The sequence below is a fragment of the Uloborus diversus genome, chromosome 2 (genome assembly GCF_026930045.1).
Source record: "Uloborus diversus isolate 005 chromosome 2, Udiv.v.3.1, whole genome shotgun sequence".
Taxonomy (NCBI): domain Eukaryota; kingdom Metazoa; phylum Arthropoda; class Arachnida; order Araneae; family Uloboridae; genus Uloborus; species Uloborus diversus.
The window spans coordinates 172,947,823-173,019,911 of NC_072732.1; the positions used below are offsets into that span (position 1 = coordinate 172,947,823).

Genomic DNA, 72,089 nt, shown 5'->3' on the forward strand with positions numbered 1-72,089 from the left:
AACGAAAACTTGTTCAAATCAAAAAGATATTTTCGATACAGGTTTTTCTTCAAAGGTTTTTCTCTACAAAGTTTGTTTGGAGCCACTTCGCCTCTAAGTTCAAGGTTTAATTTTGCCTTGAATTTCCCCGTAGGCGCTAATGTTAAGTTTTTTTGAACTGTTCAAAATTGAACGACATGAGTTATGGGAGTGAGATGTCCTCGCCGAGATCTTTCTAACAAAAAAAAAAATTGTTCGAATCGGACTATTCATTCAGAAGTTATTAGGGAGGGACAGACCGACAGACCGACAGACAAACCGACCAAAAGACATTTTTCCCCATCTCAATACCCTACTTTCCAATTTTTAATTTTTCAGTATTTTTCTAACTCTTTTATTTATTTTTTCACTACTTTTTGTTTTTCGGGATATTTTAAGGATGCATTAAGCCTTCTTTCATGCTTTTTTCTTCTTTCTCTGACTTTTACTGGGAAAGTAGGCTAAAAAACTATATGCGAGAAAACTTAGACTACAACGACAAAATGCATCTATCCACAAATATATTTCTTTGATATAAAGATATTCAAGCAGAGACGAAAAACTTAGAATCTGTAAATGAGTTTTCTTTGTCATAAGAGTGTTGCAGCAAAAGAAAAAAAAGAATACGTGCTAATAACCCAACAACATCAGTTTTGGTCAAATGAGGACAATAAAAAACTCGTGATTGCTCAAAAAAAAAAAAAAAAACTTTTGAATTTTGACGCCTAGAATTCAAATGATGCTTTTTACAATCCCGAAATGCGATAGAAACCTACTCGTTCGGTTTATTGTCTCTGAAAATAGAATGGAATGAAAATGGCCAAGAAATTTGCTCTCGTCATAATATGCCTGTTAATTTTCTGGAATAAGTAATACGAGGCATATCCATTAATAACAGACTTTTTAAAAAAATACTATGCACTTTTCATAATGCACTCAAAAGGATAAAATAACTTCTCTTGGTCAGAACGGACAGTTTCAGTATTCTTGTAGTTTTCAATTATTCCAAGAAAATGACACCACAAACGAAGAAAAGTGCGGCTCAAGTCATGTAGAGAATTTCTTATTATCTAGCTATCAATCATAAATTTGAGTGTTGAAACATGCGTATTTACGGGAAAGTTTGGTTTTGAAATGACTTGAGCCGCACTTTTCTTCGTTTGTGGTGTCATTTTCTTCGAATAATTGAAAACTACAGGTGATCGTTGAAAGTTATTTTATCCTTTTGAATGTATTATGAAAAGTGCTTAGTATTTTTTTTAAAATTCTGTTATTTTATTCTTTTTTGTGTAAATGTATTTCAGAAGTGGAATAACGTTACCATCACGAAACATCACCCTAAGTTTTCATATAAATGTTCCATACTAAAAGAAAACGAATCCTACATACGTGTCTAACACTTTAAGCAATTGTCTCTAAAAATTTATCCTTGTTCCTCTCTAAGATACATTTGTGTGCTAAATTATTAGAAATATCTATGTATGAAAAGGTTTCCCAAACTGGTTTATGTTTCACAGCATACAAGTTACTCGCGATAAAGATCTTAATATGTCTCTTTTTTTAGCCCCGTCATCAATATCGATTGTGGGCATAGATGAGGATAAAAAATCCTACGAAAGCAATGATATTGAATACATTTCATGCTTGCTTCAGAGAAGCCTTGATTCAAAATTTTCATTATGATTGCTGTTAACATTACTGTTGCAAGGCAACAAAATTTGTAACAATGGGTTTTATACTTATACATTTAATGGGGAAATTACATGAAATTTGCTGTTTTGCATCCTCACCGAAATAATAATTTTATTTTAGAATTTTGATTTTTCAGCGTTAAGTTGTACCTTAGGTTTAAGCCATAGACTAATAATAAGAGTAGACCGAGCTATGGCAACCCTTTTGCTGCTCATAAACCAAACCATGTGACTGGTGGATATCCTAGCAACAGCGGGCGTTAATCGCAGTAGACGATCAACGCCAGCGCGAAATAAAATAAATAGAATTGATGGAACACGGAAGAATGATCTTTTATGGAGTCCGATTTGTAAATTTGTTATTCTAAGTTGTAAATATTTTGTTAATATAGTGAGTTTTTCGTTTAGATAGTATTGTGCATTTTCTTTAGTCAATTTCAATAACTCTCTAAGCAATAAAAGATACAAGCGACCAAGAAGAATTAGCAAACGGTAAGATTTTTACCTACAGTTTCAATTTAAGATACCGATTAGTACATTTTTGCGTTATCGCAAAACGTTTACGCCATTTCGTTCACGCCAACGCTGACAGCTCCAAATGAAATAAAAGTTACCGAAAACTGATCAAAAACTTTTACTAATGTCAAAATAATGCATAACTAAAAGAAAAACGGTTCAATCTCTGCACCTGGAAGTTTTTTTTAAATGAAAACACATTGTCTTAAAATACATGTCGAGTGCCAAACTATAGATAATGCTGCCATCTAGCAACCATGCTGCCAAAGTCTTCGCCAAGCCCTTCCACTAGTCACATGATACATCTATGAACCAATTTTCTTCATCAGCAAGAATGAGAAAGCTCGGTCTACTCTTATTATTAGTCTATGGTTTAAGCAAATCATTTAATAAAATCCCGAAGTCTCTAAGTGATCTAGATGTTGAGATAAAAGCAAAGTTAGGCCTTAGATTACTCCGTGAAAATCAGGCCAAGTATAATAAAAGTGCTCAATAAAAAAGAAGTGATGATTAGGAAGCAGTAATAAATATGAAGATTTCATGGCTAATATCCCACAGTACATTTATCATAAATGGTATTTACATTATATTATTGAACATAATACATTCGATTATTTTTCGTTATAAATGTTTTTCTTAACAATCCGAAATGATGGGAATCAGTAGTCTGAAAATTTTGTATTTGGTTTTTGTTTTGCTGTTTAGGTTCACCTATATAAGTGTTTTTTTCCTGAAAAAACGTAATTTTACACAATTTCGCATTCTTAACAACCGATAAAAACAACCGTCTTAAAAACAACGTAAAATAGCAAAAAATAATTTTTAAAAAATACTGAAATTTGCTACAAAACTGAATTCAAATGATCCAAAATGTGATCTTTTTAAAAGCTCAAAGGAGAAATCTGACATTATTTCTCTTTTACCAACCTACCAACTTTGACTTTATGTGATAAAGCAGCTCAAAGAGAAATTTCAAAATGGATTTTAGAAACACGATTCCTTAGTTTTGTCCTCACATTCTTCATTTTGTTGAATATCTCCTCTCATAAGTAAGTCAAAAAGGGCTGTTGTGAACATTGCTTGAGATCTGATTGCTGGAAAAGTATCTTTTTTTACGTACAATTATTAAAAATACAATGGTTTTTAAATTTCTCCCATAAATCACTATTACGTATTTGATATCGTAGTGGTGAACGAAATGCCAGCAAATAATGGAAAAAATATTTAAACCTAATCGTTAGACTGGCTACAGAAATCTATACAGTGGGTGGCGGGTTGAAGATAACTGCTTGAATCTATAGTCATTGAAAAAGTTTTTACTAATAAATAAAAACCTTTAGTTAATGTGTTAAACACATTTGGATGGTTACTTAATTTTGGGTGTATATTTATACGAACTTTCCAACCTCTCAAACTTGAAGCATTAAAATGCATTTTTCGTGCAGAAAGAGCGGTTTAAAAAATCAATTAAAATTTATTGTTCCACGCTTCCAACAATGAATTTCAACAATGAAAAAGATTCAAAATTAAAGTTTTTGAGTTTCACGCTTATAACTTCTTTTCTAGTGGATTTAGGTTATTGGACCTTGGGCACCCTGACAATTTCTTCGTTTGGAGCATTTTTTAAAGACCTTTCCAACCATATCAAATTTGAAAAAAATTGGACCATCCACTCGCGTAAAGAGAGCCATTTAGGGCGAAAATGTGTTTTTTACTAATATCTCCGTTAATTAGCACCTGATTTCAAACTTTTTTATTGATGATACTAAAACTCGACAATAGCTGTTGAACAAAAAAAAGAATGAAGAAAATCGGTTCACAAACAGAGGAGAAAATGGTACCGAAAGAAAAAGAATTGCCTATTAATATTAAATTTATTTTGCAGACAACATTCTCAACGCAATTTGGTTCGCTGTTTACTTACAATTTAAAAAATGTTTAAATTTCTAAACGTCCATCTTCGCTTTGCTGTCATCAAAATTCCAAATAATCTCCAGAATGCCGTTTGTTTAAAAATAGAAATAAGTAAAATTCCTCACTTGAAAGCCATTACAAAAATAGATGAGAAGTAATCAGCGTATACCCACGAACTTAATAAATGAAGAAGGGATATTTCGGTACTTCAGTTAGACAAAAACTTTCTTGGTGAGAAATGTTGTCATTTGATTAGTTTTCTGACTGTTCGAGAGGAAACTCGATAAATCATATCTTCTGTTAAGTTCTGCTATACGGAGGAGTGTGGGGCGAATATTAAACATGACGCGGAGAACAAATTAACTACTAATTTTGAGCAAAAACTTGTTGGCATAAAACTAATTAAAAGTTTTTCCACGTATCAATGACATTTGTGTCGTCTCTGTTCTTTCTTGCTGGAAAGTCGCCCGTCAAGATATGGCGGGCGAAAATTGCTTCTACATTTGAAAGAAGCAATTGCCTGTTTGGAGGTGTTTTGATAGTTGAAATTTGAACCCTAACTCTAGTGGATTAACCCTAAACTCCAGTAGATAGAGTTCATTGTTGACCACGTTTTCGTTTCTTCATTCTCCTGAAATGACAATTTTACCAGTAAAACACTTTAGATACCGGATCCAGTTCAGCCTCGTTTAAATAAAACATTTCCCCGCATGTCAAACATTACCAAAGAATACTATCAAATTATCATGACGTGGAGCAAGTTTCATTGTCGATGACGTCTGGACCGTTACTTGATCATTCGCTATTATAAATATGAGTATTATTATAGCTGACTAATATCACATGCACTTTTTAATATGCCATTTTCAAATAGAATAATACTTCTATTACCGTGAAAACATTTTAATGTTTTATTCATTTATTTTTTATCCGTTTTTTTGTCCGTCACAAGTTACTAAGTTCACCTACACAAAATCTTAACTACAATATTGCTACAATGTTTTTTTTTTTGTAATTAGTAAAAAGCTTGCAGTGTTTTTGAAAACCCCTGATGACGAGAGTCGCTCCAGTATGGGGCAAGGATCTTTGTTGACTTTCAAAAAATATAAAGTAAACATAATTTTAAAAAATGTAACGTAAACATAAAATAACGTAACATAATTTCACGTGTGCTTTTTAATTATATTTCACTCTGATAACACTCGTGATTCACCGTGGCCAGGTACCATGGGCCTCAGTAACATCAGTTTAACCCGCCTAAAATTCTTATTATTTAAATCCAAACTTATGACTGTACGTTTTACTGGAACCTTGTCTGTTACTGTGCCGTTACACTATGCCATCAGATATTTCAAACAGTAAAACTGAAGCATGTTTGAATTTCTTGCATCCGATGAAAAATAACAATAAAATTCCATTCTGATTAATAGCTTCACATATTTCAAAATAAAATTGCCGTTTTGTGAGGCACAAAATAAAACAATCTATCGTCATCATTTCCTTCTGATGAAACGGAACCAAAGTTAATGGAGTAGCAACGAGTTTAACTTTTACATAAATAAACACGTTTGTCTTTTAATCAAATACACAACTTTTAAATAATTGAAAAATCGGTTATCAGAATGCAGGAAGTTTGTATCGATCATGTTTTCCATAACTGTAATAACTTTTGATCAAATTATATTGGTGCAATCAAGAGCCGAATTTTCGCGCAGCAGACACACTTCCGCCAAACATTTCATCCTTTTTTTAATTTGAATAATTTCTGACTTACGTCATTTTTAACACCATTACTTTTATAGAAAATTTAACTATAAGTATAAGGATTGGATAGGTTGATTTGGCGTTTAATGGTTAGGTAGACGTGGTAAATGTTTCTAAAAATGAAAAGTGAAGTTCGAGATGAATGCGATACAATATATTCATATCTTTATATATAAAAATGGACTTTGGTAAATTTGTTCCCTAAGATCTCATAAACTACCCGGCAGATTTGGCTGAAACTTTCACCGTTTGTTCTTTTTGGTACTGGGGTGGTTTGTAGACCAGTTCGATAAAAATCCGATTGATAGTTCCTTTTTTATTCTAATTTATCCAAATTTTCGCATAAATGCCCCAATATGACGGTTAAAAAATACGTGCACATATTAAAATTATGTGTCCATCGAAAGCGCTTATTTTTCTGCTGAAGATGGCATCTGTTAGAAAGTTCTAAGTTGTATGAAAAACGAGTTATGGGCTTTTTTTGTTCCATGTTCGAAGGCTTTCCTCAACCCAATTCATTATTTTGTGTATCATCTCAACTCCCAGTTCATAGTTAGAATTGTTGAATGTTTTTGTGTTTCGTCTGACTGTTTGAGGGTTTTCTCAAGTTAAATCTTAAAGTAACGTTTTTTCCCCAAGATTGGCTAATAATAACTATAGATTTGGTTGCTTATTTTCCGTTTAAACGGAACTTTAGTGTAATTAATGGGGTTTTTTTTTTATTATTTAGGCTGATTGGATTTTTTAACCATTATATAATCTAACAGCAGAAACCTCGCCAAAATTTATGCAGAAAGATTTCAGTAGCGGATGCATTTGGCAGTTTTTTCAACTGTCACGATTTTTGAAGTCAAAGACTGCGTAATAATGTTTGTCAGCTTTCACCATGTAAACAAAATATCGTCAATCAAAGAATCTTTAAAAACTTTTTTTTACTGTAAAATAATCCAGCAACTAAATTAGGCAAATCCATAAACAGCACAAAAACTTCCATTAATGTGACTTTGTGCACAAATTCAAACCATCGCCAAATTTAATACTTATTTTGGAAACATTACGGATGAAATTGTTTAGCGCCATTTTATGGTGACCAAAAGTATCTTAGCATATGGCGGCAATTTCTCTTTAACAAAAATTAGTAACATACCGTTTTACAATCGCACCAATATTTTAAATCGCACCAAGAACCCACAATAATTGAAATGTTCCAAAATAACTAAAGCAAGTTTAAGGGGATCACGGGCGCGCGGCTACATTTTTTTTAAACAGAATCTTTTTAAACATGTGAAGTTTAATTTCAAATTTCGGAAATTCTTCAAATTTGTATACGCTTAAATTTTGTGTTTTCGTTTCTAAATGAATACTATTTTGCTCTTTTCACTTCCTGCTACTTTAATTTTATGAGTAAGGAAGAAGCTAGATTTTAAATCACGTCAAAAAGGTGTATTTTAAGTTCTTTCACTTAAAACAGAAAACAAATGCAAGTAAAGATTATTTCTGATCATTATTGCTAACCCAGGCAACGCCGGGTATTTTTGCTAGTTGTTTATAGATTCCGTTTATTTTATTAAAGTCGGTTTGGAGACTGTCAAGAATTAGACTGTATTTTTTTGAGCAATACATAATTTAAATTTCGTTTCTTATTAAAAACATCCCATGTTATATCTGACCCAATCGGAGCATTTTTAGATAAAAAAATATTTAGCAAGCATTGAGAAATAAAATCAAAAGTATTATTTTAAAAAACGAAAGAAGATATTTCTTAGAAAAAAGAGCCAAGGCGTTTTCAATCAGATGGATGAAGATTCATGATCTTATTTCAAATCCCCAGGCATCATACCTCAAATTTCTTCTGTAGTAAAATAAAAGTTAAAAACTCATAGAAAGAGCGCAGAATGCTGTTCGCCGTGTTTGAAAGAAAAAAAAAATTTGAAGTAATTGAAAGGAAATTAACATTTTTCTTTCTCACTTTCTTATCTGGCTTTGAGAATGAGCTATTGGAAATTAAAAAGTCTCATACATTTTTCAGAGAAATCACCATCCGACTTCACTAAGTAAATCCTCATAAAAGTTAGGAAATGATAAGAAATATTTTGCTGGATGAATTGAAATTTTTTCTTGAAAGAGAAAAAAATATTGATAGTAGAAATTTATGGCAATACGCTATTTAGCGAATTGAGAGAATAAATTTAACATATTGGTCATGCCATCGGCAGACGGCAAATAATTTGCTCCATAACATTTTTTTTTTCAAAAAATTACCAGTAAAACTTCTGGTGGCGTATCATTGATTTTTGCGAGGTAAAGCCTTATACAACTGGGGGGGGGGGACAAAAATCCTCTAGAACAGGGCTTTTCAAACTGGCTGCCGTTGGAGCAGGCGAGGGGTGTGGCGAAATATTCATGGTATCGATATTTAAGTATATAATAATAGAGACTATAGGGTGCCGACTAGAATTAGAAAATTCTAATTCGTCAAAGGGGTGATTCCACGGTCACGCGTCGGACAGTTTGGACTATATTTTGCTTATAATTTTGCTACACACAAAATAATAGGACCTGGCAGTAAAAAAAAATTGTTATCCGAGGGAAAGTACTTGACTCGTGTGATTCGCTAAGCAAAATTTTTTTTCTAATGGATTTTTTAATTAGATTTTTTTAATGAAGATTACCTGTCACGTGTAGGAAAAACTTTTGGAAATCAGCTTCAGTATTCTTGATTCTATAAATATATCCTTCTATTCTGTTGTTGAAAATCTATTGCATATACACTTTGCTTTTTCGCTAACTACTTTCTAGTGATAATTTCAAAAAGATACAAATAATGGGCACAAAGGAAACACACATTTTGCTTCACACGTGACAGCTCTACATTTTACGCCAAATTAATATTTCAAAATGTAACAAACAAAGGTTTTTTGTATCTAAGAAACCACACATACACGTGTCATTTCTTAGGCAAAAAAATTGGCTTATTACACCGTTTTGAAACAAAATATAGATCTATCATGTGCGGGAGCAGCGAATTGGAAATGTTTGGCCCTGCCCTAGAATAAATTATTAGTTGTAATAAGCATGACAATGGGGTCGTTTCCAAAATTTTAAAAGTATTTTTTTCTGAGAGAGCATGCTTATAAACATAGAATCTGACCATTTTTTAAATATTTTTTTTAACTTTAATATTTAAAAACAAATTCTAAAATCGGTGCTCTTTCATCGTTTAACGCTTCTGCCGATGACATCACAAATGATGAAATGCCATTCAGTGTTGCCGTTCACGGTCCAAAATATTTAATTCGCATCTTCACTCACGTGCATTGGCAACGATATGGTTGATAGCAAGCGTAGAGCACAATTGTAATTCGCTGCTTGATTATCATAACGTGGAAACGCGATACAAAGATGCGCCATAGTGCATCATCTGTGACGTCATAAAGACCATTCCTTGTTTGAAGAATCGGACATTTTAAAAAATTAATTAAAAAACAACTGTTTTGAAAATGAAAGTATTTTCTGGGGTTCATGTTATTATTATTATTTTTTTTTTTTTTTTTTTTTTTTGCTTATTCTATCAATTTCAGTGACAAAAAGTACTACTTTAGACTGAAGGAAACAACTCCATTATATATATAACGAAACAATAAATCCCTTTCCCCGAAGAAAACAAAACATACCTTTCCTTAAAAATAGATCAAATTAAAAATCAACTCTCCTGAAGAAAAAGGAAATTAACTGAAATAAGCAACACAAAATTTAACTTTAATTCATTCCAAAAAGTCAAGTTTCGCATAATCAAGAGAGGCAGCCAAGTGGTTATTGCTTGTTTCAAAAAGTTATAATTTTGCATACATTTCAGTCAATTTTTTGAGATTTTCAATTTACATTAAAGTATAATACAAACTGTACTTAAATGAACTGTAAAATTTTAAAGTTTATTAAAAAATTAAATACATGAACATAAAGAAAAGAGCAAAGTTGTAATCTTAATGAAAAGATACTGTTAAAAAAATGTAATATCAAAGAAAAACCTATTTATTTTAAAGAAAACAAAATGAAAATGAATGAATATATTCTAAATGAAGTCTTTAAAATATCTGTGGCATAAGTAATTCTTAAATTGAATATATTTTAATGAACGATCATTTTCATAATTACCGTAATTCAATTTTTAAATTAAGATTTAAAAAAAATTGTACGATAAACAGTCAATCCGAAAGAAATTGAAAAAAAAAAGAAAGAAAAGAGATAAACAAATATGATTTTAAAAATAGTTAGTTCAAAATCACCGTTGCTAAGCGTTTCAATAATGAAATAATCACGCACAACTATCCAATCCAAAAGATATTCCCAGTAAAAAGAATTAATAAGTCGAGAAAAGCACTAATTTGAGATTTATTGTCTAAAAATATAAATAATAAATACTATCATAAAATACTATATTTTTATGCAAAAAAGACGATACTATTTAATTCAAAGAATGAATCTCAATGGTCACGCAGTAAAGGAACACGTGACTTGCTGTTTAGCAATCGGAAAGACAACTGATTTTTACCAACGTCAGGTAAAATGACGACAATGAGCAATCTTCTCAATCAGAACAAAGGGAAAATCATCTTAGCTAAAGAATTGAGAATTTAATTAAAACACTCACAATGGGTTTGTTTCCTAAAAGTACTACTTTTAGTCACTGAAATTGATAGAATGAGCACAAAAAAAAAAAAAAATAGCATGGATCCAGAAAAAACTTTCATTTTCCCAACTGTTTTTTAAAATGTCCGATTTTTCAAACAAGACACGGTCTTATGACGTTACAAATAATGAACTTTGGCGCATCTCCAGTGTCGCGCAGTATGCTTACGCTTGCTGTCTACGCGTTTCCAGGTTACGATAGAAGCGAATCAAATACTGCGCTCTAGGCTTGCTATTAACCATATTGTTGCCAGTACAAGTGAGTATAGAGATGCGAATTAAAATTGCGCTAATGACAACAGTGAATGGCAGTTCATCATTTGTGATGTCAGGCGCAGAAGCTTAAAAAATAAAATTGAGTCTGCACACCAATTTAAATAATTTTTTTTAAATAGTAAACTTTGTTAAATTATTTAAAAAATAGTCATATCCTATATGCTATGTCAAGTCCTTTGTTTTGTCATTTTTATGAAAAGCTATGTTTATGCCTTTCAGAAAAAAATACTTTTAAAATTTCCGAAACGACCCCATTAGGACAAAATAAAAACCCGAGCTTCTCTGAAGGAAAAAGAATTCATATATGTGTTACAGTTTGGTCTTGTACCGGAAATCCGTATTCATATTCGTATTCCGCGGATATCCGAGGAAAAATAAAGATCTGTATCCGTTTCCGTTTTACGTTTGGCCGATCTTAAACAGATCTTTGGCAATTTTAACTTTTATTACATATTTGAAATTCAACACATGGGTAGCTATAAAATACTTTTAAATTCCATTTGAATTTGTTCTTATTTCTTACAAAAAATGTAAGGTATCCTTTCAGCAATTAAATAGTCAATTTTTATTCATTGGAAATTTTATAGCTCCTCTATTTTGGCTTTTCCAGGCATGTTTAAAAAAAAGTGAGACTAAAACTTCTGCTTACCGCCCATAAAGATGTTCCTGGCTGTGTAATTTTGTCGGTAATGGCGAGTCGAGAGGAATAGGTTAACGCTGTATTTATACAATTTACATAGGATTTTTTTTACATTTTTTGCATAGGAATTTACAATTTAGGAATAAGAATGTAATTTTTTTATGTTTTGACATTTTTTCGTAAGAAATAAAATGCGAAAATATATTTCAAGTTTGTCCAGTATATATAGCAGTTCTAAACTCTTGTTGCTACATCTACTGAACAAGCTAGAAATAATTTTTCGATATTTACGGGGAACTGTTCCATCCTTCCCACAGTTCCAATCCTTCCAACCCTCCCCTACTCAACTTAAAACTTCTTTTGCGACTTTATCATATTATTGATGGTGTTTTTGCTGTAGACGATTTTTTTAAAAATAGGTTGTTCTTGTTTAGAAGAGCAAAAAAACTGTTCAAATAAATTACAAATATTACACTGCTATCTGAAATTCTAAAAATAAAATAAGTCAGCAACAAAAAAGGCTGCCTCTGATGCAACAACACCATAAAAAAAAGTTATAACCTGCTGTGAAATTCTGTAGAAGCTCCACGGAAAAATGCATCCAAAAATTCAATCGATCTTTTCAAAGTGAAAGCGTTAGAATAAACTAAATAACTTGAAAGGTTGAAGGAAGTGTGTGTAGCGGAATAAAAATGGTTGAAAAAGAATTCTGTATGAATTATATTAGAATGAACGCATAAACGAAAATAACCTTTAAAATTTGCAAAAATGTCAGAAGAGTTTTTAAATGGATGGCTCAGCCGATTCAAATTCATTTCACAGTTCATGGAATTACGAAAGTTTTTTTTTTTTTTTTTTTCGTTTAAAGAAGAGAGAAACTCAAAAATAAAGATGAGAATAAATTGAAATTAGATGAGCGAATTTTATTCAAGTCAGTTATCCGAGTAATGCTATCTAAAGCATTTTTCCCCCTTTCTTTTGGATTGGTTTAACGAAAGGAAATATTACTCGAAATTTGATTTTATTTTCTTGTTTCCCCAAAATACCGTAATTTGTCTGGTTTTTAAAAGTCATTAACGTTCGTTACCTCAAATCCCTAAAAACTCTGTTACTACAAATTAGAAAAATTAAATACGTCTAATTTTAAAAGGTCATTAATTCACTTTCAAACATGAATTGTAAAATGTTGTTTTCAATTTATTTATGAGTCATTATACGATTTCTATATTTCTTTGACATTTTATTGACGTCGCTGAAATAAAAGTTTTTGCTCTTTGTCTTATTCTTAAAGATTTTACTTGCATTAAATTAATTTTATTTTCAACATAAAATATTTCAATTCAAAATTATGTAATTAAAATAAAAATATTTCAAACGAAAAAGTTTTAGTGTACCAAGCTTTTAAAATGAACTAAAAAGTGTAAAATAATTTCCTCTAAGTTTCATGTAGGTTTAAAGCCATATACAGTTTCAGAATTTCTTACAAATGGGGTCGTTTCCAGAATTTTAAAAGTATTTTTTTCTGAAAGAGCATGCTTAAAAACATAGGATCTGACCATTTTTTAAATAATTTGTTTTTTATTTAGTTTGTTTAGTTTAATATTTTTAAAAAAATTCTTAAATCGGCCGCTTTCATTGTTTACGCTTATGTCTGATGACATCACAAATAATGAAATGCCATTCTGTGTTGCCATTCACAGGGCAAAATATTTAATTCGCATCTTTACTCATGTGTATTGGCAACGATATGGTTGATAGCAAGCGTAGAGCGCAATTTTAATTCGCTTCTTGATTATCATAACGTGGAATCGCGGTAGAAAGATGCGGCAGAGTGCATCATTTGTGACGTCATCAAGACCATGCCTTGTTCGAAAAATCGGACAGTTTAAAAAATTAATTAAAAAATAACTGTTGGGAAAATAAAAGTATTTTCTGGGTACATGTTTTTTGTTTTTGCTAATTCTATCAATTTCAGAGACAAAAAGTACTACTTTTGACTGAAGAAAACAACCTCATTATCAAGAAAATTTGTGATTGTGAGTTTTTAATACCTATCAAAATGCTTGTAAGCTTTAAAAGAAAAATATGGGGCGCGCGCAACAGAAAATTGATGCATTTATAAGTTAGCTAACAGTCTTACCGCTTTGCAAATTGTATAGAAGTGTAAGTTTTCTTACTGATAGCTACCGTAAAATGGTCCGATTATGAACTATGGGCCACTTTTCGATGCTTTCAATGAAAATTCTGTGTACATGTTTAATTTTAAAGCTTGAGGACTTGAGCAATGGTAGCTACACATCTCGTCTTTCAAGTGAAATGTTAAAAAAAATTACATTTGGAAGAAGAGGAAGGGGAATTTTTCCCCTATAGCCCTTTTGTTGTACCCATACGTGGTACAACTATGGGCCACCTCATTTTGACCTAGAAAACACATTGAAAACTTGATCTGGTCTATTGTTGTCTGAGGCTACAAGTTGCCCTCTGCTTAAAAATATGTAAACATTTTTTTTAGTCCATCATTTACATTTTTTTTTTTCAATTTTGTAGGGTTTAATCATCACTTGTCGTCTCGAGTGAAAAAAAAAAAGTTCAACATGGTAAATGTAGGTAACGTTCTTCATCGTCTGCCTAGATTTTTACATAGAAACATTTGAAAACTAGAAAAGTTTCTCCAACTAAAGGCTAGGTACCTGTAATAAGTTCTCAAAAAAAATTTTTTTTGAAGAGGAAAAAAACACTCCTTTCCTCAAAGAATACGTTTTGAGGAAAGGTTTAAACGAAAGTTTTAAACGAAATCAACAAAAATTTTGAAAACTGAAATGTGAAATCACATTTCACATTTCAAATCTCATCAAAAAAAAAAAAAAAATTTTTTTAATTACCTCAGTTTTTTTTAAATACCTCAGTTTTCGTCCGGATTTTAGTCAACGCCATCTGCAAAAACTCCTATGATTACGGGCGACCCCCAAGCCTTCTTCTGTCTTTTCTTGCCATTATTTACTATAAATAACACAAAATATGACGAAAGCATCCCTACAGAGAATAAAATGAAGCTCCAAGCCACTAAAAACCGTGAAAAATAGGTGACCCATTGTTGTACCCCAACATTCCCACTTTCGATAAATGTTGAGAGTTTGTAAAAACTATGAAACATTGTAAGTCAACAAGCGACTTAATTTATAACTGACAAAATAGTAAAGCAAATCTGAACTTACTAGATCTTGGAAAACAGTATAAATGGTCTGCCCACAGGACACTTTTGGCTCTTCCACGAGTGACTCGAATCGCGCACTAAGAAAGAAAGTTTTCTAAGGCATACAACAACAATGGCAGTCTCTGATAAAGCTCTTTAACTACCTAAATGGATGCACTACCTGGTGAATTTTTTTGGAGCTCGTAAATTCGAAAAAGATGCCAGTAGAGAGCAAAATCATCACCATGGCAATATTGGCCTGTTGTTGCCCCCTTGGCAGGGCCGATCCTAGGGTGTCGGCCGCCCATGTGCAAAGACCTAATGTGCCGCCCCTCAAGAGTAATTTGCACATTTTGACTAATCTTTGACGTCCATATAAATATTTCTTCAAATTTCTATATCAAGTTCTCATTTAAAAAAGAAAAAAAAAAAAAAAAAAAACAAGAGTGGTGAACTTATAAAAAGGAAGAAAAGTTTCATAGTAAGAAATTCCTTAGGTACAATTTATACTTTGAAGAAAGTAATAGATACCAAAATTTACTAGTAGTAAAAACGCATTTTATAGTCTGTCTTCGGTGACATCAGAGAAAGGACGGAGGAGGGGGAATCAGGGGAGGGGGGATAGCTACCAGAAAATTATCGAAATTGGCGTACGAAAAATAGTTTTAGTAATCTTTGGATGTGTTTGGTTGCAAGGAGAAAGGAGAGTCGGGTATATTCAAGGTGCATGGAGAAATTTTCGAAACTGACGTCAAATATCGCTATTTTAGGAACTTTTTCGAGACTTCAGGGGAAATGTAATGTTGGAGTTCTCTCCTAAAATTCTTTCAAAATTGAAATCAAGTCGAAGCTATTTGTTGTGACCGTAGCTTAGGAAAGATCGGCGCTCTTCCCGAAAATTTTTCGAAACTGAAGTTTTAAACAAACAGTTTTGGGTTATCTTTGTTGACATTGCTAGAGGGAGGGAGATTCAATTATCTCCCCTTGAAAGTTTTCAAAATTGAAGTTTAAAACGAAAATTTAGGCTGTCTTTGGTGAGGGTAGGGGTCCTGGCGGCTTTCCTCCGGTAATTTCTCGGCACTATTATTTCAAAAACCCATTTTTGGCTACATTTGAAAACGATAGGGGAAACGTGAAAATATTCCGAACCGAAATATTTTTCGGAACTAAAATTCATTTTAGGCTATTTTGGGAAGGAAGGATTTTGGGGCTCCCATGCGGATATTTCTAAAAGCGCAATTTCATGCCATCTTTGGTGACGTTAACAAAACTGGGAGACTTCGGCGGATCTTTCGGATATTTTGAGGGATATTTTTCGATACCTCACTTCGACGATTGATGGGTATATGCCCTAGCGCCGTAAAAAGTTATGTAAGACAGGCAGTTCTCCTCCAGAGTTTTTTAGAAATTGAAGTCCCAAAATCGTATTTTAGGCTTTGTTTGATAACGATATGGGACAAAGAGCGGACGGGGGTTCAGTGTGTCCTCACGAACATTTTTTTGAAACTGAAGTCAATTTCAAACTGAAGGTGTGGGATTAGGGGCCTCTCTAAAGACGCTAATTGAGACTATCTTCTGTAGTAATGTCTGGGAATGGATTTCGGGGTCCTCCATCGCAAAAATTTCGAAAAATAAATATGAAAAATGTCATTAAACAATTTTTGATGACATTAAGAAGGGCTGTCCTCTGAAAACACGTTTTGGAATTTAAAGCCAACATTTTCAGGCTATGTTTGATTAAGTTCAGTTGGAAGGGGTGAATCAGAGATTTAATTGGGTCCTTAAGATCGGTGGTTCAAACAGCAAAATTTTCCGAAATTAAAGTCCTAAAAACGCCATTTCAAGCCTTCTTTAGTCTCGTCAAGGAGGTCATGGCATTCTTTTGAAACTTGGTTTTGGAGCCACGTTTAAATTTACCAACCGGGGCAAGAGCCCTGATATGAAATCGGGCAGTTCATTCGTGATTTTAATTCGAAAAAAATGCTGTAAATGGGGAAAATTACAAAATTTTATTTTGTCATTCATATATGTTTAACTCTCAGAGGAGTCGCAATTTTCCGCTGTGTCTCCACGCATCCGCGCCGCGATTGTTGAAAATAGAATTTGTTGCTTGAAATGCTTGCGAGAGTATCTAATCAGCATAACTTTTTTTAAATATAATATGTAAAATATGTCTTTACTGTTTAGGTCTATAAAAGCTTCGGGGGTAAACATTAGTGGCCACTCTGGGCCCTGAGTGCTCCTTTTGGAAGGCACCCTTTTATGCTTCAGGAGGGGGTCATTTTCTTCATCTCCCCTCCCCTGTATCCATGCCTGATTACCGGTTCTGTCATAAATTTTGCAACCAAAGGAAGCATGTGTGTAAAAAGTAGATATTAATGGACAATGAACCAACACAATGTTCCCTAGCAATCTATTTTTCTTAAACTATGCTATGCTGTCGGAAAATCGGCACTTACTTACTTTAATAATTGAACATTTAAAATTCAGCACATTTATTTGACTTATTATAAGTCATCTTTTGAGAAATTCTTGAGGAACTTTGCTTGATTAAAAGAACTATATGATGCGGTCTGCGGCCGCCCCTTGCTTTGGCCGCCCTTGTGCGGTGCACACTCTGCACACCTGCTAGGATCGGCCCTGCCCCTTGGCAAAAAGTTGTACCATTTTACGGTATCCTTTACTGTTATAGTTGTATAGTAATGCGCCCCATGTTTTCCCCTTTGAAAGTTACAATATTTTGATAGCTATTAAAAACTCACGATCAAATTTTCCAGACAATCTGTAAGAAATTCTGAAACTGTAGTATTAAGTATTGTTAAATGGTCACAAACTTTCACACATTACACAATATGGATAATTTGCAAACTGATTTTCTGAAACCGTAGCTTTACAAACGCAATTCTAGACGATCTTGGTGATTTTAGGGGGAGGGGAGCTTTAAGGCTCTCCCCTAAGAAATTTTTCGAAATTAAAACCTCCAAAACAGGATTGCAGACTTTCTAGTACAGTTATGAAAAGGAATGGTGTTTAGCGTCTTCCTAGAAATGTTTTGAAACAGAAGTACGAAAGCGTCAATTTCAAACGATCTTTGATGTAATGGAAAATGAGTGTGGAGGTTATCCTCCGGAAATGTTCAAAATTAGTTCTAAACACACAATTCTGAACGATTTGTTGATGTTACAGGGAGGGGAGTTTCAAGGGCTCTCTCTGGAAATTTCCTAAATTGAAGTTTTTAAAATGCGAGTGTCGACCATTTGTGGTAACATTAGGGTGTTCAGGGACTTTCCAGAAACTTTTGATATTCATGTACTAATACAATATTTAAACGATCTTCAATGGCTTTGTAGTTGGAAGTTGAGCGAAGGGAATTTTTTAACATATTTTTCAGGAGAAAATCCTTCTTTCCAGGAAAACAAGTTTTGCGATTTTTTTCTCTTTATGCAACAATTTTTTTTCGGCAAAACGTCTAGGAAGAGGGGGGGGGGCTGTTTTTCCTTTTCCCATCCACCTTAGGTATGCCACTGCATGGCACAAAGATGAATAATGGTGCAATAAAGCGCATTTGATGGTTGAGTTGCTCCTAAGTAGTATGTAGCGGAATGTGGGGCAGAGTGAAATGAATAAGATGACTGAGTTTTTTCAAAATGAACAAACAGGAAATCTGTTTTGAAAATTACAGTACATAAATAAAGAACATTATATTTGAAAATAAAACTTGCATTAAAACATTATTTTTATTTTTGGCAGTGAAACTGAGACTTCAAACAAAAGTGGAAAATTTTCCCTTTTTTTTTCATGGGGCAAAGTGAAAAATGAAATATTTTTCGAATGAAATATTTTCTATTCCATTGTGAGAATTTTTTGTGAACAAAATAATGAGCAAATAAAGGGATACTTTAATAAATGAAAAGATAATGAAACAATAAACTAATAAATCAGTTAATTTATTAATTAATACACGAAGAAAATAAATGAGTGAATAAAATAGAGTATGTGTGTATGAATGAATAAGAAAATAAGTGAAAGAGTGAATTATTAAATGAAGGAATGCAAATTAAATAATTATTAAATGAATACGTAAGTGATTTGGTAAATGATTGAATGAGTAAACGAAATGAACTATTTCACTTTGCTCCGTATGCACTTGACTAATAGAGAAAAATATTAAAAAATACAAATAAGCTAAATATTAACTAAATAAATACTGCACCGAATATTAGAAGGTCTCAATTAATATTCAAAATGTTAATAACAAGAACGCTATCATTTGTTAGCATCAAAATAATTTTTGGCTTACAACAAAATATTACAAATTGAGTATCAATTTTTGAAAATTGCGCCTATTATCACATGCTTTGATTTTCAGAGGTATTTTTTTTCTTGACTGGAATAGACTACATACATCACTTCAAAGTTAAAATATTACTAGGTAAGTGGCACTAAAAACGGAGTAAATATTTCACCATTTCACTTTGCCCCGCATTCCCCTACTCCTTTTCCTACTTGAGAAATCGGGTTAAACCATTTAAGCAGTTAATTTATGTTTTCTAGTCTTTGGAAATGGGTTTGCATCAAAGGCTTGTATAACAATAAGACGACTTAATCGAAGCGTTTACTACCGTGATATAAAAATAAAGGTGCACCTTAAAAAACCCAAACCCTGTGGCATGACAGCCCGTGAGGGCCAAGGCCTACTGTGCCCAACTCAGTTTTCCTGAACAATTGCTCGGGGGTGCAAGGCAGTTTGGTAGTCAGGCTAACGCGGAACCGCAAGTGTTTGGTTCCCAAGTACGCTTAGTACTCATTTTATCGACCCACTGAAGGGATGAACGGCTGAATGAGTGCACACTATAATAACTAAATTATTTTTATTTATCGTTTATTTTTATTTATCGTTCCAGAAAAATGAGTAACAAATATCTGTACCTCAGAGCCAGACTAATGTAAGTCACATAATCGCAGGGAAAAGAGAAAACGTTTGCCTGGTGCATACAAAGGATGGGATTTGCTCTTTTTTAACACTGGTAAATAAATACATAGGATTTTTTTTCTTTCTTTCTTTCTTTTTTTTTTTTTTTAGAATTACGTTCACACGACTCGATGCGGAATAGGATTCTCCATACAATGCAATAATAAACTGAAAGTCGCAATTTTTTACTTAATTTAGTCTGGTTTTGATTTACAGATATAATGAACGATAAATATACAGTAGAACCTCGATTAACCAAAGTGCATGCGGCCACCTTCGGTAAATCAAGAATTTCTGACAAAAGAAGAACTGAAAAATGCATGTTATGAAACAGCAGAAACTTGATTCGGACTTTAAGCATTGTTCATATATACAAATTGACTACAGCCTATGTGTGTGTGCAGTGCATGTGTGTTTTTCGTTACGTCACAATCATTTTCAACAAACTAGCTGTAACCGCACGGCTGTGCTCGTGCTATATGGTTTTTTTTTTTTTTTTTTTTTAAAAAAAGCTCATTGAGAGTATAATTTTCCGTCTAACTCCGAAGTAAACGAAACAATTATGTTTCGTTACCTAAAATTGTCCACGAAAAATTTTACGTAAGCTTTTTGCGTATTGCATGAAATAATAAAAATTCTGATCTAATGACGATAACTATGCAACTGTCTGTCAAAACTCTCTCTTCTAAAGAAAAGTAGCGTCTAATTTTAATACCCTTCAATATAACCATGGCTAAGCGTTTAAAGTTAAATAATAACAAAATAATTTGCAACCATCCTTTCTGAAAGAAATTGCCACTAAAAACTCAATGAATAAAAATATCACTTAGTTGAGATTTGTAATCTAAAACTTTTAATAATAAATAAAACAAAACAAATGAATAAAAATAAGCACTATATTTATATTTATACATCCTAAAAAAATAAATAAAAATTAAAAAAAAAAACGATAATATTTAATTCTAGGCTGGAAATTCATTGGCCACGCAGCACAGGATGGTGAGTCACGATTTACCAATAGCAAAAGGTAATAATTTTTGACAAACGTCAGGCATTGGGCAGCAATCTCGCTTGTTCAATCAGAATCAAGTAAAAATTCCTCTACCCAAAGAATGAAGAATTTAATTGAAATACAAGATGAAAAAAAAAATAATTTATTTAAAATGCTTTTTTTTTTTTTTGCAACAAATGAAAATCCCCACCCCAAAGACAAATACATTTTCATTAAAATACACACCCCAGTTGAATATCGATTAGCTGAAAACCGCAAATTTTTTCCTACCAAGCAAAATTAGGAAATTTAGTGGGGTCAGAAGTTTTCCCCTGGAAATTTCAGCTTTAAAAACGCAATTCTAGGCAATCTTAATGATGTTGGAGAGAGGGGAGGTTTGATTGCCCTCCCTTCAGGAATGTTCTGAAATTTTATGTCTTTAAACGGGATAGTACATAGATCGCGTCAAGAGATATATCCCAGAAATTTTTCGAAATAGAAGTTTCAAAAGAGCCATTTTAAAAGATCTTCAACGAAGTTAAGAGGTTCAAGGTTCTCCTCTGGAATTTTTCTGGAAGTGCAGCTATACAAACACAATACTAGACGAATTTGGAGATGTTAGGGTGAGGATCGAGAGCTCTCCTTTCAGAATTTTTTCGAAATTACAATCTTCAAAGCACAATTGTAGACTCTTTAGTACCCCTTAATGGAAAAGGGTGGTGTTTAGGGACTTCCCAGCAAATTTTTGAAACAAAAGTTCCAAAAATTTAATTGTAAACAATCTTAGATGATGTAATAGGGAAGGGGATGCGGAGGTTATTGTCTACAAATGTTCAAAATTTAAATTCTAAAAACGCAATTCTAGACGATCTGTTGATGTTAGGGAGAGGGAAATTTCAATGGTCGTCTATATGGAAATTTTCTAAATTGAAGTCCTTAAAACGCGATTGTCGGCTATTTTTAATAACGTTAAGTTGTGAGACGTTAATTCAGTCAGTACCGACATTTTTTTCATTCATTTCCTTCAACAATATTTTAGCCGATCTGCAACAGAATTGTGGGTGGAGAGAATGGGTTGTGCAAATGAAATTTTTCAATATATTGTTCAAAGGAAGATCATACTCTTTTTTATTCCAGGAAAAAAGTTTTGCGGTTTTTTCACCTTTGGCCTAATTTTTACGGCCAAACGTTTCGGGGGAAGGAGAAGGCGGAATTGTCCCTCCTCCTCCCCCTTAACAGCACCACTAATGTACACAAACACAAAAATAAAATACTTTGTTACCATTTGGTAATATCTCAATTTCTACAGCTGGCATCATAGTTGGTAGTAATCAGGATTTCGGCTAGGGTATGGAAGTTGTTTATTTGTATAACACGTCTTTGGATCTTGTCATACAGGCTCCGATCCCACTTAAAGAGGTAAGTTCCCTTTGGTTCATAAGAGAACTTTGTGCTTTGAAAGTGTTCAACCTAACATAAATGTCCAAGAAGACAATACATCATTTGGGTTACAACCAAACTGCGGTCAACTAGCGGTAACACTGGCTCAACAAACAAAAAGAGATTTATACCAGGGGTTCCCAAACTGGGTGCCGCTGAATGAGGCCAGGGGTGCGTGAGAAAATTCTACTTCTTCAGTGCTGTGAATTGGAAAAGTTTGGGAATCTCTGCTCTAAACTGTATTAAATATATTAGATATATTATCATTTACTCATTTCAAGGGCCCAATTGGTGGCAGCACTGGCTTGACTTAATCATTACTGGTAGCACTGGTTGACGCAATCAATTTGTAACTATGATGACCAAAATCAAAATATCAGAGATGGCTGCGTTTAGCCTGGATACTCTTTTTAAGTAATTTTTTGCTCCAACTCTGCTTTTTTGTAAAAGTTAGCCAAAAACAGTATTTTAAAAATATCCCCTCTAAATAAATATTTTTAAAAAATGAGCAAGACTTATTCTCGTTGCCTTGGTAATCTGAAAAAACAAAGAAACACTAAAACTGGTCAAGTAGGGATCAATAGCAATTTGTCATTGCTCAATAAAATAATAATAAAGATTTGATTTGTAAAAACTTGTTTCTACTTTCAGTTATTGCAGCCAGCAAAACCCCTTCTTTTGCCAGTTCCATAAGTGGGGAACGACAAGCCTCTCAAACGACCAGTAACTGCGCAAGTCCATCTGTTGTCGACGGCTTGAGCAGTGTGGCCATGGCGAGGTCTGTTTCCTGTACTGCAGAATTAGCGGAAAAAGACACAGTTCCAGATGATACATCTAGGACTTCCAATAAACAATCTAGAAAGCAGACTGTGTAACTTCTTCAACCAGCACAAAAGAAAGTAGCTTTTCGAAATAAACAGCACAATATTTCACTGTATCTGTAATAGAATGGATATAACTGCAACTCTTGCTGACTAGTAATTAAAAGTCAAAATATAATGGTTTTGGCTTGTTTTTTATTTATGTTTACAATGAGCAAGTGGGAAAAAAAAACACATTTTGGCCTTTTTTTTTATTTCATGAATCTAATTTTTTCTGCAGTTGTTACACCAAAAAGTTGAACAGACCCATTATACCATTGGTTGTACATTTCTTTGTAAGCATTGAAATGTCGCAATAATTTGATCTGAAATGCGTCGCTTCAAAGCAACAGTAAGATATCTTTGTGCTAATTCTGAGATTAAATATCGTACTGTTGCTATAAGGCTACGATATATGCTTGAAATTACTTCATTTAACTACTAATGTTTTCATTTTCAAGAAAGAGAAGAACTTCAAAGCAAATAATTGATAATTAAAACAAAAAAAGTTTTTGTTTTTAAAACTTTAACATTACAAATAACATTAGAGGACCCTAAAGTTGACCATGCTCCATAAATCTGATCTAGCCTCTAAATTTCAGTTTTTAAAAATTTGCAGAAAAATATTAGGGCTCGACTGGTGTCATTTTTTGACTGATGCCGATTGTTTTTCTATAAATAGCCGATAACAAAAAATAAATAAATAAAACAGAAATAAATTGCTAAGATTGTCAGGGATTTGAAGGATCCTTCCGCCTCCCTTTCTTGCTCTTCCCATCATTTTCCTGATGCTAAAAAATGGAAGTTTTTGTGGTACTAGGAGGTTTTCAAGAAACTCTCTTATAATCAAGCGAACTTTTTCTTATGCGAGGTGTGATCAAAAAATACGTTGAATTTTTTTTATTAAAGAAAGTAATAGGGTTACAAAGAATTTGACTTAATCTCCTTCAAAGTAAAGTGCTTGGCAAGCAATGCACTTATCCAAACGTTGACTTCATGTCTAGAAGCATTTCTGGAAGGCGTTTTTCGGAAGGGCTTTCAGTTGCACTGTCGTGGTCCTCTCAACGTCAACGATAGTTTCAAAAAGTTTTCCTTTAAGCAGTTTTATCTTTTGGAAAGAGCCAGAAGTCGCATGGTGCTAAATCCGGCGAGTATGGCAAATGTGAACAGACAGGAACATTTTTTTCCGGCCAAAAACTCGTGAAACACGATCTTCCTTCGGTTCATCACTCAAAAGTCTGGGAACAAATTTTGCCCTCATTCGTGTCATTTGCAACTCCTCAGTTAAAATGCTTTGAACGGTACTGTATGAAATGTTAAGGTCTTCTGATAGCCAATAGACTAGTCATTCGTCTGTTTGAACGAATCACTGTTTCCCCTTTTTGCACATTTTCTTCTGATTTAGAGGTTACTGGACATCTCGCACGCTGCTCCTCTTCAACAGTCTCATTTCCATTTTTAAATCGGTTATACCTATTGTACTTCTTCTGTATTGTATTGTCTTCAGAGTTACCACAGTATCGCCGTACAGAAATTTTTAACGTTTCGTGAGCTTTTTTGAAATTTAAAAAAAACTTAATGGTAATGCGTTGTTCGAAATCTGTGTTGCCTGACTGACACGATAAGCTCAACCTCACTCTAGCAGCTGACTGACAAGTTCGAATGTGTTATAGTTTGTCCCTCCTGGTCTCAGATGATCACGCTACTGAACGAATCACAGCATACGGATGTAGCTTCAGCAGTTGCTGCTATAAAAATCATTCACCGTACTTTTCGATCACACCTCGTATCGAAATACAGGAAAACTTCATTGTTTTCTTCCTCCTCGAGTTAACCTCTACAGCAGAAAAAACATTGGTTCCATGCTTTTCCTCTGCCATTCCCTCAAAGAAACACAAGGAATTGTACTGATATGATATCAAGAAAAACTCGTTTGGTATCCAAGTAATTTTATTTTGGTAGTGATACGAAAGACTTGCATTTCTAAGAGAGTTTCTTTTTGCCTGCAAATACAGATTAAAAATATACTATCCTTTTGGGGAAAATAAGTTTGTTTTTCCAAAATATTGAGGGTAAATTTTCCGCCTGTATGCCAAATATTACCTTTGCACGGGCCAGAAAAAGGTTTTTCCTCTCTACTGTAAAATTATTATAATGTGAGTTACGTTCCTCTGGCTCTGAGGTACAGAAATTAGATTTATCAAAAAGAAAAAAAAACACACACACAGCAGAACTATTAATTACTAGTACAAAAAAAGCATAAGTGCAAATTGATGTGGGGTAAAAAAAATTCCCATAAAAATGCTCATAGCTTGAAAACTAACTTTTCAAGGCAAACTTTTCTTGCTTAGGAGATCAGAACTGGTTCTGCATTTTTACTATTTGTTCGAATTATGTAACTGGGAAATAATTTTTCCCTATTTTCATTATTGTTTAATTTAGCTGTTCGTTTGACAAAACTTAAAATTAAATCGATACTTAGGTAAAATGTTGACATTACTCAAGGACAAAAAACTCAGGAAATGCTTCATTTCTAAAATTTTCATTGCATACTCAACTATAATTGGGGCACACCTTACTTGCAGCGTCACTATGCTGTGATTAGGATCTGCGTATCCCTCACAATGTTGCCAGGTTAGGTTTGCTCCAACTATAGTAGTCGGACCTCCATATATCGAAGTAGCAAATTGCTGGAAAAAATTTTCGACACATAGAAATTTCAATATATAGAAACGATCTTAGTTTATCATAAGAATCTCCTAAAACATTACAATTAAAACTCATTTTTGCCAACTGTAATGCCGTTTCATGTTTTTGAGTGAGTTTTTTTGTAAGTTTCAGTACTTTTATTACGGCTTTCCAATTTCTTGTAGTAGCAGGAACTCTGCTTGTGGAAATACTAAATTTACCAGAAAAGACATTTTCCCGCCTTCAGACACCTTCATTCTTCGGCAATTCAACTTAATCCGCTGCATTAGGGGATTTTTGTTTTGACAATGTAATAGAGAGAAAAGTAAAACATCAATGTATTAAACTCGAATGATTTTCACTGAAGCTAAAAAGAATAGGAATGATAATTAACAGACAATAAGGATAACTTGAAACTGAGTTTAATGTAATACTGGTTGCAACTAAGATTTGAAAAAACCTTGAGGGAATTTAAGAACTCCAGAACGGAACACCACCCTATCTACACACCCCTCAACCTCAGATTCCTTGTGAGTTTCGTAGCAACCTATAGTGAACATAATTTTATCCCCTAACCTTCATTTTTCATGAGACAAACAGTTTAAGTGGAAAAAAAAATCTACGAATGTCTCAAAATTTTTTTTTGATCTATATAGAAACAATTTCTCCACGTAATGGTCATGGAAATTTACTGCGACTTCGATATATAGAAAATTTTGATGTATGGAGGTCCGATTGTATGTTGTGGGTGTTATGAAACATTCTCCTATATTTATCTGATGAATTCTTGGATCTGACATACAATTGCTCGTCTAATCGCTACTACAAAATTATGTTATTCACAAATATGGAAAGACTTTCATTACTAACAAATTTGCGATCTTAATTCATAGGCGTTAAGTTTTTGGCCCCAATGCCTGATCCAGGATTTTTTTTCCTTTCCATACGTAAACAAAGAGTAAAGAAATTTATTTGTATAGGGTTACCAAAATAAAATACTTGCACAAAAACTGCGCCAATATCCCAGTAATCAAAGTATCCCCAGAAAAGCACACTTTAAGAGCACACATGTGTACCAAATTTTTTAGAGCGAGCTACAATATTTAAAGAGATAACACAAATGATGAAGCAATAATATTAACAAAATTATTTCTCAACATATCAACGAGAAATATAAGCAAGTCTGTGGTAGGAAAGTAAACATTAAATTCCAAATATGTCAAAAATAAGAACATTTTTAATATACAATTAACTGTACAGTTACACATATGTTCATACAGATTAAGATAAATAAATAGAGTAGCATTTTTATAACCAGCCATCTTAAATACTCCAGTTTATCACATTGAAGATTCAAAAACGCAATTAGTCAAGTTCTGTCTGAAATGAAAGAAAAATAATTACTGCCTCTAATTAACAATTCATCTTTTATTTATTTATTTTTTTTAACAACACATTTTAAATTGGTAACATTACTCTACCAATATGAACATAAACAATGCTTAACACATATTTCTTCAGTCAACATTCTAAAAGTTTTAAAAGTTACTGGCTACTAACAAAGGCAAATTAAAATGCAATCAATAAGCAAAGAAGTCGCCAAAATGTTATCGTTATTTGCTAAGTTTATTTTAATTAAAAAAATATAAACCATACTTTTCACAAGAAAATGTCAAACTGAAGCATACAACTTGAACCATTAAGTAAAAGAGGCAAATTTCTTAGCCGATGAAAATTTTTAAATGAAAGTTTAAACATCAATATAAGGTAGGATTGCTTGGTTACAGCTTTTGACACTTTAACAAGATATCTTCACTAGTACACTTTTACTAGCAAAAACATCTGTATTATGCTAATATAGCTACTTACTAGCACACTTGAGATATTTTATTACCTTTTTAAAGTTCTTCGTTTTTCAGATTGTGCTTTAAATAAGAATTCAATTTTTATGCTTCAGAATCTAAAAGAGCAGTTTCTGTTGATAATAAAATGTAAAATATGACTTATCTGTAAGCAGTTTTTAAATGAAAATCTATTGCATTTTTCAAAAAAACCATACCGATTAAAATAAAATAGAATTCTACTACTTAAGACATTAGGTAAATATCTAGATACAAAACTTTGAAAGAAAATACTTCTTGGAGATACTTCAATTCATAGCACATCAACTTCTGTATTAGAAACATTATCCACAATATCATCTGCTAAAGGTGAACTGCCCTCAGACATTTTTTCTGGGTCATTGCAAACAGCAGATGGATCAGAACCCTTTTCAGAACATTCATCTTCAGAACTTGAGGAATTTTTTATTTCATTTTTGATCGGTGATTTCAAAAGTTCTGAAAGAGGAAAAAAATTGATCATATAAAGAGTACAAAATTTACTATTGCTCAATTTTAGAAATTTAAAAGCAACACACACAAAAAAAAGTAAGACACCAGACAAACTATTTCTTAGAGTTTATAGGCAACTTCAGTACAATGTACCACCTTCTGAGAGATTTTTGCAAGCAGAAGCATACACACACACATGTACAAGATTATTTAAGAGGCAATAAAAAGATGAGGGCACTTTTAAATGAAGAAAATGAGATGACATGGCATGGTTCCAGCAGAAAATGTTGACTTCCAACTAAATACACATTTTTTTATTTTTTCAAAATTTTACAGTAAGTTTAAGCATTTTTTAGTATTTCTAACCAAGAAATGATGCACATCATAAATATTTTAGTATTCACAATTTTACTGAACTTAAAATTTTTGAAGCATCTTACAAGCATATTCTACACATTGCACTGAAAGTCGTAAATTCCATGTATACTTAAATTGAAAAGAAAAAGATCAATTGTCACATTCGGGACAGCTGATAACTTGTTTGCTGTTTTTTTATCACTCCTGTGCACAACTTGTGCACATTATGCGCTGCACAAGCAGAACATGATCATATCCTCTATCCAATACACTGGTGTCATATTGGAAAACCACAAAAGTGCTTATGAGGCAAACCAAGGCCTTATTGGGCAACAATCTACTTTTCTAGGACATCAAATCCCTAGAGAATACGACATTACAGAATGACAATTTTCTTTTTGAATTTGCCAACAACATAAATTAGGCTTCAAGAACAACAAACAACTTTTTTTTACTAGTAAACTACAATGAACCATGTAGAAACAAAATTTTTTGCTAACTATGATCAGGTATTTTTTAACAATACTCTTCCGTAATGACTTTTGCTACACTATTGCCTGATGATTAAAACTGCAAATTGATAATGCTTTATTATCAGTTAGGCTTTCTGATGACGATGAAGTCACAATTTAGTGAATTTTCGGTATGCAACATCAAAAAATAGAGTATATAATAGGTATCCCTATTGGATTACATGGCCATATTTGGTGCAATCATCTTACAAACTCATTGATACCATGAACTCTTCGCGCCACTCCTAGCCTCTTCCTACGGCATCCTAGGGTGCCGCAAAACCCAGTTTGAGAACTCTTGCCCAAGTATAGTAAGGGCAAGTCTGTTTCCCTGTACTTACACTATGCTGGGAGAGAAACAACTTTTACAGAATTAATTTCCTTATCTCAAACTTAACATACAATGAGTTAAGCTATAAAACCCTTATGTCCCCAAAAGCTTTTATTGTCTATTATAGAAAGGGCAAGTTGTTTTCCCTGTTCCTGCCCTACGCTGGAAGAGAAACAACATTTACAGAATTCAATTACTTTTAGTAAAAACTAACATTCATGTGCTTTAGCAATAAAATCTTTATATCTCTCTGCTATTGCTTAGTGCAGCAAGGGCAAGTTGTTTTCTCTGCATGGACACTATACTGGTAAAGAAGCATCTGTTACAGAATTCATTTCTTTAATTGAACCTTTCTAAAAAATGGGTTAAGCTCAAAAACCTTTCTGTCTCTAAAAGCTTGTATTGCCTAGTGCAGCAAGGGCAAGTTGTTTTCATTGTATTTACACTATGATGGGAGAGAAACAACTTTTACAGAATTTATTCCCTTATTTGAAAGTTAACATATAATGGGTTAAGCTGCAAAAACCTTTATGTCTCCAAAAGCTTTTATTGTCTAGTGTAGCAAGGGCAAGTTGTTTTCCCTGTTACTGCACTATGCTGGAAGAGAAACAACATTTACAGAATTTAATTACTTTTAGTAAAAATTAACATTCGTGTGGTTAAGCAATAAAACCTTTATATTTCTGTGTTATTGCCTAGTGTAGCAAGGGCAAGTTGTTTTCCATGTATGGACACTATACTGGTAAAGAAACAACTTTTACAGAATTCATTTCCTTAATTAAATTCCAACTTTTTGAAGAAAATTATAAATTTTAGGCAAATTGCTGGACACCTAAAAATTTTTTAATTGAAATAAATGTTTTTGTAGTACATGTGGGGGGCTATAGGGGCAAGGTTTTATCAACATGAAATTTTGAACTTCCAAAAAAAAGTTTTTTTCGATGATTTACACTTTCAGATGCAAGTTGGCACAATTTTCTGTTCTTCTAATTATATGAAACATATTTTTTCAATTGTTTTGTCATAAAAGGAAAAGAATAAGAGGGTGTGTGATGTGTGACTTGAAATATTGACCTTTTTTTGGCGGGACACCCTACATCCTATTGGATGTCACCAATATTCACGTTAGAAAGGGGCAAGCAAAGGGTCAACAAGATGGTGGTTTTTAGCTACTAAGTCTTGATTCTGTCAACCTTACCTATTTCACTTCAGTTTCCTGTATCGACATTTAATTTATAAAAAAATGAGCGAATACACAAAATTTAAGATATGTTTAACACTGCGAAATATTTATGTGCAAATTATTGCTTTGAATAAAAGATAGATACCAAAAGTTACAAGTCCTTAAAAGTTTTAGGTCATCTTTGAATCAGAAGAAAGACAGAGTGGGGGTATTGAGAGGTATCCCCAAGAATTTTCAAAATTGAAGTCTTAAAAACGCAGTTTTAGTTAATCTTTGGCTGTATTACAGATGGCCAGGGGGAGGGGAGGGGAGGGAAGGGGAATGTTTCAGAATCCAACTCCGGAGAGACTTTCAAAAATCTTATAAAAATGCATTTTTTAGGAATCATATTAAAATTAAAAGAAAAGTGGTTGTGATTTAATCCCTCTAATTATTTTTCAAATATGAAGTCAATTTAAGGGTATCTTTGGTGATGTCAAAAGCAATTCCCCTTACAAATTAGTTTTTAAATTACAATTTTAGTATTTGTAATGTTAAAAAAAAGGAATTTTCAAATGGTCTCTTCGGAAACTTTTTTTTAACGAAGTTCTAAAAACACATTTCAGGATATCTTTGATGAGGTTAGAAGAATGGTCAGAATTCAGGAACTGTTCCAGAAATTTTTTGATATTGAAGTTTCAAACAAGCAATTTTAAGCTATGTGTTGAAATGATTGGGAAAGGGATGTGACTCTCTTTAGAAGTCGTTTGAAATTACAATCCCTAAAACACCATTTTAAGCTTTTTTTTTTTTGTCAAATGAGGGGAAATGGTCTCTTCCAGAAACTTTTTGAAATTGAAGTGCCGAAGATTCAATTTTAAACTATATTCGGTGATTTTAAGGATGAAAGTGAAGGTCGGAGTTTCTCCTTTAGGGAAGGGTAGTTGTCCCTCTCTCCCACCTCAGCCTACGCTCATGCTCAGCAGTGATTTTTGAGAGCTTAGATTTTTCTGGATTTAGTTTTTTTTTTAAATGTTCAACAGAATATTTATTATCAAATAATTTTTTTTTTAATTTATACTTTTAAGTTTCCTACGGGCCAGGAAATAAGTGCTCGCAGGTTGGATTTGACCCGCAGGCCGTAGGTTCTTTGAAAGATTTTATTGCATAGTGTAGCAAGAGTAAGTTGTTTTCCCTGTAATTACACTATCCTAGTAGAGAAACTTTTTTTCAGAATTCTTCCACTTCTATTATAATTTACATACAGGGGATCGAAGCAATAAAACCTTTATATCTCTATTATATTATTATTGCCTAGCGTAGCAAGAGCAAGTTGTTTTCGCTGTATGGAAACTGCATTGGTAAAAAAAAAACAGTTTTACAGATTTTTCTTAATTTATTTGAAAATTTACATTTACATTGTTTAAGCAACAAAGCCTCTATATCTCTGTTAGGTTTGATTGTCTAGTGCAGGGTTTCTGAAACTAGAATCTCCACTTTCAAAGTAAAGAGCTGCCCTTTGAGCACAACTTTCCGATACCTCATAATAAACTCCTAAAAGATCATGCGCAGGTGACCAAACCATTTGCTGCTTCGGCAAAATCATGTAAACTGGCGTTTTGTGAATGTGAACAATTGATAGACATTACTCCAGACTGCATCTTGAAATCTACCAAACAGGATACTTAGCCCTATTTTTGGTTCCATCTGGAAAGCAAAAAAAGCCAACCACTCATTTTAAAGCATAGCCTTTTGTTCCATTTGCTACAACACACCAAAGCTGTCTAGATGCTGAACATGATATTCAACTCCAGTCATCAATAAGTGAACCCTATACTACATTGAAATTGCTGCCAAGACAAACTAACTCATCATATTATTTCAATGCTCAATTTGGAATTTTATTTATTCTGTTACATATTGATTTCTGTCTTTTGAATTTGACCTGCGTACCCCAAACTTTTTCATTGAAGTTAGCACTGAAAACCACTGAACTAGTGCTTCTTTTAAATATTTATGTTCCCCTTTAATTCCTGATGCTGAATTTAATTAAGTTCAATTAACTGCAAAACACAAATATCTGAATACTTTACAGACAGGGGTCCTCACTGAAGCTATAAAGTTTGAGAAATCCAAGTCTGGAGTCGCAAGGACAAGTTGTTTCCCGGTGTTGACATCATGCCGGTAAAGAAACAACTTTACAGAATTTATTTCCTTAATTGAAAATTTACATGCGAGAGGATTAAGCAATAAAATCTTTATATCTCTATTTGGTTTCATAACCTAGTACTGCAAGGGAAAGTTGTTTTCTCTGTATTTACCCTATGCTGGTAAAGAAACAACTTTTAGAGAATTCCTTTACCATCATTGAAAAATTACATACATAAGCAGCTAAGCAATAAAAACCTTTACATCCTTATAAGGTTTTATTGCCTGGTGTAGCAAGGGCAAGTTGTTTTCCCTGTATTGAAACTATTCTTGTAAAGGAAGAACTTTTACAGAATTCATTTACTTTTATTGAAAACTAGCGGTACCCGCACGGCTTTGCCCGTAGTAGAAAATTAAAAGGTCATTTGGTTCGCTTGTATATTTAAAAATAAATAATGGATGATGAATTTCTCGCCAATATGCTATATTCATTTGCTCGCCCATGTAACGATTCCACATTATGATAATTTCATAAGTTACTCGACTTAGTTATGATAATTTGCTCGTTAAAATGTTCTTAAAACTGGAATAGAAAAAGAACAAAATTGAGTTTTTGAAAAATCGCTTCGAGGTGCTCACACTACCAACTAATTCTGTGCTAAATTTCATGAAAATCGGTCAAACGGTCTAGGCGCTATGCGCGTAACAGACATCCACACATCCAGAGACACAGACTTTCAGCTTTATTATTTGTAAAGATTAAACATACAAGCAGCCATAGGCGACTTCCAAATTCCAAATAATTGGACTTTCCTCAGGCTATTTCATAATAATAAAATTTTAAATTGGAAGGAAAAGTCTACAGCGGCCATCTGTCCCGATTTTTGAGGCCATATACCACATTTTTCGGAGGTCATAGAATCGGAAATATTAAAAGCCTATAATGTAGCCCAATTTTAGAAAATTAAAAAAAAAAAAAAGCTTCAGGGCCCACGCCGCCTTACTCCTCATGCTTCCCCCCCCCCCCCCGGTGTACCAGCCACCTATGTAAGCAACTAAGCAATAAAACCTTTATATCTTTAAAAGGTTCTATTGTCTGATGTAGTAAAGGCAAGATAAAAATTTTCAAGCCTTAAAAATATTTAGTGTACAAATGAACGTACAATCATTGATCTCTAATTGTAGTTCGGCAATCCTTATTTATACCTTGAAATTTGCTTTGTAACCAAAAAAAAAGCGTAAAATTACTTCAAAATAGAAAAGTTTTTTTTTTTTTTTTTTTCATTAAATCACTGAGAATTTTACTGAACAACATTAAAGTTGAATTTTCTTTTATTTTTAAACTAGTGGTACTCGCACGGCTTTGCCCGTAATAGAAAAATTAAAAGGTCTTTTGGTTTGCCTGTATATTTGCAAATAAGGTATGGTGAATCTTCTCGCCAATTGGCTTGTACCCATGTTACGGTTCCACGCTATGATAATTTCGTGTCTCGCCTATTGAATTGTGCCCATGTTACGGTTCCACGGTATGATAATTTCGTAATTTACTTGTCCATCTTATGCTATTTTTGTTCTTAAAAATGAAATAGAAAAAGAACAAAATCGAATTTTCGAAAAATCGCTTTGAGGTGCACACCCCCATGCTACAAACTAACTTTGTGCCAAATTTCATGAAAATCGGCCGAATGGTCTAGGCGCTATGTGCGTCACAGAGATCCAGACATCCTACAGACATCCTCCGGACAGAGAGACTTTCAGCTTTATTATTAGTAAAGATGCATGCAAATAATCTCATTAAGGAACTCACTTTTTGAAAGCTTATTCTTCAGCTTTTGCTTTTTCTTTAACCTGAAAAAAATTTATATTATTAAAATATGAATAAGCTTAAAAGCTGATATTTTCAGAACACAAGTAATATTAATTTTATATAGGAACTATACATGTATATGAAACTTGGTTAAAAGATAAAGTTTGTTTACTGCATTAAAAAATGTTTTATTTTTTAAAAAGCAAAAAATTCCCCTGAATTTATCACATTTTATACAAATAACTTCTTTAAATATAAATAAGATGGTGCTGGCTCTTTTATACACATTACAATGTTAATAAGTTGAAAAAAAAAAAACATAATAGCAGCACTTGATGAAATTGTTATAATTGCATCACATACAAATACCATAGATGAAATAAATAATGTAACCAGATGTATAGTCTACAGCTCCAATGAAGAATCGTGACTATACTTTATTTTACAAAGAAACTGAAAAGCATGCATCTGTGTAAAACTTTCAATGGCATTTCTTGCTCATTAAAAGATTGTGTCTTTCCTGTTCCCATAAATATCTATCTATACATTCCTAACTTTTAACAATCAAACTATCTCATATGAAGCAACAAAGTATAACCAGATAATTATTTGAGAAAATAAAATGCTTTGTTCAGGAAAGATCGTATTGCAGGGTTGTGACCATAAAATCAACTTGAGTCAGGTAAAACAGTAATTCATCTCAGGAAAATGCCTATATTATCTCAGTTTGCCTCAGGAAAGCTCTAGTTGTTTTTCAGTTTAGCTCAGAAAATTTCTCGATTTGTCTCAGTCACAATTTCACCTTATACTGAAATAAATGTGTGCTGACACTGTGCAACATTTTTGTTTATTAAGTTCAGTTAATATATAAATATCTTCTTTCTTTAAAAAGTGGAGAAAATCATTTTCATCTTAAAAATTAATCAAAACTTTGAACACAAAAAAATATTACTGAGAAGTGATTTCTAGCAAAACACATGAATAGTGCCTTAAAATTGATTTCAAATGCTTTAGCAAATTCATTTTCAATTTTTTTTCAACACAAGAAGTTTTAAAAACGCCAGTTTAATCCAGTTAAAAGAAAATAAAAATAAATGCTTTGCTTTAAAGTAGCAAAGGTTGATATAACTTTAAACCCTCAAAATAACCAAAATGCTATTAGGATACAAAAGGATTAAAACACTAGACATAGCATGCAATTTTCAAAAAAGCACATTTTCAATGTTCGCTCGATTCTGAAACATATTTAAAAAAAAAAATTAAAAATTGGAGATCTTCTTTAAAAATTTGTAAAAATATTTTCACAATAAACCAAACTTTTATAGACCAAAAAATGTTAGTAAGAAAAGTGCTTTCTTCTGACATACATTTGTAACAAATTGAAAATTTATTTCCAATGTGGAACTAGCTTATTTCTGCATTTATTCTAGAACGGAAGCCCTAAGGAGCCGTAGGGAATGGAAAATTAAGAAGTTTGGAGGTTTTAACTTAGTGTACATTATATTCATAAGACATTACAATACATATCATACTACCTTTTAGCTCGTCTTTTTGCAGTTTTTTCGTCTATTTTTCTTTTGTTCTCTTCGAGGCGTTGGCGATATTCCTCATCTAGTTTTTCCTACAAATAAAAATAATCATTCAGAGAATTACAAAAACACTGATTTAAAATTATAATATTTCTCCTCATACCTATGCAATTTACTACAGTAACACCTAGTTACATCACGCATTTGGATATATCCGCTTTTCTATGTATTGTCTCCGGGAAAATTAAAAGCATTATATATATATATATATATATATATATATATATAAAATTAAGCAAACAGAATTACAAATATTAAACAAATTATTAATAATTAATGATGATAGAAAAGAAAAATGCAAACAGCTATTAAGTAGGAAAAGATAAAGTATGAATCCAGAGCTCATCAGCCGTGGAGGATTCATTAATTATGGTCAAAAGACCAAAATTTTAACTATGAACTAAAAGAAAATATTTAATGCGCATCTATGGGCTTTTGGTGTGGTCTTTTCAATATTTTTCACTTTTATTATTATATATATATATATATATATATATATATATATATATATATATATATATATATATATATATATATATATATATTAAAAACGTGATAATAGGAAAAAATTAGAGTACCATAAACCAGAAGGGCTCGGTACTTGGCTTGGACTCCAGTTTATGATGTTTTTGTGAATTAAGTTTTTCGGTCGACCTGGAATGTCTTTGGAACTGTTTTTATGGATGACACACTTATTTATTTGCTTTTTATATTTATGGGCTTGATTTTGTTTTTATTTTTATCGACCAGCATGAAAATGACCCCGATGGACGCGGATTTTACTTTTACACCCGGACACATAGGTAAGACTTTTGATTTTTGCTGGCGGTACGGTGAAGGGACATTATTGATAGCCTTTTTTTCTAATGGCCGAGACGAAACCCCAGTGCTTAGTTTTAGGTCTTTATTCTAAAAATCTGCATTCATTTCACACATGTGGTGCTTTTGCCCAATGTATTCATGAATGTTGACTTTTTCGGAATGGGACATCCTATTCTTAGTTTTAGTATTAAAATTTTTGGTCTTTCGATCATAGGATGAAGTTTCCACTGCTGAAGAGTACTGGAAAATGTTCTACTTCTCAAGAAATGTCTGCTTTTAATAAGCAAAAAAAAAAAAAAATGCATGTTTTGAATTCATTGGAAATCACAGCATTTCATGCTGCAACTTTAGGTTCCTAATTCACCAAAAAATTAAGACAAATGTTTGAAATGATAATTTTTTTTTATCACCTAAAAAAAATTGTGAGCTATTTCTTTTCTAATTGAGAAAGTCATTCTATTACGACAACAAGCTAAATTTGTGATAGGTTCACATACTATTTATTTGTACATAAATAAATCATAGCTTTTATGACATTGGTTATAGCGTGTTTTTTGGATATATCGAATTTTTTTTTTTTTTTTTTGCTGTCTCTCAACAAGCACAATATAACAAGGGATTACTGTGTTATTAATACTTAGAACTGTAAGGAATTACTGAAATGAAAAATACTATCTACAACAGATGAGGCATGAAAAAACAAAATTTTATGAGTTTCAATGCAATTGGGAATTAAAACTAAATTATTTGCTCGACAAAGTATTTTTATACTACACTAGCTGAGTCGCTTGGCTTTGCACGCCCTACGTCAAAAATAACAGTTATGTCAAGAGACGTGTTCAACAATCAGGCTTGAACAAAAAAAATCAGTAAAATTTTGTAGCACATTACAGAAAAATAACCAAAAAGAAAACATTTTAAATCCTCCAATTACAGGAAAAGCCTTTAAAACAAAAGCCAGAATGTTATTTGTTCATATTCGAGAAAAAATGGCAGCACAGATCTCCCTTCTCAATGATTTTCTTCACTCTACAAATTTTAATCAAAGCATTGTTATGGAAAGTTGAGATGAAGCACTGAATAATAATTTGAACCGAGGAAAGACTTCAAAAAATAGGGATTTTATGTCAAAATCTAAGTGTCATAATCAAGTTTTAATTGATATCTCCGGTAATTATTATCGGAGGATTACGTTAAATAGCCAAACATAAAGACGTGAAGATTACGGATCCATCGATAACTGGTTCGATGGCCAGTTCACTGTCGTTCAAGAGAAGTAACTTGGACATAGATATATATGCTAAGTTTTTAATTATATAAGATTATATCACACCCAGGCAAGGAAAGTGACACAACTCAAAACGAAAAAAACACAAAAGACTTCGAGAAAATTAAGGTTTTATGCAATGGTAGACTTTAGTGGTTTTGTCTCAAATATTACAATGTGCAAAAAAATATAATGATGAGACGGTTCTTTGTTAGTTTTTCTTGTCTAAATTAATAATGCAGGCTTAAAGTTTGAAAAGTTTTCTAATAAATTATGAAAATTTTACGATGTTTCAGTATTGGTAATATCGCTTTTATGCCATCATGCACCAGATATGAAAGCTAACTTTATACGAGTTTTGTGACAAGAAAGACAGTTAAATTTAGATTTTAAATCAGTCTCTAGTGAGTTTTTCTCAAATTTTTAACCGACTTCAAAAAGGAGGCGGTTCATACTGAATGTGTTTTTTTTTTGGTCCACTCACAGCATCTCACTAGTAAACTGATTTTGATGATTCTTTTTTAATGGATAGGGGATGGTTCAACTTTGGCTCCATTACTTTGACAATGTTTGTTCTTCAAAAAAAAGTAATGGGCAAAAAACAGTAAACTTCATGTAGTTTCCCTATTAAATGATTAAGTATAAAACCCATTGTTATAAAAGTTTGTCACCATACAACAATAACAAGGGTATCCATATGCAATTGTAAGGGGGTGGGGGCTCAGATATTTTCCCCATGGTTTAGCAGGATATTTTCCCCATGGAAACTGATTTCAATGCAGATTAGAGTTATTAAAATTTGACAGTTTTAATAACTTATATTCATTAACGGCTGAAGAAGAAATGTTTTTATATTTTTGCAAAGAAAAAAGCAAGGAAGTTCTTATTCCCAGGGGGGGGGCTTGACCCCCCCCCCATATGTGTGCCCTTGAACAGTAATATAAATGAAAATTGTAAAGAGATTTTTGAATGAAGGCTTTTTTAAAGCAAGCATCAAGTTTCGTCGCCGTAATTGCTCTACAGTGGAGGTAAACTAAGCAAGCCCCTACATATGCGAGTCGACACATCAGCTTAAGTTCAGCCATTTTGGATCGGAGCGCGTGTTTGAGTGGTTGTCTTTTCTGGCAAGTTATCACGTTTGGTGATTTCTCACTGCAAATAATTATTTGCGGCATGTAACTTGTTTATGAAATAAAGTATTATTTTTGGATAATTTGGCAAAACCCGAAACTTTTGCTGTGGTAACCGTTGCTCCGCAACAATGAAAAATCTGATCAAAAATGGAACAACTTAGGCTGATGCGTTGACCTGCATATATATAGAGGTTCTAGGGTAAATCGTTATCGCCACAACAGAGTACTGTCGTAACGGGTAAACCCATTATGAGCGAACCTGACCTGGGAGCGAGGCAATGCTGTGGTTAGGATCTGCATAGCCTTCACAATGCTACCAGGTTAGGTTTGCCTCAAATAAAGCAGTATTTTTATCGTTATCATCTATGCAAATAATAGATGATCGGGGCTAAGTAAGGACACACATAACAATATTGCATCACAAGCAATTTGTATGCTGTGAACTGTAAATTAGTTTGGGAAAATGTTAATATTGTTACAAATTCTATAAATAGTAATTATTCTTATGATTAATTTGTTGTAATCTAGCAAATTTGGCGTTTATTTCATTATTTTTCATCTAAAATTATTTTAGTAACGTAAACTGTAAATAGTTTCTTAAAATGCACATACAACCGCCTAACATTCGACTGAAGTATATGGTCCCCGTGTAACATATGTGAATGGAATAAAAAGAAAATACGAGAAGTATTTCGAATTTTGTTGAAACTTTTCTAGTATTTATAAATAGCCTCCGCACGTGATCAAGTTTTAGTTATGCTTTTAGCTATCTGAGATTTGTCTGAGCGTTGCTCTGTTTATTATGAAGCATTACGCTGTGTTTTTTGCAAATTTGGATGAAAATACGTGTGCCATCGTTGAGTACACAGTGTTAATTGATATTTGCCTAATTGCTATGGTGAATTTAGCAGTTGTTAACAATATTTCTTGTACATAGTTATAAATAAATCTCCAGTGTTTTTCTCAAGAACTGTCTTCATTCAAAGAAAGTGTGAAGATGTATCACGAACTCTAAACAATGTTTAAATGATCATAATTAAATTAGCACACAAATGAATGTATGAATTTAGTATGGAGCATTTTTATGAAAAAAGTAAGGTGAAGTTTCATGATGGTAAATTCTTACTATTTCTGAAATAAATTTACACTAATAAGAATGAAAAAAATAATTTTGAAAAAAAAAAAAAAAAAAAACAACTTCAAAATTACTCTAAAAGGTGAAAAATAATTTTATTCTTTAAACACCATCAATAATACTTTTAAACGTAATTTTTGAAGTTGGCGCAAAAACAAAAAGTAAATTTCAGTGTAACCATGGTGCATTCATATTTTTTTCAGAAATCATCCAAATTTAGGAACCAAACATTTATATTGTTGCTCAAATATGTTGTCATCAATGCTTAATGTGTGTGGTATTGAAGAAACTGGGACTGATTGAATTTATAGTTGTAGTTGAGTTATGGCTGTGAATGATTTTATCTATCATTTTTACCCAAACTTCAAAAATTATGTTTAAAAGTATTATCGATGGTGATTAAAGAATAAAATTATTTTCACTTTTCAGAGCAATTTTGAAGTTGGTTCTTTTTTTTTTTTTTCAAAATTATTTTATGAGTTATTAATTCTTAAGAGTTAGGTACTCAACCGTAAAAAGGAATCTTAACCCATGTAATGAGAATTTTTTTTTTTTTTTTAAAGAAAGAGGTTAAAAAACATTTATTTGATGGTCTTGATAGAACGGCACATGTTTTTATTCCATAGTTGGCACAGTGCTATTTTTATGGGTAAAAAAGTCCTGTAATTCAGTGCATTATCAGGTAAGCAAACAATTTTTAATTGAATCAAATTTATTTTGACATTTGACATAGTTTGCAAAATTTTAAAATTTTCAAAGCAAAGTAACTTTTTTTGAAAACTTAACGAATGAATTAAATCAAAATTACTGAGACTCCAAGACTACAATGTTGCTAAGTGTCTGAAATTTTTGATAAAATGTTTTAAAACTTTTCCTTTATTTAAAACATGGAAAAATTAAAATAATTCATTATATTGCGAGGGTACATTCATCTTAACATGAATAGATGCTCCATATGGAGTCTTTTTGAATTTAATTTATGTTTATTTCAAACTTTTAGCTGACTTGTACTAGACATTTGAATTTTATTCAGTAATGGAAAAAAAAAGAAATCAGTTACAATAAATTTCGTAATTTCAGCAAATTAAAAAAAAAAACAGCATAGATAAAAGGAATTACCTTTTTAGCTTTCTCATCGATAACTTTCTGTCGAGTATATTCTTTTCTTCTCAAATGCCTATACACGTGAAATTCTCCGCTTCCAGCACCAGCACTTGATCCTAAAGGTGAAATAGGTCACATATGTAAAACTTGTCAGTATTAAACAAAGAATCAGCTCTTAAACAGTGATAACTAAATTTTCATCATCTTTTTAAACCGTGATAATATATTGAAAGGAATAAAAGTTAGAATAAAAGTTAGAGAGTGTGATTGGGCAATCACACTCTCTAACTTTTATTCATGTTACTGTTGGAATAATTTCACTTTTTCATTTACTTAGTCTTCTTTTAAAAATGCTAGTTTCCTCTTTCCTTTTAGTTTTAACTATTGAGCATGTGTTTTATTATGCAAAATATTTTTTTTTTTTAAAGGCAAAATAAAGTTCATTTTAAAAGCTTTTTTAGCATAATTTAGCATGCCACTGAACTTTATAACTGGTTGCCTATGTCTATATAGAGTAAAACAGATTTAGATTTTTTCTTTTTTGACTCTGAATTTTGTTTTTGCTTAAAATTTTTTGACTAGTTTTCAAGATACTTTTGGGGAAATTTGAAGCACTTAATTTTAGCTGGCAGTTTGAATTTCGTATTAATTCTTCATTTTAGCATTGTTTTTTTCCACTTGATTAGTTTTCTATGTTCTTTAATCTTATCAACCGTATTTGTCTCTCATTGAATGACATTTGTTTGTCCTTTTTTTAAAAATATAAATCAAACATCTTTTATCGTATCTCTTTTACTTGTCTCTAAATGACCAGAACTCACAATACTTCAGATTTCTCAATCCAATTTCTTAATTCCTCTACCATTTCCTAGCATTTACCTGCATGTTCAATTTTGAGAAAATAAATAGATTCACTAACTTTGAAGTTAAACAAAATATTTTACATTTAAATAGTTAATGGTTATTCAAACTTAAACTTTTTACAATAAATTGAAACATGATTAACATAAAATTTCTTTTTCACCTTTTGTACATTTGATTTGTTGGATCACATTGAAATATCATAAATAAGAATGGGAAAAACACTTAAATTTCCACAGAAACTTTTATTGTGGCACAGTACACCACGGGTGCAGAGTATGTCCAATCCGGCGATCTAGGATCGGGGGGAAATTTGAACATCTGGGAAAGCTTGCAGATTCTTTTTTTTTTTTTAATTTTCCGATTTTTTCTCTCAAGTGTCTTTTGAATGCCTTTTCTTCTGCATCACCACTTTTTATATTTTCATTAACTATTTGTTAGATAATGATTTACATTTAATAATAAATATTAGATAGGAAATTTTAATTAAAACTTTATATGTATTTACTTAATTTACTTTTTAGATACCTAGTTCCACAAGTTACCAGTTCTTTCTATTAATTTTAAAGATGCATTTTGTTTTTGTTTTTTTCCAAAATTATCTATATCTATTGTAATGAAAGAATTTTCATCCAAAACATAAAGTATATTGTAAAATTTTGGGGGAATTTTCATATAAATTGGGGGAAATACTGGCAGTAAAAACATTTTCTGCACTCCTGGAGTACACTATACTCCAGGTCCCCTGTACCTACTACTACCCGTTGTTTAACTAGTTAGATGGGGCTCTATTAGGTAGCTGTTTTTTTTAAATCTAGAAAAGGACACCCAGAGGTATTGATTTGGATCGTAAACTAGGAAGACTTTGTGACCTCGACCGATTTAATATGCACCAGTCCCTATTAGCTAACATGGGGGATCTTCAACTGGCTGACATCCAATCTGCTACCCTCAAGTTATGAGTCCAACAGTCCAACGCCCTATCAATCAGGCCTCTACAGCCCTACTGTAGAAGTAAAAATAAATTTTAAAAAATAACTAAATATCCATTAAAAAATACTTGCCCATAACATTTCGAACAAATTCTGGAACAGATAAACCCTTTTTCTCCTTGGACATTTCAGGAATCACAATAGGCTTGGTCTTCATCAATGCAAAAAAAAAAAAAAAAAAATTGTTATAAATTTAAACCAAATATTGTCACATTAGTTTTCTGTAAAGCATAGTGCAACAAATGTAAAAAAATAAACATTTGTACCATATTTTTTGATAAATTAAATCATAGTTAAAAAGATGAACAGTGGAAAACAACACTTGCAAGCACATTTCACACGCAAATTTTGAGGAAAACAGACTCCAAACACACCTCCTGGAAACTTTTGTTTTTGCAATGTATAATGCCTTTTAACTCCTAGCAGAATTGAAGGAAACAATGTTTTTACTGAAAAAACCAAAACAATGTTGCTGTTTTTTGCGGGGGGAGGGGGGCAGGATAAGTTGATTTTTTACGTTTATTTTTGTTAACCAAATTTTCATGAGCCCATAACAAATATAAAGTGCAAAATTATATGGACATAATGAATTTAACCTATTTCATGAACATAGGGGGAAAGGGGGCTCCTGTGAACATGGGGTTTATTTAAACATGGTATGTTTTACTAAGATCACTTCAAGCAAAAAATCTGAAAAAATTCTCAAATAAGGACAGTATCAGTTGTACCTTTTGGACAAACATTTAGAGCAATGCGCCATTTTATGTCTCTGTGGTGGCAACTTCTTTGTTTTAGCAGGTGTTGAAAATATTTTAATCAGTCTTTTTCATGTGATAACACTTTAAAAACTAACTGCTAATCTAAATCTAAGTATTAGGAACCATTGCATAAACATTCAAGTAAATTTATGAAAATGTTAAAAAATTTTTATTAAAAATTATTTATTTTTATGAGTTAGCTCTAAAGTAGACGATAAAGCACTTGTGAACACAATATCTAGGGGCACGAATGAACAGTTTTAGTAGCTACTCGCCTTAATATTATTATTAGTATAGGGTATTGTAAGATAAAAAATGTATAAATACTTATAATTATTATTTTCCTATAATTTTTGTAAATTTATTGTTAATTGTTATTCATATTACTAAGAATATATTTATTTATCTTTATTATTTCTATTTTTAAAAATATTTTGTTACTAAATAGTTGATCAATATTTTAATGTTATACAGTACTTGCAGGAGAAATAAAAAGACAGAAACCATTTTCATTTAATTAAAAACTAAAGTTCAAAATTATTTTAAAATACATTATCAAACAATATATGAAGCTTAAAAGCAAAATCTATATAGAATAACCTTTACATAACAAAAAATAATTTTTATTATACAGTTGGTATAAGTTTTTTTTTTTTAGTCTATTCAGTGATTAGAACAGGCTACAAGACTTTTAGAATTTCAGTGAGCAGTTATATAGTCGGGAAAAAATTATTTCATAATGAAACATCTACTGTACAATTGAAACTGACGCAGAATAAGTTACAAACCCCTACAATGTATTTGTTTTTTAGGTATTAGCTTATATAGGTATTCGCTAATGCTCACCAACTCCCGAAGATTGCTTTGCAATCTTATTTGATTTGCAAAGATTTAAATCGTCAATTAAAAAGAAACAGATTAAAAATGCATTATGAGCTCCCTTTGGATCAAAAAGCCCTCCTTCCCCGGGTTTCAAAATAACTTGCTCCGACTTGCAGAGCCGTAAGGGCTAAGGGACTCCTGAGCATTGAAAAACTGCAGTTTTGTACGCTTGAAAAGTTGCCTTCATATTTGTGGTCTCTAGTATTATATTTTGCTCTTTAGCTCTGGGCTTGAACTGAGTTGAGTCTAAGATTTTCCGTTAAACTCGAACCCCTTAAAGTTTGTGATTAAAAAACACGAAACTTGCGAATCGAAAAGACGTAACTATGGCAATGCCAAATAAAACATCATCAACAATTTTAATGGAGATGATATTATTTAAACTTTATTTTTAACGTCTTGTAACTTTTTTTTCTTTTGGAGATAGAAACTTAGTTTTTAAACCATAGGTCGAGTTAGATCTGGAGCACAAAAAGTCGCTCTTTCCAGTGGTGTCAAAAAGAAAACTGTGGGACAATTCCTTTGCTTTTTACTGATGGATTTAAGGAAGAAAGTTGCGCCTAAATTTTAGCTAAGCCTAAAAAAGTTCGAGCTAAATATGCAAATAACTCCCGCCGTATTTATGTTAGAGCATTGAAACAAATTGTGTAAAACACGGTAAATTCTACCTGTCCCAACAATATTTAATATTAATATGTGCAAGTCATTTTTCACCCCTTTAATAGGCAATAATTGATAAATTTATAATAAATTGATAATATTCTTTGAAAAACAAAGAAGTGCAAAAAACTGTTCACATGTGCCCCCTTACCCCCTATATATACATGATATATTTAACACTGAGCAAAATCAAAGTAACAACGTATTATTTGCAAGAACACTACAACAATTCATGATGTTTTCTAGCTCATTTATTGATTTTTTGGTTAAAATTTTGGCATGTTTAGATCAAGTCTAACATTTCCTTTCCCCCTGTACAAGTTTTTGTCCTCATGCATAAAATAAATTTTAGAACTATAATTTTTGTGAATGGTAACGAACATACTATTTTTGGACAAGACTTTCAATAGAAGGCTAATGTTGATCAAAATTCTCTGATTTACTATATCTCACAAGTGAAAAAATATTTTTTCTTACAGACTTAAGTGTACTATGATTCAAAAACAATCAAAACTTGGAAAGAATTTTTTTTTATTATAATGATAAAAATATTTTGTATCGGTAACGGACATACCAACAGTGGTAACAGATTTCCAAAAGATTAATATTAGGAATGAAAATAATTGATAAAAATGTGTGTATGATTTAATTAAAAGTTTAATACAGGATTTAAAAATGATGTCGAACTTGGTTGTCAATAATTGAAACATCAAATAGATCCATAGTATCAACCAGTATCATAATAAAGTAGCAAATGGAATGAATATATTCCGGTTCTTTGTCTATAAATATCTCACTGTTTTTAGTTTTCTTTAAATATTGCACCCCATACCCAACCTCCCTTCACTTCTGATTTGTAAGTTCAGTTATGAATAACAGTTCTTTGCATTTATAGTTGCAATTTCAACATTGACTAAATGATCCTAATTTTTTAGTATTAGGATCATTTTCATCCTATTCACTCTATTCCGTTTAATTTTGCACTCTTTCTGTTTATCAATTCCTGAAGATCCATCAGGTACAAGGATTTGATAGTCTTTTATAGTTTATGTTATATAGTCTTAGGATATTATTGACAGCTGTTATAGAGCCTCAAAATCTGGAATTACAACATATTAATTATGCATTTTTGAATTGACCTTTATTGCAAGTGAAACAAATTCAGAAGCAGCATTAACTATGCCTTGAACTTGAAGCCCCCCCCCCCTCCTCTTTTGCCGTTTAACATTACTTTCCTAAGAAAAAATACAAAATAGTTTCAAATGATTTTGAGAAGGTTTAATTTTTCAAATATGTGAAATTCAACATCAAAATGTTTTGTTTAAGTTTCTGAGAAGAAATTTCATCTGAAAAGATTCACTCTTCAATATCTGAGATAGGTATAAACTCTTAGTTTTTCCATAATCTAAACAGTCAGAAACAATCACATAGGATTCATGCATATCTAGTGTACACAGGGTTGGCTTTCTGCCGGCAGAAACTAGTTTTTGCCGTGCCAGTGGCAGAAACTGGTTATAACCGGTTAAAATCGGCAGAAACTGGCAAAAACATGTTAAAAAACTAAGGTAATTACTAAATGATATATGTTTAAACTAGAAAATTAAACTTCATTTCATAATTGTAAAAAATAAAATGTTATGCTAGTGCTCTTCATTTAGTTCAAAAAGGGAACTTTTCAATTGCGGATGCTCGTAATATTTGAATTAATCTAACAAAGGACAAAAATCATATGGGTTCTTAGGATAGAGCAGGGACATACAGAATTAAACTGGCATTACTGTTTGTAATTTGCTCGCAAATAAGTTTCATCAAAGTTGCTTGTGATTGAAATTATCATGTGCTTCAAGTGTCAAATGACGAAAGTGAAGAAAGTGTCAAATTTTACTTCCCAATATTAATCTAAATTTTGTACCTAATATCACAGTTTTGCAAAACAAATTGGCCCCACTTCTCGAAACTCATTTTTCCAGTTGAATTTTTACCGCTACCTAGTTACTACATGATGGAAAAGTTAAAAAAAATAGGGTCTGGTGGGGGAAAGTGGTCAATGGGGAAAGTGGTCATAATTCAAATAAATGGCTATAGCTTGGAAATTAATGTTCGAATAAATGTGAAAATTTTATTTTAGGCTAGTGCATTTATAAACTATATTTTGAATACAAATTTTACAACTGGCAAAATTTTATTTGGTAAAAAAAAATATTTTGCGTAAATATGAAAATTCTTAAAATCTAAACACCTTTTTTAACTTCCTTGGGAAATTTTGTTTGTTAGAATTATGAACAGATTGACTGTACAGGAAGCTTCCTACATGTCTCAAGAACTCTTACTCATTAACAGTTAGCTGAATCTATTTTGAATAATTTGTTAGAACAATTTAAGTAAGATGGGTGTAAAGTGGTCATAATATTAGGCTTAACGAATATTGTTCTTCTAAAGTCACTAAATCTTTAAGTATAAGGCAGATATACATTAAATATTAATTTCACTTAATATGTATTGTTTTTACAATAAACAGGGTTAAATATACGAGTATATGTGTATGTATACGCATATACTCGTGTAGGCACTTATATATACATATTCACATAAATCATAAATGCACCAATAAACACGTATTTGGGTACCTGCAAGTATTTTTTATCTATACAGATATACATTGACTATACATGTATATTCCCGCTTATATGCTCGTATATATATGAACAATTATATACTCAGGGAGACACGTATATACGCGTACATACTCGAGTAGACACTTGCATACAAGCATATGATATACATGTATACAGGGTGAGTCTAAACTTTTGGTCAAATTATTAAAAGGTGTTAGACGGCAGGATAAGAAGCAAGAATCATAAGAAACATCCAGAATCAAACTCAAGGCTGAAGCGCTACATGCACGCAAAGCCAGAAACTGATGGATGCAAAATATGTCACACATTTATTACACAAAGACAATTTTACACAACATTTTAGGTTTTAAGAAAATTTTAAAGTTATTGATGAAATTTGCGGCCGGCAGCTGTAATACATGCATCGCAATCACTCTGTTGCAATTACGAGACTTTTGAAAAACTTTCATCAGTCGCTGCACCTTCGTTGCGATGCGTGTATTAGAACTACTGCAGGCCGTAACTTTTAACAACTGCTCTAAATATGTCTTAAAAACTAAAATGTCGGGTAAAATCATCTTTGTATAACAAATTTGTGACCTGTTTTGCTAACGTCAGTTTCTGACCTTTTGTGCATGTAACGCGGTCAGCGACCATAAGTTCCTTATGATTCTTCGCTTCTTATCCTCCCCTTTCACACCACTTAGATTTTGAAAAAAATTTCAAAATCTCCTCCTTCCTTTCATTCTGTAAGCATACATGTATATTAGCGGATATACTCGTGGATATACGTGAATACATGTACTGGTGTATACACGTAAATGCACGTATATACGTCTAACAGGTATATAATCGTGTTTACACGTAAACATACGAATATACTCGTGCTTTCATATATATTTACGTGAGTAGACACGTACAAACACGCACTGGATATATCCACGAATTAACTCGAGTATACTCGTATAAGTATGTATGTACACTTATATATGCGTATATACGTCGACTCGAGATACAAGCGCAAAACACGCATATGATGTTCTTTTCTACAGTTTACTCACATATACACGTGATACGTATATACTCGTATAAACAACGTATACACTCCTATAGGTAATCACGTATACATGCGTGAGTATATACGTGTATATACGTATATACTTGAGTAGGCATGTGCATGCATCTGATGTATACATGTATCTATTCATATATGAGCATGTTTACTCATGTCTACACGACAAGTATAGTAGACTCGTGTATACCCGTATATACTCGTACATATACTTGTAACTATTAAAATAACCAAAATATACAAAAATTAGGGTTATTTGTAACGGTTTTGCAGTTTTTTAAAACTATGACCACTTTCCCCCATCCCATGGGGTAAAGTGGTCATAAATACAAAGGGAAATGAAAGTGTTATAAAACTACTTAAATTCAATATTTTTTTCCTGGAATGCAATGTACTGTGTTCTTTAATAATACAATGTAAAATAACAACAAAAAAAGTTGAAGTGTTTAAAGAATTTATTGTTTTTATTATCCACCTAAGTTGAAAACCTACGATTTTATGACCACTTTACCCCACCAGACCCTATACAATTTGAAAGTTTCATGAATATTGCTTGTTCCTTGATGCATTGCCTGCTAGCTCTTCTGTTGCAAGAATATTCTAAAGTTTCTCATTCGTGCATAGTAAATTGAGAAACTATTTGGATCTTTGGAACCACCTTTTCCAAAAAGCAACTGCAGGGTCTAAACAATGTAACATTTGATTCTGAATTGTGTTAATATTGTAAATTAAACTGTGCTTTGGTTAACAATTAATTATTTTTTCCATGCATTTTCTACTGTGTGTCAGTAGTTTTTTCTTTTGAGAGAGAGAGTTTTTGCCAGTTTCTGCCGAAAATGTGGCAGAAAGTGGTTTTTGCCATGCCGGTTTTAACCGGTTTCTACCAGTGGTTTTAACCGCCCCGGCAGAAACTTGCCAGCCCTGAGTGTACATAAAGTATTTCGAGGATTAGCCCAGTAAGCACTTTGAATTTTCTTTGGACTTTTAACTAAAATTTAAGAAATCCACCTGTGAAACAACTTTGTTCACATGCAAAATATAAAATTTAATATATCCACCTGCGACACAACTTTGTTCACATGCACTTTGCTTTACAAATTTTCTGTACTTTAATCGTGTTTACCATACACACGATTTAAGGATGGCTTTAGTTGCTTTTGCAACTAAATTGAACTGAAAATCATTTCAAGAGCAAGAATGATAAATCAATATTAAAAACATTACCAAGATTCAAAAAAACCAACATTTTTTTATCTCTATTTTTTTTTTTTTTTTTTTTTGAATCATAAAACTAAAAAAAATCTAAATCTACTTTTTTGTCCTGATCCTATTCATATTTTTTAAATTTTGAAATCAAAGAATTGATGTGATTTGATAAAAACAAAAGCTTTACATATTTAGAATATAAAAATAATCTAAAACCATTTAAAAATGTAAAATCTAAAAATGCCTAACTTTGGTAACGGACGTACTGGTACGTCCGTTATTATTGATTTTTACCCAATTCTTTTCATAAAGCAATAATTATTTTTCAATATAATGTTATTCAACTGAAACAAAAAGTAAGCCGACGATTTGGGAGTTTTGTGATAAAAAATAAATTAATAGGGTTATTTTAAACCAAAATTAGTAATGGGCGTACCAAAATAATTCAGAAAAAAATTCCTAAGCATTTTCAGACATATTAAATCCATTGTTAAAAGAGTTTTCTGAAATATTCAAAACCTTTGGATATTACGCAAATAAGACAGATGAAAAAAAAATACATTTGAAAATTTCCTTTTTAAGTACCTAGTTCCTAACCAATTGATAGATGCTTAAACATGAACTCAAAATCAAAAATCTATTGCAAGTATAAGCATTATCAACACATTTTCAAAATCTGCAAGTTTTCACCTTTAAAATGAGGTATTATTCAAGTTTTTACAGCAAATTTGAATTTAGAGAAAAAATTTAATTTCAGATGATCTTGCCCCAATACATAACTCCATTTTACACCATAAATCCAAATTGTTTTTAATTTTATAAATTGAGATCATCTTTTATTTAAAAAAATAGTGTTTTATAGTAGACCCTCGTTTTACGCGGTTTAAGATTTGACATCTTTATTTTATTTTACGCAGATGAGTTTCAGTTCTACGGGGATGTGGCAATGCAAACAGATAACATTTTCCTCTTATTCAAAATTCAAACTCCTAAAGATTGCAGAATATGTGTAATCAATTGCATTTTGGCTGGGGTGCAAGGCAAATGCTCCGGTTAGGTGGGCAGCCAAACGCGGAACCACAAGTGCTTGGTTCCCAAGTGCACTTGGTACTCATTTTATCGACCCACTGAAAGGATGAACTGCTGAGTCAACCATGCCCAAGCCGGGAATAGAACCCGGGCCTGTTCCGTAGGAATGCAAAGCTCTACCACTGTGTCACTGAGCTTAGCATTATGTGCATTAAAATTGGCTATTAGATGTAAGCACAAAAAAAAAAAAAAAGTACATTCTGAAAATTGGTCTTTTTGGAAAGTAAGAGAGAAAAAAAAAAGCTTAATTATTTTTAAACTAGTTGGTTAAAACCACCCAAACTGACCTCCCAGATAGATATTTTTTACAAATCACAGAACAACACTATGTTCCCTAATCTATTATACAAGGAATAAGAAAAAACATTGGCAAATAATAATAATATTAATAAATAAAATAAAATAAAACAACAAATGAGTCACTCACACTAATTTAATTTCGATTTAAGAATTTTAGCCAGCCTAAGATTTCTTTCAAAGAAATTAAAAAGCACATTATTGTTCTCTAACAGATGATTCACTTCATGCGGAAATATCAAGCAGAACTCAAAAAACAGGTTTTATATTTCCTTGTAACAATGGCAGAGTACTCATCTATTAATACCACTAAAGTAAATGCAATATAAAATTCTTCGAATAAAGAACACAAATACATATTGAATTCTTACCGGATTGGCCATCAATCTTTCAAGTTTTATTTTTTGAAAGTCCATCGCAGTTTTCGGAACAAATGGTCGTTGCTCCTCACTCATATTTATAACTAAATGCAAATTACACTTAATGAAAATATATAAAAATTTTATGTAAAAATGCAGGCAACAAATCAATAGAGAAAACCTGAACAAGAATTGAGAAGTGAACGATACAGAAGATTCATCATAGATCAGAAGAGAGAATGCAAGTTGTTTGTAAACCATGGTACAGATGTTGCCAAACCTAAACGCAGACCGCAGCGTGAATGAAGCAGAAATGAAGCATAAAGATGTAAATCTTCCTCAAAGGATTGAAAAGACGTTCTACAAGGAAAAACTTCTTAATAACAATTCGTGTAATAGGGAGGATCTTTTTTTTCTCTCTCTATTTGGTAATGAGAAGTTAAACCAAAAGTTAGACAGTGACGGTGGCCATGCATTTACACATAATGCGTAATTTCATTTTTTTTCTGGCAATATGCAAACAACTTATGTTTATTTATTTTCCTTTCCTTGCATCATAATGGAGTAGACTTTTAAAACGTGAGTATTCTTTTATTCATTAACTCTCTGTTTAGCCTTTTATGTAAATGCTTCAGAACTTGTCTTACATTTCTAAGAAATATATGTAATTTTATGAATTCATTCTTCATCGTTAACATCTTGAAATCAACCTAATATAAGAATTTCTAAGAGAGTTGATTATTTTCTTTTTGAATACGTGTTTAAATTGCTTCATATCACTAAATGTTATGCATTGAATTATGTATATTCTGATATTATAATTTTTTACAAAAAATATAATTTATTTCAACTACTGATGACTTTGGTATTTCGTATATCGCTCGTTTGGAAAAAGTGTGCCACAATACAAAATTTTTAATTTTCCTTCTTTTTTTTTTTCGCTTAAAGAGCTTCAAATGACTTTATTTTCTGTGGAAAACAAATGCAGATTTTTTTTTCTTCTAATATTAACCACTGGAAAGCGCAGCAAATTTGCTTCTCTCACAGCAAATTTCCTGAAGATTTAAATTTCAAACTTTTCTGTTGTAAAATTTCGTTTCTACGTATTGTGGCACTCTTCTTCCATATTTTAAATGAGCTGTTAAGTGGAATACACATTTAAGCTTTGGAAAATGACAAGTGTTTCATTTCGGTCATGGAAATACATTGCACGTTATTATACAGATATCTATCGTTAGAGAAACAAACTAGTTAATTTTGGTGTCTAAATAAGGGAAGAAGTGTAGTCAGTGGTGCAGCATAGCAGCCAACAAAATTCCGAGTTCTACCTAAAGGTCTCACTCTCACTTAATTCAATGGAAGTTTCTTTTATACAGAAGTTTGGTATGACCTCATTGGGAGTATGCACTGTTGGTCAACTTAAGCACTGATTGACTCCAAGAATTCTGAAACCTTTTCCAATTTCCATTGTGTATACAAGCACAAGCCTAAACAGTACAAAATCAGCATTGCTAAAATTAATTTAATCACATGCATTTTTGATTGATAATAACTATCATTGATTTTCCCTTCTTTTTAAATAAAGTGAATGTTTGGCCACATTTTTTGTGGGAAACTACTATGTTTGCTTCAGGTTTAAAATCAAATTGCTCTTCATCCATATCGATTTCTGGCTATCTCTCGTGTTATCAGTTTTATATAATATGACGAAAATTTATTTGTTTTTCAGAATGGATAGCATTGGGAAAGAGTGCAAGGAACTAAAAAGACAGTATGAAGCTTGTTTTAACTCTTGGTACTCTGAAAAGTTTTTAAAAAACAAAAATGGAGACATAAGTGTGTGTGATCCACTTTTTCACGAGTATCGAAACTGTTTGAAGGTATGTATTTTGCAGTATTAATTTATTTTTCATGTTCTTTTGTTTTAACTCAATGGAGGGAGTGTGATGCTAAATTGATCCGAAACCACATCTTATTATATTGATAAATTGATCAGGGCTTGCATATCCTCAAAATAGGAGAAGTTTTCCATCTGTTAGCAAATGCACTTGCAAGCTCTGAGAATGATTCTTTGAGCATTTCGAGATTGTGCCCCTGCCACACCTCCGCTCTTAACCAATCACGATCACGAGGATTCAACCAGACACCAAAACAGAAATTTTGCCTCACCCCGATTACTGTTGCATGGGCTCCAGCTCCCTTGCGCTTGGAAAAATACCTTTACCCAATAGCAGTGGAAGGTCAATAGCAGGTGGATAAGGATTTGACACACGTCACTTGTATGAAAAAACAACTCGGAAAAGGGCAAAAAACGGCTGGCCCACTGAATGAAAAAGTGCTCATATTGTTTTCCTCAGTCTCTCTTTTGTCTTTAATCTTAGATGGTTGTTAATATCTGGAACTGGCATTAACCATTTTATGGGTTCTCTCGATTGTATCACATGCATATTTTTATTTACGTGAAACTTCAATAAGTCGAAGTTGCAGGGAATGCGAAAAAAAATTCGAGTTATCGAAAATTCATCTTATTGAATACGAAAACAAAACTATAGAATAATATAAAATACCATCACTGGCACTCGTTAAATTTATAATATGAGCAAAATAGTGATAGAATAATGTATCAAAGATAAAAAATCGTCATCTCAAAGCAACCGTATAGAGTAATCTTACTGTTATTCCTGGGATTTGAAGTCTTAATGTTGTTCTTAGGCGACAATACATACCTGACATAATTAATGTAGAAAATGAATTCAAGAGTTTGAGTAGGTTTGAAAACAACTTTATAACTTTATGTTGAATACAACAATTTTTACTTACCAGGGAAAAAACATATTCGTTTGAAAAAAATCTGTTATCAAACATTGCTTTAAACAGAAATTTGTTCTTTCGTTAAATAGTCGATGGATACTTTTAATGCATCAGAGAGGGAGGAAAGGCATCAAAGAGGGAGCAATGCCAATCCAAATTTTTTTTGATTTTTTTAAATTGTTAAAAACTTAGAGACACATCAAACTTTAATGAAATTTTCCTCTTCTTTGCTACGCTACAATCGAATAAATTCAACTTTTTCATGGTAGCTTAAAATCATAAATATTCTCTTAGTCTATTTTAAAGTTTAATTGTAAACGTTCAGGAACTTTCTATAACTACGAAAGAAAAAAGCCAGTCTTGGAAAAACCTGCAGCTTCATAGAATACTGCAAAATCTCCAAAAATAGTTCATAACCCTCCCTCCCCCTTCCCACTAAAAGTGGAGTTTTTCCACAGTCCCAAATATACTCCCCTCTTGATCATTTATTAAGTCCCATTTTCGGGCTGTCCTTAATCTAAGCCTTGGTTTCTCCTATGAGCAGGTTTTTCTTTTCTATGGAAGGAAATGAAGTAAACAATAATTTAAAACAAAAAGAAAAGAAAAAATCCTTGCCAATTTATGGGCTAATAATCGGCTTAAGAGATTTATTTGATCTACTTTGTATAGACGCATTTTGATGCAATGCAAGAGCACCGATTTCTTTTTGTTCACATTTTTGGGGGAGAAGAAAAAAAGAAGAAAATTTCGACTTATAGAGTTAAGTTAACAAGGAAACTTTGATAACAGTCATGAAATAAAATTCGACTTTTTGAATATTTCGACTTAATGAAATTCGTCTTATCGAAAATGAATAATATTAGTTCTCCATACAGTTAGACAGGAATAAATATTCACTTTGGCTTATCGAAGTTTTGGGTTCAGCAAAGTTTAACTCACGAAAGTTTCACTGTATTTATTTTTCTGTTTGGAACTAATATGAGCAGAATTTCTGAATGATGAAGAGTTTGTTTTCATACAGCGCACAGCACAGATCAGTTGGTTTAGAATGTGATGCAAATAAAAGTACTGAAACGGTTCGAAACTTTTACAGAAAAAAATTTCAATTGGGTTGGTTGGTTGTTTTCTTTTTCATTTTGATATTTGGCTAAAGTAATAAGTATTAATCGTATAATAGGTCTTATCGTTATGTGTTTTCTATTCTGTATTATTCTAAGGTGAAACAAACCTAAATTATTTCAATTTGATCCGATACATCGTAAGTCCTTAAAGGCATAGGGCTACATTACCTCAAAAATGACCAAACTATAGATTTTTTATTGCTGATTTTAAAACTTCAGATTGTTTCAAACTTTACAAAGAGAGTTTTAATGCTCTAGTTTAATTATTCAAAAAGTTATTGACTTTAGGTCACTCTTACTAGGTGCACTTTTTCTCAATTTGGAATTGTTTCTTTGCAATCACAAATTGCTTATTATTTTCACTTGACTGTTGAATGTTGTCCTACCTTTGATTTTATTTTTCTATTCTTATAATGCAGGCATCCATGTGTCTCAGAATTGAATTATTTATTAACAACCTTCATGACTTCACACAATCCTTTTTACACGAAAATAGTATCCAGCACATAACATCCAGCCTCTGGCATTCATTTGAATTTTGACATAATGAATTCAAACTATGGTTGTGATAAAAGCCATTAGTAGAAAAAAGAAACTCCTCCTATCGCAATCCTCGAAAGTGAAAACCATAATTTGAATTCAAGATCTCAAAATTTAAACTTTTAAAAAATTGAAATATTCTTAGTGTTTTGATTTTTCTTAAAGGGCATGAAAATTGATTATTGGTTAATAAGTAAGCACCTATGAAGATTCCAAAGAATTACATATTTTATTTAAATGCTTTAAAAAATGCTATGAATGTGATGTGACCCCTAGGTTTCACACAATAAAAATTGAAGGTAATTCTAATTTTGATACATGAAGAATATACTGGTCATTGAGGAAACTGTTTGTGTTTCTAGAAAAAAATAGTTACCAATTTTGTAATTTGATATAAAGAAGCATAGTAAAACGAAAATTAATACTGCTGCGTGATCATGTGATCGTGTTGGCATCAAGAGGATATGTAGTAATAAACACTAAAAGAGACTTCAGTTTTGAAAAAATCAAAAGCAAACCCAACCTGCCCTTCCCCTAACTTTACTAAAAACTGCATAAAATTGTGATTTTTTACCTAAATATAGCAATTTTCTCCATTTGTGGGCCTTTATCCCTTCTCCCTTTTTCTTTCTTTTGCAAGTATATAGAAATTAGTTTAGTCTTTTTTTATTCAATTAAGTTTCTAGTTTTAATTTAAGTATTAGTTTAATGTATTAGTATCAGTTTAATGTATTAGCTATTTCACAACTAAAGGGCGGCAAATTAAGGAACACCCCTGGACGGTAAACACCATAGCTACGCAACTGCACTTACAAAATATTCATGCATGTATGTGTATAATACATACTAGATTGATAGATTAACACAGGAAACACTAACTTCAGATAGACTAAAACAGGAATTCCCAAACCAAGTGCTGCGGCACTCTGGGGTGCTGCTGGAAGAGGTGAGGGGTACACACCACAAAATGTCCGTGGTAACAATAATATGTATGTAATAGGGACCAGACTAGGACGTCATGATCAAATTCTTCTTCAAAAAGTGTCATGAATCAGAAATTTGGGGACCCCTGGACTAATGGAGATCAATGTTTTTGTTAAAACAAAATTAAAAGGAAATAAAAAATTTACAGGATGTATTTTGGAAAACAATAACTAATTTTTCAGTTCGCAATTCCCTCCTATAACATTGTAATTTAACTAAAAAAATTCATTAAGAAAGCAAACATATTTATTATTTTATAAATTACTTGTTTGGTTTTGATCAGATCTAACTGTTTACTATTTTGCTGCTTTCACACAATGTCAGTCAACAAGCATGTTGTACATAATGCTGTTCAGAAATCATTGCTAATGTGCATTAGCTTGCCAAGTAATTTGTGTTATCAGTATTTATTGATATTTCTAGAGCATGAAAATATGTTTTGTTGATGTGTAGATATGATATAAAGGAAAAAAGAAAAAAAAAAAAAAAACAAGTTATGGGTTATCCTGTTAGGACCAGTTACATTAAATGTATGAGATAATCATCATGAAATAAAAATTGGGTCCTATCTTTTATTGTTCAACAGTAATTATTTATTAATATACACTTAAAATTTCATAATACATTAAGATATAAATTTATTTCTAAATTCATTTTTTCTTCATTTACCATAGGGAGCTATAAAGAAAAATAAAATCCCTTTGTGGGAGTTAGATAGTGAAATGTTTCATGAGAATGAAAAGAAAACATCAAATAGAGAGTCACCTTCATAATTTGTTGAAAAAAGAAGCACATTTTATTTATATTTTCTCATTCCTGGTTAATCACGGATCAAATATTTATCAAGGTAAGATATTTACTTTTGTGCATTATATGTACAATGTTCCAAGATATGTTTCAATGTGAGCTGTACAGCATCGCTTGAGAATGCTTTTCAAATTTTGTTTGTTACATTTTAGTGGCTAAAAGCAAGTCACTTTCACACATTTTTTATGTATATATTTTTATCATAGAGTAATTTCAAAATTTTAAATTTTTTTGAATAGTAAGTACACAGGGTGCCTACTCATTACCGGAAATGTACTAGAATTTTATTAACATACTGTAACTATGCAGAATTTTTATTAAAATACTAGAAAAATATTATAAGTATGGATGGAATAGGCACCATCAATGAGAACTGAGAAACATACTGTTGTGTATAATCTAGACTGACAGATTTTTTTTGTCTAGCAAACATGACTATGTTATAATTAATTAGTATTCATCCCTAGAGGTAAACTATCAAAAATCAGATAATTGTGAATTTTTTAATATTTTGATTCAAGTTTAATTTCTGTGCCAAATTGCTTGAATGTAGATTTTGTCCTTTTGATTGACAAACATAAAATCATGTTAAGAATTATTCTTTATTTTCCTCCTATGTTTATCACCTTTTGTTGCAAAACGAAATTATTGGGTGAGCTGTAGAGCTGTGAAGGATGAATTAGGAGGCAGTTAATAATGTAAAATAAACTGTTCATTGATGCCTGCATCATTTTTTAATCAAAAAGTTAGAACACAACCAAAAAATAAAGGTCATGGTATAATGGATCATTCTGCAAAAAAAAAAAAAAAACACCCACATATGGGCACATATATTTCTTTGACATTTATAATTTTAAAAGGTAATGAACAAAATTTTTTGTTGCAAAATCACTCATACTTTTGTGGTTGCTAAAGCTACAAAACTTTGCTCAGTACCCTTTTAGTTTATTATCTTTAATGAAATATATGAGTCGTTATATGCGAGACAGAATGTCTGATTTTCTGTGAAATGCCCTAAATATTAATGTGTAATAAATGACATGTCTTTTTTTTAATGAAAATATGATTTTATTTATTTATTTTTTGGTGATATGATACTGTAAAGGTTTAAAATGTCGCACTAGAAATATACTGAACTAATGGAACATCAGATTAAGTATAAGTAGTAATTCCTTTCAAAAGTGGAACTTAAAGGGTTTTTTTTTTTTTTCTGATCTGTGCAGGCAGTTCAAGCATTTTGGTAAAGAAAGAACGGTGTTGAAACTGTTATTAAATGTGGAGTCTGTCACATTTTGTAAAGTCTGAAACTCAATTTATAAAATTAATAAAGAATAACAGATTTTAAAAAAATCATGAAACTTGTTTTAGAATATCGTAACTCAATAGGCGAGATAAGAAAATATTCAGTTTTGTGTCATAAAATGAATAAATAAAAATTTTAACAATTTCTAATTATTGTTACAGGCTCTACAATCATTATTTTCACAACTTATATATTTTTGAAGAATGCACTTTTAGATGAAATCTTTTGCTAAGAGATGATCCTTTACTTTTCTTGTCAAAAGTACCAGTTTTGGCTTGAAAATCAGTTCAAGTCACTTTTGAAAAAAAATTTCAATGTAGAGTCCATAACAATAAAAATAGTACTTTTGATGTTTTGAATGCAATTACATAGATAATATGAAGTAAATAAATCAACAAATATGACAAACTTGTCCTTTGGAATGTGCTTTTTCCTGTATGCATAAAAATTTTAAACTCTTAATAAGTTTTGTTGCAAGTGCAAGGTATCCCAAAATCACGTATACTGTGAAATGATCCATCAGCGTAACTGCTACAGGCATTAGAATTCTTTCAGGACTTAAAAGTATCTGCTCATGTCACAGAAATTACAACAGTTACTTAGTTATTGAATTTTAGTTTTATTGAAAAATATTGTAAGGTTTGTTTATTTTAGTGTCTACAATTTTTCTATCTTTCTTTTATTAACTTTATTTCCCCCTTTTTTTCTAGAAGTCATCTGCACAATGCAGCACAGCAAAGAAGTTATAAATATGGTGTATTATGTACATCAGAACAACTAGATTTGTGTACACGTTTGTATGTTATTTGCATAAAGTATTTTTAATTTCAATAAGTTTCTATATTATACTTTGAAAACTTAAAACTATTAACTTATCCAAATCAAAACATAAGAAACAATTTAAATATATCAGCAACAGTGACTAATGCATTCAATCAATACAGCCAAACTCGCTTCTAATGAGTGCAAAGGGACCATGATATCTGCTTGTTATAGTCAAGTGCTCATAAAAAAAATATAAAAAAGGGGGGAGGGAGAGAGAGAAAGAAATTGTCAAAATTCGTGCACACTTGTGTGTGTGTTTTTTTTTTTTTAATTTGTACAGATATCAAAGAAGTTGGTTAATTTGCATTGAGCTATCTTTCTTGTGTTTTTGTTTTTAAGAATACTCACAGTTAAAAAAAGATCATTTCCATCCCTGGCTTTGAAAAGGTTTGAATTTCTTCTACATCATAAAAGCCACTGAGTATGTTGAATATTATCCAGCTTCAAATTCTTTACATTAATTTGTCGTTATCTTTTCTTTTCTTACTTTTTACAATGTATTAGCTTGAATTTGAGCAAAAATATCCTTGGAAATATTTCCCTGAAGTGATAACACTTGTCAATTTTTATACAATTTTCAAATGCTTGGGATATATGAAATATCACTAATTTACAATTGACTTCTGAATGTTAAAGGATTTTTCAAGAAAAGGTATGAACTCAGCTGGAAGTTAATAAAAATTTTATGAATCACCAAAATATTGCTCACTTTTAGCTGGCTTTGCTCTTTAAAAAAGAGTTCTGCTCTGGTATAACTATCATTGAACCTGACAAATCTTTCTGATTTCCTTGTTAAATCAAGGTTTATCAGAGTGCAACGTATTTTTTAATTTTGCAGCTTTATAAAAATGTTTTACTTTCACGAGAATCAAACCCACGACCTCCGGCTTAGAAGACAAAGCTTCTACTACAGAGCCACGGAGGCCCTGGAAAAAAATATATATATATATATATATATATATCGACTTATACTGCTTGAGCTTTTCATTCATTTATTTATTTATTTTGAACTTAATTATTTTATGATTTTTCATTCTTAAAAATAAATCTTTAGATAAAAATCTTAAAATAAATATTTTCAATAATTATAGACTTTTTATCAATTAATTGAGTCTCACACCTCTTATTTCCTTTATTCCCTCCGCCCCCTCTCCCTTTCCTCTTTCCTTAGTCAATCTAAAAATAAGAAAGTCTTTAAAATGCTACACTTCCAAAGTCTTTCAGCCCACCAAAACCATAAAAGAGAGTCTCAGATATATTTTTCAGGGCTTCAATTTCGCAAAATATTCAGGAGAGAGTTAATAGGCACCTCGCCTTTGATAACATTATCAAAAATCGTTTTAAGACAGCTTTTTTGAAGTTTCAGTTTTGAAAAATTGCTGAGCCCTTAACGTTACCAAATATGGTCTACAGTCGCGTTTTTAAGACTTCAATTTCAAAAAACTTTCGTCGCTAAGTTTCATATCTACATGTAATAGCTTTTCTAAGACATGAATTTCTAAAAATTTCCACAGGATGCTCCCAGAACCTTTTCTCCTGCAATGTCACCAGAAACTGTCTAAAACTGTGTTCTTAAGACTAAATTTCAAAAACTTCCCGGGGGAGGACCCCCCTCCCTGATCGAACGGAGAAATTTTAAGAAGGGCTCCCTAAAACCATTTTCCGGTTGCACCGTTGCCCCCTTCTCGCAAAATTAAGTTTTGTCTCCAATTACATTTTTAGATCTTCTATTTCCAAAAATTTGAGGAGGAGGAATTACTTTTGATCTATTTTTTTTTTTTTTTTTTTTTTTTTTTAAATAAGTTGGGGATAGTCCCGAGCTCCATCCCTTACCTTAATGTCAATAAATGTAAGACTTATAATGGCGTTTTTAAGGCTTCAATTTTTGCTGAGCCCCCTGTGCCTTTTTTTTCCCCTAACTTCACCAAAAAAAAAAGTTTAAAACTGCATTTTGATGCAACATTTAAAAAAATTCCAGGGGACCCCTCTATCAGATGGGAGTTTATTTTCCACTGTGCCCCCCCCCCCCCCCCAAGAAAAAAGAAAAATTATAGTAGTGTCACTGCTGGGTCCCCTCCGAATCAGATTCCTGGCTACTCCACTGATTTCTTTACCAATACATATACATTTTATGTTAGTGTCATTAAAACACTATTGCAAGTGTCCCCAACACTTTGGTTCCAGACAGCACACTCTAGAATGCCAGTAGACAGCTGGTGGTATTACTTTAAGGATGCATTAATGATTGGACAATCTACCTAACTTAACATATAAAAAGAAAGTTACATCTGTGAACTAAATACTAGTTACTAAATGCATATAAAATCTACAATAAATAAAATCTTCTAAAGGAAAAAAAGTGTATTAATCTCAAAGTCAGTAAGATTTTTGTTATTACATTTTATTGGCCTTTGCTTCGTAATTAGGAGGCATTGCAATATTTCTGCTGGTAAGCAGTCACAAACGTACGCATCTGTGAGTCATGAACTCTATAGTTGGGCTAAACGTAACCTGGCAGCTTCATAAATGCTGTAATTGACTATAACTCAACATAAAAAATCGCTTTAAATTGCCCTTTTGGAGCTTTAATTTCGAAAAATTACTGCCCCTAAGATTGCAAAATATGGACTTATAACAGAGGTGCCCCCCTAAATGGGGGGAAGATTCATAGTGCAGACTGCGCCATTAAAACTTTTATGTGGGTTTGTTTTAGGGGATATTTTTTCCTTTCTTTGGGGGGGGGGCAGGAGGCTCCCCTGCTTGCAATCCCGTTTTTGACACTGGAATTTCAGAAAATATTCAGGAAAGGGTCTCTATACCGCCTTCTTCCAATCATAAAAAAAAAACTAAACTACACTGACAAAGAAATTTTAATCAAATAGCCTCTAACAGGGTTGCCCACCTAGGGGGATCATGGCGCAGACTGCGCCATTGAAATTTTTAGGAGGGGTGTTTTGAAGGGTATTTTTCATTTTTTGGGGGGATCTTCACAATTTTCAGGGGGTGTGCCCTTGCTCATAGGAGGGGTGGGCACCCCTGAGCCTGAATATAAAAGATTCAGAGCAATGAATATAAAAGATTCATTGCTTTACTTTTCAGAACCATAATTTTAAACATTGAAAATGTCTTCAGGAAGTAGCTCCAGAATCTCCATCCCATAAAATCTTCGAAGTTTGTCTGAAATTGCGTTTTCATACAGGCGGCGATTACATGTGAGTCTAATGATTGAAAATTGAATGAACTTCAAGTTTACTTAAATTATTAAAATATTTTTCTCTGTATGAAGGGGGAGGGAAGTTGAGTGACACCACAAATTATCCCCCCAGTGACAAGCTCTGTTAGAAATGACACAATAAAATGTACAGAAATGTACAAAGCGATAGTTTTCGATAACGTACCGATCGTTGCTTCAAAAACATCGAATATAAATCAGACGTGAAATGTGACCAGCAGTCAAACTTCTATCGCCTGCTAATATCGGCCACTTAATGCTTAACTATTTAGTTGTTGGGGTGTCTTACATCACCCCAGAAGAATTGTTTGCTTTCAAACGTTTTGTGATTTTTTTTTTTTTTTTTTTTGTAATGATTTGCGTGTACATGTTTGTCACTTGTACTATTTCAGTTTCATTAATGTAAATAAATAATACAGAAACTACTGAAAATTTTTCTATTTAAATTTGAAAAAGGTTGAGTGCAATGTACAAGGTATATAATATACTCCACTTTACCCACATTTGCATTTCAAAAGGCATCACCTCTCCAGATAAGGTATAAAAACAACTAAATTTGCATAACGCAGCATCCCTCCCCCCTCGCCCATCCCCTCATGAATTTAAGGCTTACTTGCCCAGTATTAAGCAACCACCTTGAAATAGCCTTCCTCCTTTTGGAAACAACCAATTTTTTCTTCTTTTTTTTCAAAGCAAGGGGGAAAAAATATCCCATCGCTTGAAATTTTTTCCAATCAAGTCCGAATATACGAAAACAGTCTTTCCATAAAGGAAGCGACCGTGACGCTTTTCGGAAAACAGTGCGTATACTTTTCTCATGGGACTTCCCGTGTGGTCTGAGAGAGATAAAAAGCATGAGCGAGTCATCAAAGCGAGCCAGAACCATGAACACATATCTGCGGAAACACGAGAGCTTTCGGCTGCCAAGTCCCTTGAGGCAGCAGTTGCCGAAATTCCAAGCAGTTTTGGAAAAACACTTTTCATGAGAAAAATTTCCTTGAGTCACTTATTATTTACACCTCTATACACCGCCGCTAATAGCTATTCAGATGTGAATTGACTATTTTCAAAGATTCCCCTAGGAGGAGGATTGATAACACATTGCGGGTGTGACCCGTTTCTCTCAATGAAAAAGGTACCTCGGATAGGGATAGAGTAATTTATGAGTGACATTTTATAATTTTTGAGAAACTAGGTCCACACTCCTTTTCTGAGAAAACCCTTTTTCTTTAGGAGTTTATGGTTAGACGCGGCCCATTTCTTTTCTTTCTATCACTTCTGCACTACTTTTCCCCAGACTCTCACCCCCCGCTAGCCTAGTCCTCTTCAGTTTTTACATGTATGTGCATGGTAACCAAACTTTAAAGTGAAGTTCTTGTATAAAGCTGGTTTTTGAGTTCATATTTTATACTAGTATTGAAGTGTTTATTTTTTTGCTTTAAAAATAAAGCATCCAAGTACTAGGATATTGAAATACATTTCTAAGAAGCAAGAAGTTTCCAATGAGAAAGGTAAGAAAACAATTACTGATAAAATATGAATAAAAAATTAATTTGAATTTAGACATCTTGAATTCAAATTATGTTTTCCGCAATCACGAGTGTGTGTATGTAGGCATATGTGTTTGTGTCTGTGTGCAGGCATGAATGTGTGGGTAGTTGTTTGTATGAGTGTGTGTATGTGTTTGTGTGTGTGCATGTGCAGGTGTCTGTATGTATTTGTGTGTGTATGTGTGTGTAGGTGTATGTGTGTATGCATTTGTGTGTATATGTGTGTGTGTGCGTGTGTGTGTAGTTGTGTATGTATGCGCATATGTGTAGGACATGGATGCAACCTAGAGACGGCTTACGCTATAGGAGCAGCATCGTGAGGAGCCGGTGGACGGTGATGGTGCAGAGGGTGGCGGTGGGAAAATAAAATCAAAGGACATCAAAACAGTCAAGTGAGAACAATAAGCAATCGTGATTGCTCAAAAAAAAAAGCAAGAATTCGTTTTATGTATCATTCATTTCTTTTGGGAGGGTCATGAAAAAGTCAAGTGTCCCTTCCCTTCTAATATGTTTTCTTAAACAGTTTTTTGTGAGGTTCCTTTAAAATGTTTTATTAGAAGCCTTAAAGCTGATTAATCTACTTTAAAGTATATAAATCTTATGTTCTAATTTTACCTCAAATGTGATGGTAAAGTATATATTTTAGCATTTTAAGCCTCTTAACTATAAATCTTATATAATTTCATCAAAATAGTATAGTAATGCTCTGTATTATTTTGAAAGATCGTTATCAATGATTAAAACAAGAGGGTATTAAAACCGAAAAATCACTTTTTCTATCGAAGAAGTTTTAATGAACAAATCGTGACATTTTCTACCTTTGAATTCAAAACTTGTCAGCTTTGATATATTTTTTTGCATTGACCTCTGACCAGTGGCGTACTGGGTCGATAATGTGTGCCGGGAAAAAACACTTGACCGGCGCCTTCTCCTATTTTCGTAACCCCCCCCCCCCGATCCGCCAAGCTCAACTAACAAATTAAACTTGACGAGCTTCCTATTAGAGGAGTATATAATCCTCAGCCCTTTATGAGGACTGAAGCTTTTGCGCTCCCTCCAGTTCGTCGAAATGAGAGATTTCTTTTCTTTTTTATCTTCCTTGGGTGATATTAGAAAAAGGGGTGTTCTGGGTATTTGTGGGGGATGGGGTATGCTCACCCCGAAGTTTTTCGAAACTGAAGTCCAAAACGCGATTGCGGGAAAATCTTAGATAATTTTAGTGAACGTAGAAGGAATGAGATTTGGGACTCTTCATGGAAATTTTTCGAAATAAGTCTCAAATGCGCAATATAGTAAGCCATCGTAGGTGAAGTTAGGAGGGTTGGGGTTCGGAAAAACTCCTCGGAAGTTTTCCGATATTGCAGTCCTAAAAACGAAAACTCAGACTGTTTTTAAGAATTTTGTAGCAATGCTGAGGTCTGAGGTTCTCCATCGGAGTGTTTTTGAATACTAGGTTCTAAAAACGAAATTAATGATGTGGGGAGGTGAATTGTTCAGATCTTTTCCTCCGGATTTTTTTTAAATTAAAGCCCTAACGTAACTGTAGACTATCTTTGTTGACTTCAAGGATGAAGATTGGGCATTCTCCTATGAAAATATTTAGAAGTTCGAGTCCTAAAAAAAATAAAAGAATGACTATTTTTTAATAATTTTGGGGAGGGATAGAGTCGGGGACACACTCACTGAAATTATTCAAAATTGAAATCCTAAATATGCTTACGTCTGTCATCTTTGATAACTTCAGGTGAAAACATGGGTTTTGGGGACTTTCCCTGGGATTTTTTTTTTCAAAATTGAGGTCTTAAATACGAAGTTTTAGACGATCTTTAATAAGGGAAAACGGTGCGTTTGAGGGGTTGTCCCCGAAAATTTTTTGATATTGAAGTCTTAAATACGGAATTTCCAGACTTTTGGCTATCTTTGATAAAACCTGAAAATGAAAAAATGGAGATCGGGTTACTCCTCTCCGGCAATTTTTCGAAATCAAAAGTTCGAACATCTAAAAATTAAACTTTAGACGAAGTTCTCTAAATTTGTGACAGGATTCTCGTGGACGTGGGAGGGGGAAGCTTTCCCACAAAGTTTTTTTTTTAAATTGATGACATGAAACGCTGTTTTAGATGTTATTAAATGTGGGACTGTTACTGTTGTTACCTTTTTCAGGGGTCAACGATAGTAAAAAGCCTCCCCCCCCCCCCTATGAAATTGATGGCCCATTAATTGTTTCAAACGTATTTAAAATTAAGAGAAAGAGAATGTCTTCAGCTTCTGGTTTAAGAGTCTGGTCATTACTACATCTAAATATTGACAATATGAACCTAATCATGAGAATAATATTCACTCAAAAATAGGTGTGGGGTGTGAGGACTTGTCCCCCGGAACTTTTATGATTTTGTAGTTTTCAAAATGCATTTTAAACGATTTTTGGTCATGTTAGGAGGAGAAGAGGAAGGGCGGGGCTCCCTCGTCCATTTTCGAGATTGAAACGTTAAATTTAAAAAAAAGGGGGTTCTGAGGCTCTCCCGGGGAATTTTTTTCGAAACTTTGGCTCTTGAAACACAGTTTTAGACGATTTTGGTTGTATTATGGAAAGGAGATATTCGAGGGTTCACCCAGGAAAATTTTCTAATTTGAGGTTTTAAAAGTGCATTCTGGATTAGCTTTGGTAATGTTACGGGCTGAAGATGTTCGTTGATGCTCCACGACCATATTTCGAAATTGAAACTTCAAAAACGCAATTGTTGATTATATGTGATTTTTTTAGAAAGAGAGGGACAGAAACTCCTCACCAACCATGCGAATGCATGCAAGTGCTTCTCGCGGGACAGGAAGGTGAGTCTCTACTCTCTAGTTTCGCAGGCCGAGTCCCGGCTACAGAGCCGACACTACGCCCCAGTCAAGGGGTTTACCTACGATGAAACCAAACAATTTTCCCCGCCGGGTGGTGGGTATAGACATACCACCGTTGCGGACGGGGGATTAGAAAGAGGGGGTTGAGCTCTCCCCCAAAATTGTATCTGTAAAAACGCAGTTAGACTATCTGCGGTGATGTTATGGGAGGAGAGTTTCGGGGGTCCCCCCTCGGGATTTTTTAAACGTAACACGTATTTTTCGTAAAAACGTAACTGTAGTCTATCTTTGGTAACATTAGAAGGACCGGCAATGTTTTGACATTGAAATCTTAAAAACACGATTGTAGGTTGTCTTTGGTAACGTTAAGAGGACGGGCATTTTTGTCCGAATTGGAAGCTCTAAAAACGCAATTTTAGTTGACTTTCAATGATGTTAGGGAGAGGAGTTCTTTGCAGCTCTACCCTGAAACGTTTTGAAATTCAAATCCTTAAAACAAAATTTAAGACAATCGTTAATTATATGTTGGAGCGAGGGAGAGGATTGTTCCCCAAGAAAATTTTCGAGATTAGCTCCTAGACCGCAGCTTTTAGACGATCATTGGAAGTGTTAGCAGGCGACGACGTTTGAAGGCTCTCCTTCGGAAATTTTCCAAAATTGAAATTCCAGAAAAGAATTGTAGATTATCTCTGACGATGATATTAGGCAGTTCGGAGGCTCCTCTCAGAAAGCTTCAGAAGTCTCAAAAAAAATCAGAAATCCAAAGGACGACCACCATTGGTGTATTAGAGGGAAGGGAGGGTCGGGAACCTCTGGAACTTTTAGAATATCAAGTCCTAAAACCGAAATTTTAGGCGATCTTCAATGACGGAGTGGGGGCATTTCTCGAATGTTTGAGTGGGGGCGCTCTTCTGGAAGCTTTTTAAAATTTAAATCCTAAGTACGTTCGTAATTTTAGGCCATCTTTGATGACGGCAGTGTTGAAAACGCTCCCCCCAGTTTTCCTTTTTTACACTCAAACCATTTGAGCGCTTTGGTTTTTCAATGAGGAAATTTTAAATTACCAGCCTGATAATTTTTATTTGTTTGAAATGCAAGCGTTTGCGACCCTAATGAGAAACTTTAAAGATGCGATAGTGGATTTGTGCTCAGGCATTCTTGGACATTTTTAGACAATGGTAATAATGCATGGTGATGGACCGTCTTAAGAGATGACGGCGCCCAGGGCGAATATTTTCTGGCGCCCCAACCCTCCCAGACTCTAACAGAATAAGGAGCGTATAATGTAAAATTACCTAATATTTTATATTAATTTTTACAAAGTTGAATATGTAGTTTGAAATTTATGTCTGTCATAATAGTAAGAAATTAAATCAATTGTGTTGGTTAAAAAAAAGAATAATATTTAAAGAAAAAAATGAAATACAATTCAGCAAGCCCTTCATATCTTGGGGCCCGCCCAGTAAGCAAAATATCTTGCCTCAGTATTGCATAAAGGTTGACATGCAAGAAAAATCATCTTGCATTAATGCTGCCTCAATGTTGTTATGTTACTCCCTTTATGCTGTCAGCAGGCTGCCACAATATTGACTGACAAGGTGTATGCAGCATAATATCAGGAAAATATCAAGGTAGGCTGCTTTTGTAATATTGCATAAGTATTGATATGACAGGATAATATCAAGATGTTGTCATGACAGCATAAAATCAAGGTCCAAGCAAGATTATCTTGCTTTTGTAATCTTGCATACGTATTGATATGACAGGATAATATCAAGATGTTGTCATGACAGCATGAAATCAAGTCTAGGCAAGATGATCTTGCTTTTGTAATATTGCATACGTATTGATATGACAGGAAAATGTCAGGATACATTGACATGACAGTATGAAATCAGCACGTTTGCAAGGTGTTTTATCTATTTATTTATTTGTATTATTTTTACTTTAAACTCGAGAATTAAATTTTATTCTTTAATTATTTCTGTTATTCTTCAAGACAGTTTTCTAGCCTAAGAATATTTCCTTAAAGCTGACATCTGATCGGAAATTCATATAAAGTTATTAATAGTACTCGCAATTTAATTTAAAAAATGAAAGTTTCTTCGTTTTGCGTAATACTTGACTTATTTTTTAAATTCATGCTTCTAATTGTACTATAAAGACATAAAATGCCTAGTTAGGAATAATTGCGGAAGGTTTTATAGCACATTTAAGAGTAAAGGTAGCAAAATAATAAATAAATAAATACAATAAAGTACATTTTCAAATGGATGTCAGCATTGAAAATATCCCATGGACAAAACATATGAATTTATCTTAAAGAATAACATAAATAACCATTGAATAAAATTAATCTTACTCGTGAGATTGAAGTGATAATACGAAATTCTGGGCTTCATATCCTTTGTTTCAAAGTCTAAGGACGAAAAAAGTTATTTTCAGCGATTTCTAACATTGATTGCACATCGTTTGCGATATGACTTGTTTAGTACTATATTAATAAACAAATGCAAATATCAGTCATTCATAAGTTATTCCTAAAACAATACTATTCCACACTAATAACTAAGCAACCAACTTAACGAAGCCTAAAGAACGCAACGCCAACGCCACGTGCAGCTCTTCTGAATAACCGACTGAATCGTAGCCAGCAATGCGAGGGACGCTGGGTAGAAAGAACTGTGCGCATGCGCAAGTATCAAGGAAGGTCTACCTGTTCTATTGTGTACTAATTACCTTGACGGCGGCAGCATCAAATCAATACATCTTGACGGCGTCAACATGTATGCAATGTTGTTATTATAAGGCAGCGGTTCCCAACCCATGGGCCGCGGGCAACGTGGAATAGGGCCGTGGACGCTGGTAGACAGTAATATAAAACTTTGAGCCTGGTATCAGTTTTTCGGGACAGTTCACTACTAGAATGGGGCATATCACTCAAAATTTCTGTATAGGACGTAGTTAAGATGTAAGACTAGAGTCAAAAGGCAAAATGCGAAGCTACGAATTGATAAAAAGACATTAAACTATGATCCAAACGTTGTGAGTCAGTTAGTATGACAAATTAACTTGTTGAAGCTAACTAGTTGAAGCTAACTTGTTGAGTAAGCTACAACAAGTTAGCTCGATGTTCAGTCTATGTCAGCTTCGATGTCTTGTTGAAAAATAGCAAGGAAAGTAAAAACAATTTTGTAAACAAAACCCTGGTTGTTTAAATGAGAGTTAACTTTTTCTGATTCTGAGGTTTAGGATGAGATTCATTGAATGTGCATGTGATTTTTGTCACGAAACGGTATCCAATGAAATCCGGAGTCTGTAGGAACATAGTATTTGTTTCAAATCAAGAAAAGAATTTTTTTCCCAAAATGGAAATAATTTGGAAGAATCTTCAAACCAGAGCAAACTGAATGCACAAAGGTTTCTTATGAACTATTTTTGTTAAAATCGCAATGACGGGTTCAACTTGAAGATGTTGTAAAAATTGTTAACTGTTGAGTAAATATTCAAAAACTCTACAACACTGTTGTTTTATCCGATGAAACAGGAAGCTAACGCAAAGCACTCTATGCAAAGTTCGGTGACTGTCAAGAGGTGAAGTGTTGACAAGATTGTGATTCGGTTCAGATTTCTTATAGAGAGATATTTTGACGTAAAACATACCCAAATTACAGCAGTAGCATACACTTACTTCCGTCGTACAATAACACCTATATACATCATGCGTGTTTTAGGTGTCTATTTTTCACCAAATTTTACTTGCATATTTAATACTTAGTGGGCCTCAAAATTTTTCTCACAAAGTTAGTGGGCCGCAGACCTAAAAAGGTTGGGAACCGCTGTTATAAGGTAATATCAATATTGATATTTTAAGATGAATGCAATGTTGCATACGTGTTGTTGTTGTAATATTGCTTTTTAAT

General features: G+C 32.5%; 1 protein-coding gene and 1 long non-coding RNA gene across 6 annotated transcripts; one reads left to right on the forward strand and one right to left on the reverse strand.

Moving 5' to 3' along the window:
* Window positions 1-26,867: 26,867 nt before the first annotated feature.
* On the reverse strand, window positions 26,868-52,488 carry LOC129217496 (PRKR-interacting protein 1 homolog). Of its 5 annotated transcripts, none has more exons than XR_008580220.1 (7): window positions 52,156-52,488; window positions 43,278-43,356; window positions 41,368-41,468; window positions 35,838-35,923; window positions 34,303-34,343; window positions 27,547-27,991; window positions 26,868-27,032 (listed from the first exon to the last, which is right to left on the reverse strand). XR_008580220.1 is itself a non-coding variant. In XM_054851808.1 (7 exons), the coding sequence occupies exons 1-6, from the start codon at window positions 52,402-52,404 to the stop codon at window positions 27,807-27,809; spliced, it is 741 nt and encodes a 246-aa protein (XP_054707783.1). In that variant the 5' UTR covers window positions 52,405-52,488; the 3' UTR covers window positions 26,868-27,032; window positions 27,801-27,806. The 5 variants fall into 5 exon arrangements, 4 of the variants coding, with proteins under 4 accessions (XP_054707783.1, XP_054707781.1, XP_054707782.1 ...); XM_054851808.1 differs by having other exon boundaries at window positions 27,801-27,991; XM_054851806.1 differs by having other exon boundaries at window positions 27,788-27,991.
* A 108-nt stretch (window positions 52,489-52,596) lies between these two features.
* On the forward strand, window positions 52,597-60,543 carry LOC129217497 (uncharacterized). Its single transcript, XR_008580221.1, has 4 exons — window positions 52,597-52,722; window positions 53,873-54,023; window positions 58,274-58,446; window positions 60,420-60,543. It is a non-coding gene; the product is annotated as an uncharacterized LOC129217497 (long non-coding RNA).
* Window positions 60,544-72,089: the final 11,546 nt, after the last annotated feature.

Bases quoted from the DNA above. Each gene is read 5' to 3' on its own strand.
- LOC129217496 (XM_054851808.1), bottom strand. From the start codon at position 52,404: ATGGTTTACAAACAACTTGCATTCTCTCTTCTGATCTATGATGAATCT. The intron at 35,924-41,367 runs GTAATTCCTTTT...TTTTATTTGTAG, and splicing joins TCGATGAGAAAGCTAAAAAG to GAAAAACTAGATGAGGAATA. The intron at 34,344-35,837 runs GTAGTATGATAT...AATTTTTTTCAG, and splicing joins GCAAAAAGACGAGCTAAAAG to GTTAAAGAAAAAGCAAAAGC.